This window comes from Ruditapes philippinarum, unplaced genomic scaffold (assembly GCF_026571515.1).
Source record: "Ruditapes philippinarum isolate M1 unplaced genomic scaffold, ASM2657151v2 ctg4871_1_1_1_1, whole genome shotgun sequence".
Lineage (NCBI taxonomy): Eukaryota > Metazoa > Mollusca > Bivalvia > Venerida > Veneridae > Ruditapes > Ruditapes philippinarum.
Genome location: NW_026852956.1, coordinates 1 through 64,050, shown reverse-complemented (window position 1 = coordinate 64,050; position 64,050 = coordinate 1). Strand labels below are relative to the sequence as shown.

The 64,050-nt window shown below is 32.9% G+C and overlaps 4 protein-coding genes and 1 long non-coding RNA gene across 8 annotated transcripts; 3 read left to right on the top strand and 2 right to left on the bottom strand.

Annotated features, from left to right (window-relative positions):
* Positions 1-1,297: 1,297 nt before the first annotated feature.
* On the bottom strand, positions 1,298-4,961 carry LOC132729269 (proline-rich transmembrane protein 1-like). Its single transcript, XM_060714994.1, has 4 exons — positions 4,803-4,961; positions 3,737-3,909; positions 2,737-2,865; positions 1,298-2,486 (listed from the first exon to the last, which is right to left on the bottom strand). The coding sequence occupies exons 1-4, from the start codon at positions 4,813-4,815 to the stop codon at positions 2,283-2,285; spliced, it is 519 nt and encodes a 172-aa protein (XP_060570977.1). The 5' UTR covers positions 4,816-4,961; the 3' UTR covers positions 1,298-2,282.
* Positions 4,962-6,402: 1,441 nt separating this feature from the next.
* Positions 6,403-9,879, bottom strand: LOC132729214 (uncharacterized). The gene is made up of 2 exons (XM_060714935.1): positions 9,536-9,879; positions 6,403-7,134 (listed from the first exon to the last, which is right to left on the bottom strand). The coding sequence occupies exons 1-2, from the start codon at positions 9,650-9,652 to the stop codon at positions 6,403-6,405; spliced, it is 849 nt and encodes a 282-aa protein (XP_060570918.1). The 5' UTR covers positions 9,653-9,879.
* Positions 9,880-32,585: 22,706 nt separating this feature from the next.
* LOC132729223 (uncharacterized) lies at positions 32,586-34,178 on the top strand. The gene is made up of 3 exons (XR_009625580.1): positions 32,586-33,077; positions 33,577-33,690; positions 34,005-34,178. It is a non-coding gene; the product is annotated as an uncharacterized LOC132729223 (long non-coding RNA).
* A 6,689-nt stretch (positions 34,179-40,867) lies between these two features.
* Positions 40,868-47,823, top strand: LOC132729246 (cAMP-responsive element modulator-like). 3 transcript variants are annotated; one of them, XM_060714986.1, is made up of 7 exons: positions 40,868-41,021; positions 43,168-43,369; positions 43,809-43,894; positions 44,462-44,607; positions 45,069-45,245; positions 46,251-46,407; positions 46,876-47,823. In XM_060714986.1, the coding sequence occupies exons 2-7, from the start codon at positions 43,181-43,183 to the stop codon at positions 47,018-47,020; spliced, it is 900 nt and encodes a 299-aa protein (XP_060570969.1). In that variant the 5' UTR covers positions 40,868-41,021; positions 43,168-43,180; the 3' UTR covers positions 47,021-47,823. The 3 variants fall into 3 exon arrangements, with proteins under 3 accessions (XP_060570969.1, XP_060570954.1, XP_060570960.1); XM_060714971.1 differs by having other exon boundaries at positions 44,462-44,616; XM_060714977.1 differs by lacking the exon at positions 40,868-41,021 and adding an exon at positions 41,029-41,233 and having other exon boundaries at positions 44,462-44,616.
* Positions 47,824-53,966: 6,143 nt separating this feature from the next.
* On the top strand, positions 53,967-63,643 carry LOC132729231 (vitamin D3 hydroxylase-associated protein-like; the record flags this gene model as incomplete). 2 transcript variants are annotated; one of them, XM_060714960.1, is given in 12 exon segments in its annotated part: positions 53,967-54,090; positions 56,289-56,474; positions 57,112-57,225; positions 57,524-57,580; positions 58,303-58,464; positions 59,760-59,821; positions 60,514-60,632; positions 60,893-60,980; positions 61,584-61,624; positions 62,408-62,532; positions 62,904-63,029; positions 63,546-63,643. In XM_060714960.1, coding segments are annotated over 11 exon segments (1,172 nt in total), but the record flags the coding sequence as incomplete, so codon positions are not given.
* Positions 63,644-64,050: the final 407 nt, after the last annotated feature.

Genomic DNA, 64,050 nt, shown 5'->3' with positions numbered 1-64,050 from the left:
ATTTTAAGGCTAAAAAAGAGGGACTGATTGGACAATCCCTTTTTATTTTGGAACGAGATATATATATATATATATATATATATATATATATATATATATATATATATACAAATAGCAAGTCCTTCAATTTGAGCCGAGCGACAATATGACATTGCGATAACATGCCGCACGACAAAGCGCCGTTTTGCGCGCATCGTTAGCGGCAGGACGAAAGTCCAACAATGCGCTGTTTGGCGCTTTGTCGTGCTATTGCTAGCAACAACACGACACACAAATGTGTTCCAAATCAGCAACCATGGAAAACAGAGGGTGTAATCTTTGTATATATTTTGTAATAAGTGATGTATGAATGTAATTATTTTGACATCCAAAGAAGAATAAAGTCAATTTTGGTAAAATTTATGATAGAATAAATGTGATTGAGAATCAGAATTAATTTAAGACCACATTAAATTAATTAATTTATAACCACAACAACATATATATGTTTGTATCGTTTCTAAGAAAAAAGACATAGCATTGAATAAATTATGTGCTTTTACTTAATTGAAGTGGACTTGTACATGTCCCAAAATTTTACATGCTATTTGTTTGACGTTTAGTTTTAGGGTAGGTTAGACTTTTGTGTTCGACTCCTTATCCGAAGATTGACGATGAGGTCAGAAAAGTTGCGATTGCGTTTGCATTTACCACTGACGTTCTTGTAAAGGCTTAATTTAACGCAAGCATGGACTATCTATAGTTCGGACAATTTGGCGACATTTAAAGTTATCATTTGTAATAGTCTGCATATACATGTATATACATGTATATAGACAGAATAAAGAAAATAAGAATCCCTAAACGACAAAATTTGAAAAGTCTTCAACAACCAGCCAATCATATTTCATATGCATGCGCATGCCTCCTTCAGATTCAGATTTATAAATGATAGCCGATATTTAGGATTCAAACGATATATGAAATTGAGAATGATATATATCAAAATGGAGAAAAAAAGTATGTTATAGAGAGTTATCATAATTTATAAAACTGCTTATAGCAAGTCTAAAGTTACTAAAGTTATAGGTATTGTGAGAAAAACAAATATGTACCAAACGCAAAACGTTACACGCCATGTTCTAGCAAAAGACAATTACATGTTTTGTATTGTTACAAAAAGAAACATGTACTTATATTTGGATCTCATTGATGGATTTTACTAGAAAGAAACACGCTCTCCAATGGAACATGGCAAAATTCACGCTAATTAAATCAAGATGATAACCATATTACTTCATGAAATTTCAATATAAGATGATAGTTTTGTTTATTTATTATACAAATTTTATTTTCAAAACAATATTTATAAGATTATCAATACATATTATGCATCCATCTTATTCCGATTTCTATCAAGTCACACAGTAAAACTAGGGGCGTCACGGTTAGAATTAAACGTTAAACAGACCGTACCAATTAAAACCTTAAATTCTCAACATGAACTTTGTTTCTTTATGCCAAAAAAATGGCATTTTGTTTTGTAATTTGTTGTACTCAAAATGGTTACAATACATATCTGAATATGGTGTAACTATTTTCCGTCAGGGTCGTATCGTACTCGATCGGATCGGGAAAAATACATTGTTGAACGAACAAATTGTCAACAAATCTTATTATAAAAAACTAAGGTAATATATAGAGTCGCTTTGTAACTGTTTCGTCTCTTTGTCAAAAATAAACTCGGTTACCGGTTATTAAATTTTATATAATCGTTTGTTGTTGTTGTTGTTTTTTTTTTGTTTTTTTTTTTTTTTTTTTTTTTTTTTTTAATCGATCGTATCCGTTTAAACGGATTAACGTGACACCCATAAGTAAAACTGTAATGAAATCATAATTATACATGTGACAAAGAACGTAACTGCTCTCCAGTTATTTCCTTAATTCAGTCCGCGATCAAGTTTTAACGACTGTTCCATTCAAGCGATTAGTTTCTTGGTAAACATGAGGGTTTGATTATTCTGTTTTTCCTCTCAAAAAATCCAAACAAAAAATCTGAAAAAATGTCTTGATATACTATACAATACATTCATATGAATAACTATAGTTGAATATAACGGAAGTGGTTCCGTTGCAATAGATTCTTCGGAGAAAATCGTTTTATCCAAAAATATCTCTATTTTTTTCTTATTCTATTATTGCGTTCAGTTACGTTGTTTTGTTGTTGTTCATTTTCTCAAATCAAATCAACCAATCAAAATTTGCGTAACTATTTTATAATCTTGATTATGTCATTTCTATTTTTAGCAGTAGGAACAATCACTGTCTAAGCAGCACGAGCTTGAAGATACTGACGATAGAACAACACCATATAAGACGCCGAATATCACGGCCAGGAGTATAACGGTTATCACTCCGATTGCCCAGCTTATTCGCACCATTTGTCGGGCTGTATTAGACGCTGCATGCGCTGCTGCAAGGTCACCGCGCGCAAGTGCGTCACGTGACTGAAATGAAACAAAAGATGAACCATAAAAATGGTTTCAGACATAATAAGAAAGCTCTGCATAACCGCTCCATACCCTCCCAGTTATCAAGTTTTTACTACACATATTCCATCTCTAGAAGAAATAATTGACGTCCGTTTGTCTCTAAGAAATATTGTACATGTATTGTATTGTTAAACGAACTCGCTTCTGTTTAGATAATTGTATAAAAGCAAAAACAAAAATTTAAAAATGAGAAAATAACATGAACCTCGGATGCTTTCATTATGGCTATCAGCCCTGTAGGCCAGAAACAGCACAAACATGCGATCCAAGCTTGTGTCGAGTAATCGATGGGTGCTGGCTGAATGGCATGGTTGCCCCCACCAACTTGAGCAACCTGCAAGAAAACGGGTTGAATTCATAATATAAGTGTCTCTTATATAAAAAAAAAACATTGAATATATTGTTTAAACTTGACAATTTGAACACTGAAATTGAAAATGCGCTACATTTTAGTCATAAATAATATGGATAATAAATATCACAATGGGTAAACGAGCCTACTTCTGGTGTTCGCACGAAAGGTACAAGTTAAAATATATAGGCTCCAAAGAAAAGCACAGTGATCGGTCGTAGCATGGTAAATGACCTATTCCATGGCACCTGCAACTTACAACCACTAAGACTTGCAATAAAGTGATTTTGTTTATCGTGTATAGAAATAACATTTAAAATGGAGAAAATTATGGAATTTCCTAAAAGATGTTTTAGGGCTTTTTATGCTATGTTTATTAACTACATGTAAACCATAAAGTTATCCCTGTATCTAAATAAATATCACCTAACATTGCTTATCTCGATTGCTATGACAATTCACGACAATCTGTAGCATATATTTGCTAAAGATAAATTTGGATGGTGAAGGATTAGGAAGAAAATATCATCATCATCATCATTTTGATCATTATTTATTAAAATCAATCAATATTTTTATCATTCATTATAATCATTATAGTCGCTGTCGTCATTATGGTCGACAATCAATCAATCATCATCATCATTAATCATGAATCATAAGAGACTTATCATCATCATCAATCTGAATCATCAATTATAGATAATTGATAATCAATCAATCAATCATCGCCATCATAAATCAGTTATCGCCATCAGTTTGTATTATAATTATTATTATCATCATGATCATTATCATCAACATCGTCATCATTATTATTACAGATTTTTATTTTAAAAAGGCTAAAGCATACCACTATATTATGTTGGACTTGATGCTGACCAACGAAATATCCGGGTTGTGAAGCGAAGCCCGGTTGTTGTGGCTGTGAAAATCCATAATTTGTCTGCCCGCCGGCTGCTGCTGGATTCGTCATTTGGTGCTGTTCAAACCCAACACCTGGGGGCGTGTAGGCGGGAGGTTGCTCTGTAAACAGTAAAATTATTGAGGTTATGGTGACATATATTTTAGTTGACATTTTCCTTAGTTGACATATATTTTCTTTAGTTGACATACATTTTCCTTAGATGACATTTTCCTTAGTTGACATTTTCTTTAGTTGATATATATTTTCCTTGGTTGACATATATGTTCATAAGTTGACATATATGTTCCTTAGTTGATACATATTTTCCGTAGTTGACATATATTTCCTTAGCTGACATATATTTTTCTTAGTTGACATATTTTTTTCTTAGTTGACACATATACTTTCCTTAGTTAAATAGAACATTATTGAAATTAGATGTTGCATAGATTGAGTAAAACATAAACAAATTAAGATACAACCGTAATGCCGCGGCTGATGATGATGTGATGATGACGATGATGATGATGATCATCATCATATACATGTAGATTGGATAAAATGCAGCATTTATAACTTTGTCCCATCAAAGCGGTTGACTTTGCTTTTGTACCCACACTTTGATATTTATGTTTAAGTGCAAAAAAAATGTATCCTCGCAGGACGCGGTCTTTCATACCACGCTTGGAAAAAAGGGTTGAAATTGACATTTTTCCTTGTAAAAAAGAATTTGATAATCGTTCGAGTTACTATGTTTACATGTGCAAAATGTCTTATCTATTGATGATAGTATATGAAAATTCAGAACTTGTGTTATAGTGTTAACATTTATATACTGATAGATAATCAAATAAGTACTCGTGTTCGAGCACCTTATCGATGTTTCTTGTAGATTTAATGTCTCAAAAAAATATTAAGATACCGTTAAAGAGAGAGAATAGAGGCAAATGTTTTTATTTATTGTAATGAAATAATTTGACCATATAACTATTCATGAGTGAAAAACACGTACCTTTGTCTGTCATATTTTCCGTTTATGTGTTTGTTTGTTTCAAAATGGTCGCAATCTGTGACACGTTATCAAAACTGCAACTTGTAGTTATCTTTTATGGGTGACCTAGTCATATGATGAGCACGATAAAAACGTTTAACAATCCAACATTAGTATTGATATCATATCTCAACGATGTTCGGGTTGTACGGCTGCGAAGGGAAGTGAGATTGGGAAAGTACGGTGTTTCGTTTGGGCCATCGCAATGAAAAAACTAATCGAGGACAGTTAGTCACGAATAAGGGAACGCACAAGTACGAAAAGGAAAAACTGGAAATTATGAAGACAAAAACGCGAAAGTGCGATGACGAAACTACGATCAATAAGATGCAAAGACAAGATGATGAACTCACGAAAATTGAAAGTCGATAACGTTTTAGTCATTTCTGAGCATATTTGGCATCGTTCTAACGTATATTCGTATACTCGCCTTCCCGTATACATGTACAAAAATGTCGACAAAGGTAAATAGACGCAAAAACAAAAACAAGAAGATAAGGAAACGAAAACGCGGAAATACGAATTCACGAAAGTAAGAGGACGAAAATGCAAAACTGTTTGGCTTTCAATTTTCGTAATTTGATGTTTTCACCATAGAGCTTCGCACATTCCTTATCGTACTGCCGCGTGTTCGTCATCGCGTATGTTTCGTGTTTTCGCGATTTCGTCTTTGTACTGTCGCGTCGGACCACCGTAGGGTTGCTGTGCGTCCATTGATGAAAACTGAATAGCTTATATATCTTGGTATGATTGAAATTGAACCATATTTCTGAAGTGTATGAAGCATCATCTTGTATCCAACAAATGCTATAATACTTTCATTGTCCCTCCAGTAATTCTAAACATGTTTGAAAGATATTATCCCGTCTTTTTGTGTACAAACCTATCAATATTTTTTAGCAAAACTTCCTTTATTACATAATACAAAAATTCATATGATGAAATAAATGCCATGGAATAATTTATCTTCTTTTCCTCTATTAGGATTTTAGAAATACATAAATATATTGACCTCTTTGCTTATTATAATTTTTTGTCTAATCTTTAACAGATAAATAAATTGTCAACCTCTTTGCATGCGAAAATAAATTTAAAAAATACAATTTTCATTATAGGTAATTTACCGTTTAAATTCTACCTATTTCTGTAAAACATTTTGTCGTAAGTTATTAGCAGGTGTATTATTTATGAGTTGAGTCGTTGAATCTTACTTCTTTCTGGTTTGCCAGAAGGTGTAACAAAATAACACTTACAAAAATAATTCATTAGCAATTTTGTTCATTGAATTAAGATTTTCTAAGATAAAACTTCACAATATATTTAACCTTTGTGAAGCAACACCTTGGAGCAGCAACCAATTTTTTTTATTTTGTCTCTGAAATACATTTGTTTCTACAGAGGTTTTACCGTCGTTATATTGTACACACAAAAAAAACAACACAGTTATTTTAAATTGATTTATATTTATATACATTTGAGAGATACATACAATACACTGAGAGGTTCCCAATATCTATGAGCGAAACATAACTGTCTCTACCTATAATTACAGAATCCAAAATCATTCAACATATCTAAACAGAGAACCAAGAAAGACACTTAAAGTTAATGAAAAGCATAAGTTATAATCCAGTGAACATAATGACCGCTCATAAGAGATGTAGTTGTTACAGCAAACGAAAGCCGAGCCATTACCATCTTTCATATAAGTCCATATAAGTTCGTCTGCTCTTGGATGGTGTTTCTTTACATGTTCAACTTCGTGTCGTAAAAGTTGTACTTTAGGGCATATTTCACCACGTGCGGGTGAAACGGGTCGACATTTGTTTTTATACTCCACTTCTAAAACCGCCTTCCAGTGTGTAAGACGATAATCTCTTGCATCGTCCCAAGAGGCCGTAAAATCTACCAGTTTTTCATTAACTGGCAAATTCAAAATCAAAGGAAGTTTTGTCTCGGCTGCCATGAATTTTGACCATATGTCTTCAGTCTTGCATCGAGGTGTCGGAGTAAAAACAAATACTATATAAATTTCCTGCAATAAGATGTCTGTGCTGCCCTTTTCAACAAACATGTACAGTTGACATAACCTGCATTTTTTGAAACCGAGCTTTGTTTGAACGTGTATGTAATGGTTCCTTAGGTCAGTCTCTATCAATTCCCTTTGCCTTAAATCCTCTTTTGGTACCAGTTTTATGGCGAGTTTATATCCTATATCATAATCAAGAAAGGGTACGCATTTCCCTTCAAAAGGAAGCGAACTCTGAAAGCAATGTAATGCCCGGCATTTATCCTGAAAAAAAAACAAGAAGAAACAAAAATTTTCTCTGAATTGCAAAAGATCATCGGCCGCGGAGTCAAACCGTTGCTGGGTATTTGTCCGGCAAATACGGCAAGTAGCCCTTAACTTTACCGGAAGTGAAGACCAAAATTTGAACAAACGCCAGACGGATAACCGCTCCGCCCCCTTACGAGGTAGTGAAAAACAAAATCGTGGACAAACATGACGCATCTTCTCACTTCCCCTCGTTACGTGTACATCGTTAAGAAAGCACATGCCATCAGCGGAAGATTTGAAGAACACCTTGCTGCGGCGAAGATAACCTAAACTTGTTTACTGCGGAACAACTGCCGAGGTACTGACTAACGCCGAGGGGAATGGACCTAAAAAGTAGGCAGGGACGACGAGGAAAGTGTGGTAGGTAGGCCTTAAGCACAGAGAGTGACGGCTGAAAAGGCAGACTCTTTGCTGGTATAACAGTCCTTTTCAGGGCTACCTCTTATTTATATCGACTCAGGTTACTGTACATTTATGTTCTCATTGGCCACCGAATAATGACCTTACTCCCGGCTAAAATCCGTTGTAATTGCATTGAGTTAAATTGCTTCAAAGTTAACCCTTTATGGATGTGACTGGTGACTTGTCCGGTGTCCGTAATCGACTAATCGACAGCGAACGTTGCTTTTTGTGTCTTTCCCTGGTCTCTTAATTAGCAGAGACTGAAGACAAAAAAAAACATTACGCCTTTACTTCTCGATATGTTTTTTTGGAGAAGAACTAGCGGGAAAGTGGTCAAAAATCATATCGAAAAGCAATAAAAATTAATGTACAAGACAATACGATGATATATTTTTTAAATGCGTTGATCGCCACCATACAAAAATGTGTTAACCGCCGTAATAATGGCCTTTATAACGTAAAGTTCTATATTGAAGAAATCCTACGGTCGAACCAGAAAGACACTCGGTTGGGGTACGAGGAGTGTTCAAATGCGAATGCATCAAGAAAGTTATCTTGTTTTATATTGCGAACACGAGGAAACGAAGGTTATCGGGTAAATACACCTGTTAGCTTTACATTGATACAACATTCATTAAAATCTGTTCAATTTAGCCGTGTTTGTAGCTCGCCATATATTGACTACTCATATACTGTAATAACGAAAATATTTGGAAGAAGATCAGAGAATGTCATTGCGATAGGTCTTATATAAAGAATCATTGTCTCCTTGGCATAGGATGTTAAGACATTTTGATGAAATCTGTTCTGTAAATAGACAAAATGAAATATCTTTTTTTCATCAGTTATTCGTTGGTTACATAAATTCAAACGTTAGTTAATTTCGACTGAAGCTGCACTCCATGCTCGTCGGCCTAAAATAGCAACGTCTTTCAAGATGGTTAATACGAGTATAGTGAAAGGAATAGTTAATACCGATACACTACTAGGAAAATAACTAGAACCATCGGCATAACATTAGCAGCTTAAACCATTTTCAAACTTGATTTGAAAATGAGACAGATCGGTACTGAATGGTTTTCGCATTTACTGACAAATGAGCAGGGAAAAGCTCGCGTACAATTCGCCGAGTTGTTGCTTAAACAGTATTCAAATAACAATGCAAGGTATTTTGCAAACGTTCCTGTTGACAATAAATTGGTTAATTTTTATGAGCCAAAAACGAAGACACAAAAACAAGATATTGGTTACAAAGTGGCAAAAGACCATAAATTGCAAATAAAGAGAAACATCAGTTTTAAGAAGATAATGTGTATAACTCATTCCCACATTTCAGTTGCCGTCATGAAGGCAAATATGTAAATAAACAATTTTACGAACTTAACAAATTCTTTCGAAAACGAAGACCCCCAGCAGATTTGGCCAATGTCAGATCGCTGCATGACAACGCGACATCGCACAAGGCGTCTATATTGCAGGACTTCTGACGCAGAAAAAAATCGTTTTGCTCCTCCATCCTCCGTATTCATTTGGCATGCCCCTTGTGCATTTTTTGTTTCCAAAGTTAAAAAACATACCATTCAGGTCGAAAATTTGTTCAGCATAAACACCAAAGTTCTGCAATATTCCAGTATCTTTATAGTAATAGCAAAAAAAGACGATGAAAATGCCTTAAAGATTGGATCTGTCTGAAGCTTTATGTTTCCATTTGAGGTAAATACTATGAGGGAATAGAATAAAAGAAATACAGCAAAACCTCTGATGAATCAAGTTTTACTTGCTTGGATGCATTCATATTTTTAAAAAAATCCTCATAAACCTGGTTTAAACGTTTCTGACCACTTTCTGAGTGTACAATAAACAATTATATCAATAAATTAAGACGGGTGATGTCTGTTTTTACAAATAAAGGTAAAAAATGTTGCTTGATATAGAGGTTAATAATCACACTTACAAAGAATGTGTCCAGTATCTCCCCATTCTTACATCGCCTTGTTTTTCCTTCGGGATTATCTTGATCGAATAGTTTGTCAATATTCAACAGGGTATACAGTGGAAGGATCGGATTCATTCCTGGATTCCTTCCTATTATGTTCAAGCAGTTACCAACTGATCCATAGAAGAAAGTATTGCACAGAGAGCAATATAAATTGTTATACGCATGGCCTAATTCGTTGAATATAAAGTAACCGGTGTCTGAAAAGAAGGGTGTTAAAACTTTATGGTTTTTATAAGTGAAAGAAATATGAAAGGTACGTCATATAACATTGCTTGAATACCAGATGATTTCTCTCGAAGTGAAATGCCCAATCCATCACAAATTGAGTCAACTGTATGTCAAAAATACATTCTGGGAGTTGGCTTTAGTGGTTAATGTGTCTGCCTCTTAGTCCTGGAATCGTGTGTTCAATCAAACCCTATACTGGGGTACAACCATGTTTCTAAATATAATACAAGTATTTGTTCAACAAGTTCAAATGGCGGACTCAACCTTGAATTCAATATCAAATATAAATTATATCATACCATGGCTTAGTCCATGTTAAATTAATCTTAAGGCTAAAGAATCTCTATAAACTGTGATGTCATTGTTTGAGAAAATACAAATATGGGTCCGTAATTGTTAAACGTTTTGGTTGTAAAGCTTGTATTATTTAGATTATTGAACTCCAATACCAGATAGGAAAAATATGCAAAGTTGTACCTGTTTGATTGAGACAGAGGTTGTTTAGTTCGCTATCAAAGGTTTCCCATTCACCCGTTATGTTACACTGCTTTATGACAGTTGAATCTTCAAAACAAAAAACTTTCCAAAAGTCAATATTGGTCGGCGGACTAAACTGTATAAGGCAGTTTGAGAGTATTTTTGTGGATACAGTATCAATGTCAAGGGTCTCTTGTTGCAGAACTTGTCGACAACTTTGGGGTGAGAGTTTGTGTATAGTTATCTCCCAGGCGAAAGTCCTTCGTTCATCATGGCAGTAACTGCAGAATTTGTTCTTGTAAATCACTGCCCCGTCATGAGAAGAAACCGGACGAATGTCTATAATTGTTTCAGGTTTAAAGTTTTCACACTTGGCCTTCATAGTCATATCATGATAATATTTTGGACATTTTGTTCTAGTGTAATACGAAAGAAACTTTACACTTACATGGGTGTTGTTTGGTACAAAAGCAGAAGGAAGACATTCTTGTTGTATACTTATGTCCGCATCCAAGCGTCTGTCTTTATCCCGGCAACATGTACCCTTCTCTACACATATCTCGTCACACTCACATGGTGTGCAGCAAGTATCTTTTTCTAGCACATGTTTTGTTATGTTTGTTACGCACGTTTGCTCAAATCCGCAAAATCTCGCTTCCAACGTCGCGGCGTCATGATATGCAATAAGTATGCACAAAATTATACAACGGCTCTCGTTTATGATAAACATCTCTGCTTTAAACGACAAAGTCAGTTCTGCAAACATGGCAACAAACATTTTATAATGATGTCGAAAATCACACGCGGAGGTGTTCAATTGGTTTCTTAGTAAAACATTACGTCATGGCGAATGCACCATGTGTATTTTATTTATAGTCTCTATTGTGCAAGAATCAAAATGCTGTTAATTTTTGTTTTAATTCTTGTGAAATTCTTTGTTTTAGTTTGAAGTAATTTGAAAAGAAACGTTTGTTAACGACGAAAGGCATATCATAAATCTCATACAATTTTCCATATTAATCTGTGTTTTGCAAATAACGACCATAAGTGAAAAAGACTTAAACTCAAAAAACAATCTAACTATCGTAGTCATTTCATTCTTCGTTAAGGCATTATAAAGTCTTTTTAAAGATTTTGTTTTTCAATGTCTTATAATTTTAAGATGTATGGACAAAAAGACACTTTAATTGCTGTAACTAATATTAAAGAGGTACATGTATAGTGAAAAATTGCTTATACATAATAATTCAAATTGTCGTTGAATACTAAATGTGGCAATTTATTTTTATTTATATTTTGGGATGATTCAAGGATTGGTGAGGAAGGGTGAAGGGTTATAAACTGGGTTTGGACGTGATTAGTGTTAGATCTATGTGGGAACATCCCTTACACAATAATATTTAGAATTTCGTATACAGAACTGACAAAGTTATGCGCATCATATTTACGTGATATAACGGACCAGGAGTTAATACTGAAAGCTTAGCTGTGCCTATTTACCAGGTGTCAAACCACATCAAAATGTTAACTATAAAAGTAACTTATTCATTATAATTCCGAGAAAAAAAATGTAAATTGGACTGTGAATCAATTGAAAAATAGTTTATCATCACACGAAACATATTTTTTTGATTTATCGTTATACCTTATGAAGTAGTCGGGTTCCACCGGGTATATCCTGTAAACCGTATGAAAATGTCGGTATCACCGTTTATAAATATCCTGTGAACCGTAACAAAGTAGTCGGGTAAAATCCTGTTTATCTGGCAAATCGAATGAGGTTGTCGGGTGCCACCGTGTACACCCAATGAAGCCGGGTGAAATAGCCGTCTACCACTTTGTAAATCCAGTGAACCGAATAAAACAGTCAGGTACAACTGTCTTTATTCCGGTAAACCGGAAGTGTAAGTCATGTTTCGATGTAATTATGCATGCAGTAATGCAGGAATATGAAATTAATTGAGTCACTGTGTAATATATAAGTGGTAAGTAAGTAAGATAATTCATAGAATGTGTAGTGTTCAGTGAGTGATATTCGCCGAGTTGAAAATCTTTGTAAGCAAAATCACGGATATTTATTACAAGGATCGGACACTATCGTTTAGCATAAAATCGCGTCGCGCGCATGCGCGGAATCGCATATCGGAAGAATGAAAGATGGCGGAACGCGCGGAGAGCAAAATATGGCAGATTTTCACAAGAGTATGTGGTGTTATTGCAGCTTTTTGAAAAATTATACGCTCATGAATGTATTGATACAGGATTATTTTGCGCCGCTAAAGTATTAGTATATGAAAATATGCCGATAGAACGCTGCAACGCTGAGTTAAAAAAGTACCTAATTTAAAAAAATATTCGCCTATTGTTTAGAAATACTCTTTACACTTTGACCCCCTTTTACTTCAAGCACAATCTATTACCGCGATTCAGATTAAGATAATTATTTTTTACATTGTTTAATGGTTGCATTGCAAAATCAAAGCACAGAAGGCGCGCTGAATTTGTTATGGTCTCAGAATGTCAGAAAAGTGAAGGTATTGAGATTATAAACCAATTTGTTTGTCAAGCGTCACCAATGCTGCTCCAGTGTTATAACTATATAATAGTAAATTGGCTAAAAAGACTAATTGCAACACTGATATTTAATTCAATGTTTATTTGGCTTAAACAAAAAACCTTAGTTGCCTGAACTGGGATTTGAAATACAGACCTCTCGCTTCTAAAGCGAGCGTGTAAACCCCTCGACCATGGGGAGTTATAAGATAACAGTCTGAAGAATACCATAATTTTCTTAATTAGAGTTTGTAACCCTTATTAATTCGATATATTTTGTTCACGGTAAACCTGTTGTTTAACGTTGTTTAACACTGAAGTTAATAATCTGAAGCTGAATATAAGCATGTATAGGCAAGTTGCGTGTTGTTGTTATGAAATCTATTAATAGTAACAAATAGCTGATAAGACATACAGGTAACTTGTGGATGGTTTGCAAAAAATATGGTGGCTGATAAAATGCAAAATATCAATTTTATATTTATAACAAACTTATTTTTCATGAAAGAACTTAATATTTTATACCATTAGAAAGGTCTTTAAACTCATATTTTACACAATAAAAAATAAATTTTCAAAATTCTTAACTTTTTCCTTGGTATAGAGTTAAACTCAAAACTATTGAAATAACAGTTAAAAAATAGCCGAGTGTTCTTTTTTAAAGCAAAAAATGAAAATCTACTTATGTTTCAAAAATTTGAATATAAAGCACTTTCTAATGATATATGAATCTAAAAAATCGATCCACAAATAAAAAAAAGTTATTAGAATTTAAAAAAAAAATCTGCTGCTAATTGATGCATACAAATACTGACTCTTTTTGTCAACCAGTAAATCTGCTTAAGTCTGGTAGCAGGTGCTTGTGATGTCATCGTGCAACTTGCCTATATCTATAAGAATAACACAATATTAGAAATCTTCGACCAATGGGGAACTATTTTTTCGTTACGAAAATTAATGCGCTTGTCATTTGACAGTCTTTACGCAGTGAACTCCCCTTAGTTTTTCGGCTTTAATGAACATATGAAGGGAAATAACCGCTTCGAGGAGTTTGGACTACTTTATGCATTTGTAAATAAGAACATCAGGGTCTGAAAATTCGCTACCATTATTTGTTTGGTCTGACGACCCAAACAAATAAAAATGTTTCTTGGTTGCTTAAAAACTTTAAAGAAATTCATGTTTGAAATTTGTCATTATTTCTGTGACTTATTTCCAAATGATTTGTACATTATTTTTATTCGATTACCTGAATATTAGTATTAATATTATAAATGTTCTACTTATTAGTCTATTAAATATATTTCAGATCATTTAAAACAAGCGTTCATATATAGATGAATTCATTAGATTGGCAAGGAAGAAATATTATTGACCTACAGAACAGCTGTTTTAGAACATTTTTTTTTACAGTTATCCTTCACAATTCACGTCAAATGATTTATTTGTTAATGTTTATTTTTATTATTCTTCAAAGAAAGGACTATACAAAATTAGTTGTATATTTTCAATTTCATTAATTAATGTTAATAAAGAAAATTGATTTATATTGTATTTATATATATCCCCTTCAGAATCATTCCCTTATTACACATACCACGGACTGTAGTTAAAGACCACGCACATATTCAAGTTCTATTTGTTTTTGAAGATTGAGTGTCGCAATTATCACATGTAACTTCAAAGAAATTTAAGCGATATGTAAAAAAAAAAATAGTTAATTTTATTTCGCATAATACTGACTCACACTGTAAGATTTTGTTGTTTTCTAGTGTTACATTAAAAAATATCAGGAATATCTTTCTACAGGCATTTAAATAAAAAGAATAATTAAAATATACGAGTGACATTAGAATGGCCGGAATCGAGACAGTCACACGATAGTACTTTACTGTTACTTCACTGCACCGACATTTAAAAACAGTTTTACACCAAAAAATATAAATGATGAATAAAAATATATGTATATTCTATGAATATGACAATATTGATAATCTCAGCAATATTCTGTAATTCAAATTTTGAATAAATTTAATTCATGTGTTGAGCGAATTGTAAAGCCCGTAATATATTACCTTTGAAACAATTGTGCGTCAATAAATTTGACTAAATAACCCAATAAATCTTACATATTTCATCTTAGATCATCTGTCAATAACTTACATAGGCTTCATTATTTTGAAATTGAACTAATGATGTTATCGTAATAATAAATTTCAAGTACCTGCTTTTGTACATAAAAAATGTAAATTTACCGCGTATTTCGTCAAGTTAATATTCTAATTGTCGTTGCTGACAGCTAGGCTGTATACCTTGCAGGAAGTATGTTCAAGTACCATGCAATCTCCACACCCAACACTATTGTGATCCTGACAATAAAACTATTTCGTTCTTATGATTCGATTTATTATCTGATTTTGGAAATTTAAAGTTTATTTTGAAGAAAAATACTTGCTCAACACAAATATCTATTTTTTTAAGATATTTGGGTAAAGGCGTAAAATGAAACAAACAAACAAACAAAGTTATAGTATAAATCCGTGCAATGGTGGGATAATTGGTAAGTGGGTAAAATGCACGATGTTAGCAACGATCAATGTTTTAAGACTATTGATATTCAACGATGTTTATAAAGTCAGTGATAAGTGCTTAGAGGGTAATATTTCAAACAAACAAAATTGTTAGTTTTAGTGTGGGATATAGTAAATCTAATCTTCAATGAGTAATAATAGTAAAGTAGTACACATACAGTAAGATTACAATTAAGCATTGTGAAATAAAGAATATTCGCTGTATAAAAACTGAAAGTATGGTGGTCGGTTGCGGCCATTTCAAATCCACGAGAAATTGTGTCGTTTTATCATAAAATGTAGCGGGGGTAGCTTACAAAACCGCGAGATTATTCTGTTGTACAAAATGTCGCGGGGAACGTATAAACCTCGATGTGTTATAAAAAAGCAAGGAACGGTTTGACTCCATCGGCCGGTAGCGTCCATGCTTTGACTCTACAGTTTATCCCCAGCTTGTCTGTATAAAGTCGAGGAACAGAAAGAAATCTGCGACATTTTTGCAAGTGTTGTAGAAATTCTACATAAAAACGTCGAGGAGAAAAATTATAAGCTGCGACTTTTGTTCCTCAACAACGGTCTCAAAAAAATGGCGGCGAGTAATACCAATTTTCAACCGAGATTTTGTAAAAAGAAAGGTTCCACGACTTTTTAAAAGTTACATTTCCCGGCACAAAAATTCGAGACTCAATGCTCAAACTAGGTATGCATCAAAACAAAATATCGCGGTTGATAATGGCCGCAATCGGCTATCTAAAGTAGGCATATGTTTGCGTGGCTTAGTCTACTACATGGTACTATGATGAAGACAGAAATGGTCGTAAAACTTGACATTTTACGATAGTATTGTGACAGAAAAACTCGAGAGTCTTTATCAGCCAACTCGTGCAATAGATTCAGTATTGAACTTACACTTATTCAATATCCTACATATCACATACCCAAAATAAAGACCTTTTAATTAAAGTGAAAAAAGAGTCATTTTTCATTGAAGGGCCAATAGTATAACGCTAACATTTAGCGCGTCTTTACACTACTGTATATAGAGGATATTTGTTTGTTTTGCATGTAAGATTGAAATATAATTTCACTGAGTGAACACCAGATGCCATATTTTCACGAGTGGCGTAGCCACGAGTGAAAATATAATAGCTGGTGTTCACGAATGAAATATATTTCAATCTTATATGTAAAACAAATAAATTTTCTTTTTATTTCATGCTTTTTAAGTGATTTTAAGTATTTTTTACTGATTTTGCCGCGTAACGTCGCGCATTCTCCTTTGTGACGTCATCACATTATGACGTCACATCATTAATTTTGAAATATAGTTCTGTTAAATTTTGTCTAATTTTGTTTCATTTTTAACATGATGTATGATGACATTGACTTTCTTTTCCTAAAGAAGCAAAATTTACGCATGACAGCATTTATTTCTGCCTGTTATTTCATTTCGTTATGATTTTCTATTCATCCGCATTTAGATATAGTCCGGCTACAGTGAAAATTATATTTTATAAATTTCACTAGTGGTTTATCAGAATATAATCATCTGATATATTACAATAAAACACTGGAAAGCATGAAATAAATTTGTATAACGCTAATGATGTCACGTCAAAATATATGCACGGCCGTGCAATACCATTTTACGGAGTCGCAAAATCGGCACGAGTGGGATAATATACAATATCGGCATATACTCTCGCGGATTTTAAAGTTGCCGATGTGACGGTAAAACTTCTCTCGGCTTTAAAATGGACGCTACCGGCCACCATAGATAAGACAAAAAACGTTCTGTAAGTAACGTATTCAGTGAGAAATGTTTACAGAGAGGGCGCTGACTAGCAAATATTTCGTAAGTGAAAAATGCTCAGTCAGGAGGCCCAAAGTTCACAGTGTCACTGGAATATTCACAGTCGTGAAAAGTAATATGCATGAAGAGAATTAGCTTCACATTATAAGTTGTGCTTATGGGGTATAAAAAACTATGTCTAATGCAATATTATTATAAACTTTATCAATAGTAAAATTATATAGGTTTCAGAATCTTATACTCTGTTCTCGAAAGACTTATAACATATAGAGTGTCTCTATTATTTGATTCAAACGAATATAAATTGTAAGTAAACAGAATAAATTGTTCCGGGAAAAAAGTATTATTCTGGTATTTTAAGTAAGGTTTTATCCGTTTAGTAACGATCAAAAGCAGCTTCGCATTTGATTTGAATAACTTAAGTAGATTTGAACTTTAGTCAGATTGCGGCAATTTACTGCATATACTATATTTATTTCATACAAGCATTTTGGAAGAATTTCTTTTTAATTCAGAAAATAATTGTTCCACCATATTTATACACTGTAACCCTTTACCTGATTTTTGTTTAATTGATTAGCCGTTCTTGACTTTGAAACAGTCAATTAAAAGTTTAGGGGATTTTGTATACCAGGTTATAAAATCATGTATACAGATGTGCAGCCTGGTCTGGCTCTATATTGGTGTCAAAGGCTTAACACTTCCGGTACAACTGCTTAATGGTTACATGGACTATCACTTTGTGTTCAAACAAATTTTTAAAAAAAGATATCTAACCTTCTGTGCTTAAAGTCATCGTCACGTGACGTCAGAAATCTATGAAAATCCAATGACTCGTTGACAACAGTTCTTATGGTGGTGTTTTTGTGTTTTCTCCTTCTTCTTCTTCTTCTTCTTCTTCTTCTTCTTCTTTTTCTTCTTAGTCATATTCATTACAGAAAAGAAGGATAATGGGTGTTAATTAGGATAGTGAAGAAGTATAAAATATTATTCTCGGGCTTCGTGATCTTTCAAACGCGAGTTTTCAAATTGTGACGCCACATGACGTTGTTGCTATGCACAAGTAAATACCACATAATCTAACGCAGAATAAGCTGTTAAGTAAAAATGCCAGGCAATCGCGAGACAAGAAGATCAAGAGTAATAGATAGAATCCTGGACATTTTATTTTGTTGTTTCAGGGGAAACAAAAAACAAAGTGAAATAAATGAAGACGATCTCGTCGTAACGAGGGTATATAAGTCATCTAGCGTTTTAGAATTACGAGGAAATCAAGAAATTCTGCCTGGTTTCCCGTATATTCCAGCGAAACAATCGAGAAGTGACGTTTTTATTTTAGACGAGGCGAAGAGCCGGGTAATAGTAGACGAAAAGCAGGCGAATGAGAAGAAATATGGCACGAGGAGGAGAGACGCTGACACAGTTCACATGGTTACTGATTCGGGAGCCAGAAATGATGTGGGAGGTGACACAGGAGACGTTGTGTTTGAGGGGAGTGATGGTTTGGAGATTATCAACATTTTATAAACTTATAGATCTGCTGCATGGGCTAAAAGAATTCTACTTCCGGTCAAATCTTGTAAGTCACAATGATCACTTGATAATTCTATAGGATAGTTTGAAATGACATTTGTGTTAATAAAACCAATTCCTTTCTTCTGTTATTGGCAATTTGTGTACGAGTACCATGAATAAATGTGATCCATATTTTTCAAGTTCTTAAGAAATGACAAATCTTTGGTTAATAATGTTTTGATAGTGTATTAAGAGTTTGTTAGAATGATGTTAAACAACCGAAGAAGAAGCACCGAATATGCAGCAATGTGTTGGTAAGGTAGCAAAATGTGAACAAAGTAGTATTTTGACTTCCATAGAAAATAAATTTAAATAATACTTTAATATAATATAATATTATACCTATTTCCAACATAACAAAATCAGCAAAAGATTATGGTATAAAAATGAAAGCATTTCTTAGGCACAATGGGCTTTTAAAAAATAAGTTGGTGATTCCAACTTATATTTACTAACAATACGCTGGTGGTAATGAAAACTAATGATGATTATTTATTAGAATCAGTTGTCAGGATCAGAACTATTACCGGACCCTTTTAATTTGATTCCTTAATGCTGAGATCTCTAACAATTGCACACATTAAATTGACAATCATTTTCACTTTATACTGTATTCTAATTAAGAAAAAAGATTTGAAACTAAACAGTATGTTTAACTGTTTTGTTTAAACCAAACATTTCTTGTGATTTTTTTTCTGCGTCTTGTTTCAGCGCATAGCCAAACTCCTCAAAGTGATTTGATTGGCTACGCTAAAATAATATGTGCAGCAAAGCAAAGGGGGACCACCACGTAGGAGTTTGGCGCATAGCGACAAGAAATCACTGTGTCAATCGGAATTACGCTCAAATAGTCTGTGCACCAAAGCAAAGGGGGACCACTGCGTAGGAGTTTGGCGCAGAGCGACAAGTCACTGTGTCAATCGGTATTACGCTCAAATAGTCTGTGCTCCGCAGCAAAGGGGGACCACGGCGTAGGAGTTTGGCGCATAGCGACAAGAAGTCACTGTGTCAATCGGGATTACGCTCAAATAGTCTGTGCAGCAAAGCAAAGGGGGAACCACTGCGTAGGAGTTTGGCGCATAGCGACAAGAAGTCACTGTGTCAATCGGGATTACGCTCAAATAGTCTGTGCAGCAAAGCAAAGGGGGACCACCACGTAGGAGTTTGGCGCATAGCGACAAGAAATCACTGTGTCAATCGGAATTACGCTCAAATAGTCTGTGCACCAAAGCAAAGGGGGACCACTGCGTAGGAGTTTGGCGCAGAGCGACAAGTCACTGTGTCAATCGGTATTACGCTCAAATAGTCTGTGCTCCGCAGCAAAGCAAAGGGGGACCACTGCGTAGGAATTTGGCGCATATTATAGCGGTTAGAAGTCACGGCGTCAATCGGGATGCAAAGAATGTCGAAAAAAAATCATTTAGACGATCAATTTCATGATATACATGTACATCGTTTAGAGATTAGAGATGTAATCATGATCAAAAGCTGGTCATATGGATTATGGAAAGTGGTTGAACTTGGATTATTATGAAAGATTTTTAAAAATCAAAGTATAGAAAGCTGGGTTGAAATTTAAATGATAAAAACAAATTAATTGAGGACGTGTTGTGGAAATTATAAAACAAGTACGTGTGCAATGAAGAAAAATTTGGAAAGGACTGGGGTCTTGATTAATTTGGAAATTGTGTAACTAACAAAACGGAAAATGAACTGAAGATGGGCAAAAAGACTGCATGGGTTTTGATGCTTTCGGTTGGTTCCCCACTACCGAATTAGTTCATTTATACATTTCCTATCTTTCATTTAATAAAATATCAAAAGCATTGTCCAAATGTATAGAAATACTTTATGAAAATGGTGCTATATGGTGCACCATAGTTTTATGTAACACTTTTTTCCAAACGTACCTTAATAAAATATCTTATGCGATATAAAATAAAGTTTATTGCTGACACTGCATTTGTTACGATAGTGTTGTTGTTGATGATGATGTGTGTCTCATTATTTGTCGTTTACACCGCGTAATGTTCCAATAGAAATTATTATTGGATCCAATATATTATCAATTTAGCCTCGTTTCCATTTCAGAAGTACAAAACATCCATATCAATTATATATCGCACATGTACATGTATATCAAATGCATACCAAACACCATATAGCCTCGTCTTCATTTTCGGATTGCAAAATATCTATATCAAATGCATATCGTACTTCATCTAGTCTCACTTCCATTTTCAGGGTCAAAATCTATATCAATTACAGCCTTATTTGAATGAAGATACAAAAAATATAATAGTTCAATCAAAATGTCAAAAAAGTGAAATGAAGAAGCCGTTAAACATGCTGATTCTGTTCGACTCGTACAAAAGAATTATCAACAATTTATAATAACTTCATATTTTGTATAATAAAAGAGAAAAAAGCCGTGAGGTGCAATTTGTACACGGCTAAAGGTGCGTTCGAGGATATCACGTAAAATGAAATACCACCAGTTTAATTTCTGTTCAAAAACTAAAAGCTTGAAGTGCAACAGTGGGAGTGTCTTTATTATGACAAAATCAGATTGAATTATAAACGTAAAAAACATGGATTATTATATAAAGACGTGAGGCATAACTAGAAATACTATCATTGTAAGATATAAATCATTGAAGTATGTGAGAAGTTAGCAGTTAACAGTGAGCTAAGCAAAAAGGCATTTCGATTTATAATAGGGAAATCAATGATCTGCTGTTATGCTCAGCTGGGTAAGCAATCTAACAGAGCATTCCAAAATAAAGTGTAGAAATGCTTTGCTGGTATGCTCAGCTGGGTAAGCAATCTAGCAGGCCATTACTAAATATAGTGTAAAAATGCTCTGCTGGTATATATGCTCAGCTGGCTAGGCAATCTAGCGGGGTGTTCCAAAATAAAGCGTAAAAATGCTCTGCTGGTATGCTCAGCTGGCTAAGCAATCTAGCGGGGCATTCCAAAATATAGTGTCAAAAGCTCTGCTGTTATGCTTAGCTGGCTTAGCAATCTAGCGGGACATTCCAAAATATAGTGTAAAAATGCTCTGCTGTTATGCTCCCTTGATAAGCAATCTAGCGGGGCATTCCAAAATATAGTGTAAACATGATCTGCTGGTATGCTCAGCTGGCTAGGCAATCTAGCAGGGCATTCCTAAAAATAGTGTAAAAATGCTTAGCTGTTATGCTCAGCTGGCTAAGCAATCTAGCGGGACATTCCAAAATTTAGTGTAAAAATGCTCTGCTGAATTGCTCAGCTGGCTAGGCAATCTAGAAGGGCATTCCTAAATATAGTGTTAAAAATGCTCAGCTGGCTAGGCAATCCAGCAGAGCATTCCTAAATATAGTGTAAAAATGCTCTGCTGGCAAGCTCAGCTGGGTAAGCAATCTAGCAGAGCGTTCCAAAATATAGTGCGAAAAATGCTCTGCTGGTATGCTCAGCTAGCTAAGCAATCTAGCAGGGCATTCCTAAATATAGTGTTTAAAATGCTCAGCTGGCTAAGCAATCCAGCAAAGCATTCTGAAAATTAGTGTAAAAATGTACTGACGGAATGCTGAGCTGTCTAGGCAAACAAGCAGGACATTCTTAAATAAAGTATAAATTTCGTTGGTCTGCAACTGATTATTTGGCACTCGTAGACTTTCTAAAATAGTTAGTGCCAATGCAGATAATGACATTTTTTACTTCTACGGGACCCTTAAGTGTCTATTTCTTTGGTCTCCGACTGATTCTGGGACGATCGCAGACTTTAAGGAATTTTGGTGTTAATGCAGATAATGACATTTGTGAATTTTTAGGACCATCCAGAGTCCATTTCGTTGGTCTGCGAATGTTTTTGGAACACTCGCAGACTTTCAGAAATTTTCGGTGCCAATGGAGATAATGACATTTTTACTTCAAAAGGACCCTCCTGAGTCTATTTCGTTGGTCTGAGACTGATTCTGAGTCACTCGCAGACTTTCAGGAATTTTTGGTGTCAATGCAGAAAATGATGTTTCTGACTTATTGGGACCTTTCTGAATCCATTTTTTTTGGTCTGCGACTGATTCTGAGGCACTCACAGACTTTCAGGAATTTTTTGATGTCAAGGCAGATAATGACATTTTTTACTTCTAGGGACCATCCAGGGTCCATTTTTTTGGTCTGCGACTTAATCTTTGACAGTCACAGACTTTCAGGAATTGTTGGTGCCAATAGAGATAATTACAATTTATGACATTTTTGACCATCCAGAGTCTATTTCGTTGGTCTGCGACTGATTATTGGGCACTTGCAGACTTTCAGGATTTTTTGGTGCTAATGCAGATAATGACATTTTTAGGGTAAAAATGCTCTGCTTATGACTAAGGGGTCCTTAAAAGTTAAAAAGTCATGATCTGCAATGGCACTAAACATCCTGAAAGTCTGCGAGTCTCAAGGAATCAGTCGCAGACCCAAGAAATGTACTCTGGCGGATCCCTAAAAGTCAAAAATGTCATTATCTCCATTGGCATCAAAATTCCTGAAAGTCTGCAAGTGTCCCAAAATCAGTCGCAGACCAGCGAAATGAACTCTGGTGGGTCGCTAGAAGTCAAAAATGTCATTATCTCCATTGGCACCAGAGATTCCTGAAAGTCTGCGAATGTCCCAGAATCAGTCGCAGACCATAAAAATGGACTCCGGCAGTCCCTAGAAGTAAAAATTGCCATCATCTCTATTGGCACCAAACTTTCCTGAAAGTTTGCGAATGTCCAACAATACGCTGCAGGCCAATGAAATGGACTCTTAAATGTCCCTAGAAGTCAAAAATATGATTATTTCCATTGGCACCAACCATTCCTGAAAGTCTGCGAGTGTCCAAGAATCAGTCGCAGACGACCAAAATGGACTCTTGAGGGTCCCTAGAAGTCGTAATTGTCAATATCAGCATTGGCACCAAAATTCCTGAAAGTCTGCAAGTGTCCCAAAATCAGTCGCAGACGAACCAAAATGGACTCTTGAGGGTCCCTAGAAGTTTTAATTGTCAATATCAGCATTGGCACCAAAATTCCTGAAAGTCTGCAAGTGTCCCAAAATCAGTCGCAGACCAGCGAAATGAACTCTGGTGGGTCGCTAGAAGTCAAAACTGTCATTATCTCCATTGGCACCAGAGATTCCGGAAAGTCTGCGAATGTCCCAGAATCAGTCGCAGACCATAAAAAATGGACTCTGGCGCGGTCCGTAGAAGTAAAAATTGCCATCATCTCTATTGGCCACCAAACTTTCCTGAAAGTCTGCGAATGTCCAACAATACGCTGCAGGCCAATGAAATGGGACGCTTAAATGTCCCTAGAAGTCAAAAATATGATTATTTCCATTGGCACCAACCATTCCTGAAAGTCTGCGAGTGTCCCAAGAATCAATCGCAGACGACCAAAATGGACTCTTGAGGGTCCCTAGAAGTTCTTAATTGTCAATATCAGCATTGGCACCAAAGTTCCTGAAAGTCTGCAAGTGTCCTTCAAAAAGTCGCAGGACAATGAAATAGTCTCTAAAAGGTCCTTAGAAGTCAAAAAATATCATTATTTCTATTGGCACCGAAAATACCTGAAAGTCTGCGAGTGCCTCAGAATTGCCTAGAAGTCGAAAATGTCAATACAACTTTGGGCAACAATAAATCCTGGAACTCAGAATTAGTCTGCCAACTTAGCATTCCACCAGGGCATTTTTTTAACTATATTTCGGAATGCCCTGCTAGATTGCCTAGCCAGCTTAGCATTTCACCAGAGCATTTTTACACCATATTTAGAAATGCCCTGCTAGATTGCCTAGCCAGCTGACATTCCACCAGAGCATTTTTTTCACTTTATTAAGGAATGCTCTGCTATAGTGCCTAGCCAGCTGAGCATTCCAGCAGAGCATTTTTACACTATATCTAGTAATGCTCTGCTAGATTGCCTAGCCAGCTGAGCATTCCACCAGAGCATTTTTTTCACTATATTAAGGAATGCTCTGCTATAGTGCCCTAGCCAGCTGAGCATTCCTGCTGAGCATTTTAACACTTTATTTAGTAATGCCCTGCTAGATTGCCTAGCCGGCTTAGCATTCCAGCAGAGCATTTTTTACACTATATTTCGTAATGCTCTGTTAGATTGCCTAGCCAGCTTAGCATTCCAGCAGAGCATTTTTACACTATATTTAGCAATACCAGGCTAGATTGCCTAGCCAGCAGAGCATTTTTACACTATATTTAGTAATGCCCTGCTAGATTGCCTAGCCAGCTTAGCATTCCAGAAAAGCATTTGTTCACTATATTTAGTAATGCTCTGCTAGATTGCCTAGCCAGCTTAGCATTCCAGCAGAGCATTTTTTACACTGTATTAAGTAATGCTCTGCTAGATTACCTAGCCAGCTTAGCATTCCAGCAGAGCATTTTTTTTCACTATATTTAGGAATGCCCTGCTAGATTGCCTAGCCAGCTTAGCATTCCAGCAGAGCATTTTTTACACTATATTTTAGTAATGCCTTCTAGATTCCTAGCCAGCTTAGCATTCCAGCAGAGCATTTGTACACTATATTTAGTAATGTCCTGCTAGATTTGGTGCCTAGCCAGCTTAGCATTCCAGAATAGCATTTTGTTTCACTATATTTTAGTAATGTCCTGCTAGATTGCCTAGCCAGCTTAGCATTCCAGCAGAGCATTTTAACACTATATTTAGTAATGCAAACTGCTAGATTGCCTAGCCAGCTGAGCGTTCCAGCAGAGCATTTTTTCACTTAAGCTAGGAATGCCCTGCTAGATTGTCAAGACAGCTGAGTATTGCAGCAGAGCATTTTTACACTATATTAAGGAATGCCCTGCTAGATGCGCAAAACAGCTGAGCATTACAGCAGATCATTACCTTCCCTATATAAATTGAAATGCCTTTTTGTTTAGCTCATTGTTCACTGCTAACTTCTCACATACATAGTGATAAATGGATTGATAACACCGATTTCTAAATTTAATTTCTATGTACATGTATAATATTTATCTCATATTTAGTAGTTTTTTCCATTAACACTGCCAAAATTGATCACTTGCCAGAGCGATTACAAGTAAAATGGTTTCCTGCGGGGAACGTTTTTAATGATATAAATATATTTCATTTAACTATTTTCAATGGGGGGGCGAGGATAAATAAACGTTTATATCAGGAATATAGTTGACAGTAATCGATTAATATAGAAGAAGGTCTTTGGAAACTGGTGACCGTTGATGACCGGAAAGGTCGAACATAAAACAATTATTTCTTTTTTTTAAGAAATAATTAAAATTGGCCCCTACCATTTTAATTGAAAATTCCAAGAGAAAAAAAAACAATAAAAAACACACAGTTTTATGTGGAGATGGCCACTACGAATATTTGGAATTTTTTAGATTTTCCAGTATAAAAATTTTATTGTTGTAAATTTTGAGCAATACATCAATTCAAAGAAACATTGATAATATCAAACACATCATTCAGTTTTTTTCACCTTAAAAAGGGTTTCGTAATATAGAAAATTTAAATATATCACGTATCAGTTTTTTGTTCTTAATTAAGTGTTCTTAATCCCTAGGGTTATCCGAACGTAACGCGGCAAACGGTATTATCGCAGGTTTTCCGAAAAAGTCAATTTAACAATCATGTAGGTTTATCAGATCACCGTTAATCTCCTCCATTCGAACAACAGTCACGTGTCCCTTCCATGCCTCAAAAGTTAAACGCGTACCAATACCCTGCGGTCTCCAGACCGCAGGGAATAATAAGACAGGATTGTAGTTCTTTCTTTGACTTATAGCGAGCTCGAAGAGCAGACGAAGCGAGCTATACGGTAACGCGAGTACCTATTAAACATTCGTGGTGTCGGCCTGGTGAATTTTCGTACTATTTGTTCTATAGTAAATCAGTCACATTTGAGGCTTAATTCTGGATTCCACTGTTCTTGATGAATTATATACTGTCTTCAACTTTAAACATCAACACTATTTAAGTCAAATGATGTCCAAAATATAATAGGTTAGTCATCTACTTTTTTCCGAAATCTTCGTTCTGTTGTAACACAGTTTAAATTCTCCGACTGCTAGTGGGTGGTACATCTTTAATCCTTCCGCCAACAAGTGAGTTCCTGGAGAATACAAAAAAAAACAACGTTTAAACTCATCATATAACACACAAAACTACACACATGCAATAAAAAACTTTAATTATGACCAATCTAACTAGAGATGACTTAAATTGGGCCACTTCAAAATTTTAAAGAACTACTTTCTACAACGGGCTGGGTCTAATTCCGTACCGGGTTGAGACCTCGTTCGAAGTACTGAATTGACACATCGCAACTTTTCGAATTACAAGATAACGATAAAAGCCAAAATATTCTGATTGAAATCGGGAACTTAGACTGGTGTCCTGCGCACTTATATGGAAACCATAATAGGACAGGGAACCAGAATAAACGGAAGCAGTGTATAAAATATCGAATGACAATTTTAAAACGGAAAATGTAAAATAAAAATGAACGATTATTTTATACTATTTTACGGTAAAAGTAAATCGAGTTCGCTTTGAGGCTTTACCTTTTTCGTAATCGTTTTACGCATTTTAACCTAACTTTTTTCATAGTTTATACAAGATTTGTGATATTTTTGACACAGCACCAGTTTACATGTATATGCCTAAAGGTGGCAAAGCACCATTATACGTATATGTCTTTATTGATATTGCGCCATAGCACCAGTGTCAATAGTATATGATTAATCATACAGATATAATAATTAATTGTCGCTCAATGACTTTACGTTACTTCCCTATCTTTGTTTGAATATATTTGTATGTATTTAATTAATGCTGCTGAAGAAGGCCGAAAGGCCAAAGGCTACGGAAAATTCAAAATAGCGTTTTTATTTCATGATATAGTAATATTAATAGATTTGAAACTTATTTCAAATGAAATATAGGTTCAAAGGGCGGTTACTGTTGTCAAAATAAAGTTAATTAGAGTGGCCTACCCTGATAACATTGCAAATGGCGAAAGGGTTCAAAAGGGAGGTTATTGAGCTCAAAAACTAAATGGTTATAATGGCCTCCCTTGAAAACATTGCAAATGGCGTGAAAGTTCAAAGGGATGTTAATGTTTCTCTCAAAATAGTGTCGGTTAGAGTGACCTCCCCTGATAACATTGCAAATGGGGTAAAGGTTCAAACGGTAGGTTACTGTCGCGCTCAAAATCAAGTTGTTAAGAATGACCTCCCATGAAAATATTCCAAATTGTGAAGGGGTTAAAAGGGAGGTTACTGTTGTTCTCAAAATCGAGTCGGTTAGTGATAACATTGCAAATGGGTTAAAGGTTCATTGGGAGATTACTGTTGCGCTCAAAATAGAATTGGTTAGAGTGACCCCCTAATAGCATTGCTGCAAATGGCGTGAGGGTTCAGAAGGGAGGTTACTGTTGCTCTCAAAATCGAGTCGGTTAGTGATAACATTGCAAAGGGGTTAAGGGTTCAATGGGAGGTTACTGTTGCGCTAAAAATAGAATTGGTTAGAGTGACCCTCTGATAACATTGCAAATGGCACGAGGGTTCAAAAGGGAGGTTACTGTTGCTCTCTAAATAGTAAGTAAGAGTGACCTCACCTGAAAACATTGCAAATGGGGTGAAGGTTCAAATGGAGGTTACTGTTGGGCTAAAAAGAGAGTCAGTTAGAGTGATCTCCTTTGATAACATGACCAATGGTCTGAGGGTTCAAAAGGAAGGTTACTGTTGCGCTCAAATTCGAGTTTGTTAGAGTGATATCCCCTGATATCTTTGCAAATGGAGTAAGATTTTAAAAGGGAGGTTACTATTGCGCTCAAAATCGAGTCGGTTAAAGTAAATTCGGAACTGCCTCGGCTATTATCTATAATAACCTCGGAAACAAGACGGATTGAAAGTAGTTCTACCACGTGGTTTCAAATGTATTTTTTTTTTTTTTTTTTTTTTGGAACCACGTTTAAGGCCCTTTTATTTACTTTTCCTTTTTACATAATACATTCATTTTACATTTTTCAATTAATTATTTCTTAACATACGTTACAAACTAATATATATGTTGTTGTAGACATTTTAAAATAATTTCAAAGAGCTTAAAGGTTTCAAATGTAAACAGAAACAGAGATAATGTAAAACGAACATTTATATTTGACATCTAATGTCTGTCTCGGTACTCTTATGCTTGAAAATATGTCTGACAACAATTTGTTATTTAAATATGCCCACTGATGTTCAATTTTAAACAAATCCAACTTCATGTCAACAACTCACAGCATTAAATTACAATTTGTTTACATGTTTAGTTTTTCAGCGTAGATTAGACCGAAATACCGCATCCGTTCTGTGAATTCATACTATTGTGTACGAGGTCCTTAGGCTGACGGAAAGGGCCGAGTAGTTGCGATTGGGTTAACGTGGCCTTGCTGATAATATTGCAAATGGCATTAGGGTTCAAAGGGGAGGTTACTAATGATCTTAAAATATAGTCGGTAAGACTGACCTCCCCTGATAACATTGCCAAATGTACTATTGCGTTAAAAATCGAGTTGGTTAGAGTGACCTCCTCACTTAACATTGGAAATGGCCTAAGGCCAAAAAGGACTTTGCATGTTAGGAAGTTTTAAAAACTATTAGAGAAATAAAATTCTTATTGAACTTGTATATAAACATAATCAGAAGGTACAAAGTTCAAATTAGGTTTTTATTTTAAATTAAGTCCTTTAATTGAAGCTCCTCTTAATTAAGATTCTCAACCCCTAATGTTTTATTTCTCCTTATTAGGATTTTAAAACTTTAATTAAGAATTAAGTAAAAATGTCTATGTATAATAGTTGTAACTGGTAGTATCAATTGTAAACTCTCCTATTTAGGAGAATCAAAGTTCAAATAAGGTTTTTTAGACCTATTAATTAAAAGTAAAAAAGTCCTTATTTGACTTTTGATACTCCTAATTATTAAGCATAAGTAACGAAGTCGTTATTGAACTTTTAACACTCTTTATTACGATATCTACAGTTTTTTAAGAACATAAAAATGTTGCATAAGACTGTTCGATGCCAAAACACCTTTGAAGACAATGTCATTATATTAGAACGTTTCGACCATGCGACCACATACATGCATCGAGGACATATTTTGGGGAAAGTGACCGTGCGACCACATACACGTATCATATGATTCCACTAGGGACAAAGAGTTGTCCGCCCTTTTATTAAAGGGCAGCCCTAAAAAATATGTCATTGCCATATCGGCTAATTTTCACAGATATGTCTTGAATTGGTTTATATACAACAATATTAACGCAAACCAAGCGTGTTATCAGTTAACGTCTTTTGAAGTCCGCTATGAAATTTTAAAAGGACCATACATAACTTATTAAAAATTTTTTACTTGAAAGTTTATTCTACTTTTCATTCTATTTATATAAGAGAATTATTTCAATTTTGCAAAACATGAACGTTTCAAAAAACGTTTTATATACATTAAATATTAGATATATGTTTCACACTCTGTTTTCAACTTTTAACCTAGGGGCATTTTTGCAAAAGTACTGTCCCAGGACGAAAACTTGAGCCTTCCATTTATTTGCATAAAGAAAAATGCGAAAGATAGGTGAGGCAGACTGAAGCCTAATAAATAATACACAAAGTAAAACGTCATATTTAGTGGGGCGGGAAATAAGGTCTCTGCTGTCAAAATAGTGCAAATTGTGATACAAGCATGAAACTTTCAGGAAATCATCTTTAGACCATGTAGATTTCAAAAGTGAAGTGGGCCCAAAAATATCTCTGCTCATTCAAGATGGCCGCCATTTTCAAGATGGCCGCCATATAAATTTGATGTACATAATAGATCCTTCATTCCAATTTTCTGTACAGACCTGAAACTTACACTAAAGCATGCATTTAGTTTCCCCTTTTCAAAAATTTAAATATTTAAGCAATTTCTCTTGCATATTTCTTCAGAATCCAAGATGGCGTCCAATATGGCTGCCAATTTTAATGACAACTTATATATCTCTTTTGTAGTATAATTTTTTGCACACGGTATGCGTATTTCCATATAAAATTGTGAAATATATTAGAAAAAAATCAAATTTTAAGTTAACCACATTGTAAGTCATGTTTTTAGTTTTTTGTACAAAAAAATCTTTAAAAAAAAATCAAAGAAAAAGTGCCATTTTTTTTCATTTTTCTCTAACATGGTTTTCTAGGTCTATGTACAAAATTCCAAAAGTTACATAGTTTCTTAAAGTGTATTTGATATTCAATCAACACTATGTTTTATTGTATAATTGTAACAAAAACAAACAAATATGTAAAGGTTTTATACTTATTAAAAGTGGGTGGGGTAAATTTACCACACAATTGTAGTACAAAATAACGTTTTTTAAGAATTCTTATGCAAATATTCACTGTAAAAGTATTTTATTGTATTAAGGTATTTTTGTTTTCCTTTAGGTCTAGAGGGTGTACTAAAATATCAATAAATGCAGATACAATCATATCTATACATTCAATTATTAAATGTGTTTGCATAATATATGTTGTTTCAATAGTCATAATATAACTTGATAATTGTACAGAAAGAAGACTGAATATTCATCAACGAACCATATGTTAAATAAAATCATGCCTGGACCTTAGTGAAATGTTGTCTATTATGAATACAATTATTTCCTGCACAATTTAGTCTTGCCAAAAGATTGTAACAGAATGATTCAAAGTTATATTTACTTGCACATCATTGTAACCAAGTATAATTGAATAAGTACCGTCCATTTCTTATAACTTATGTAGACATGATATTTTCAAAAGAATCAAAAATTTAGGCGACTGATACATCATATTATCTAATGACTAGGTGTGCTAAAATAGGTATCAATAAAACCGCTTGACCCACATAACAAACATAGCTTATACTTTGGAATATAAACTAAATGTGTTCCTACTTTTCCCATAAAAAGAGAGCATTGTTGACCCTAGATCACGCACCTTAGACCCACTGCTGGAAAAGGTCTATAATTCTTTTATACTGAAGAATGCTAAAATCATATAAGGAGTATCTTTTTTTCACCAGTCATGATTTAAAGAATAATGTCCAATAACTAGGCTCTCAGAACTACAAGAAGACTCATATAACTATATTCCAATAAGAGTCCATGTAAACTAAGTGATTTTGACCCTATGCCAATAGTTTATAATCTTTATATAGCATCACAATGTTATGATATACGATATTTTCTCTTCTCTGTGCACATAGTTTCGGAGAAAAATTTTAATATATAAGGCAATGTAAACTCAGTGACAGGGAAAGCCATTTTGGACTGCAGGAACATGATTTAAAGGCCCTCACTAGGAACACAGTCTTTAAAGACTTGTTTAGGGAATCGTATTGAAGTTGTTGATGTTATTAAAAAAAATCAACAAACAAACAAACTGTAATGCCTAGAGCCTAGATAGTCAAAATATAACCTTGCCAAGTAAAGAAGACCTCTTTCAAAGTTACATAAAACACTTTTGTATCATTAAGTATACATGCAATAAAAAAATCGTCTCAAAAATCAAAATGCATAGAGCACTGGTACTAAGCTGGCATGTAGCACCACCTTGGGTCTTTATTAACACATTTAATGAATCATGCTCATAGAGCCACCTGGGTTCACAGACTTGTATAGGAAAACACATTAAAAACATCTAGTGTTAAACTTCATTGACTTGAAATAAGATATTTGGGATGTAGACTGATATAACATGCATAAATTTGTATGATCCCAGCAAACACCTGACGTTGTTTCAACGTTGGATCTAAGTTGGATTTATGTCACGACGTCAAAATCCTAAATACAACGTTGAAACAACGTTGTATTTGCGACGTCGTATCAACGTGTTGGAATTACGTCGATACGACGTCGGATTTCAGTGTCATCCAACATAGTAGTCTTGATTGTGTTACTTCCCTTTGTTCTGATTTATAAACCCGATAGGTGGCTCTAATTTCAGGTCAATATAATCATTCGAATTTTGTTACTCATTTTTTTTTTCACATCCATTGTATTTTTTTTTTTAAAAATTGTTGTTATACTAGACCATAAAAAGGAACAATGTTAGTATTTCAATTAAATAAATTGAAAAAAAATAATGGAAACTTGATGAATTTCAAAACGAGGCTACAACAACAATTTGTTTTCAAATTCAAACAAAGACAAAGGAAGGACATTATGCACATCATAGAAGACAACTCGCATAGTGAAAAGTAAGTGATATTTTTGAAGGTAGATTAGTATTAAACTTACTGCATGCATAGTATAATAACTGAAAAATTATTAGTTACATTTGGAATATAATTATATCTTTATGATATTCAATTATCTCAGTTCTAAACCAGTTCATTAATGTAGTCTGATTCGCCCTCATTTAACTCGTACTTTGGGATTCAATTGATATATAAATTGTATGAAATTCTGTCAAACTTTTTGTTTTATTTGTGTTGCCATTTTAAGCCAAGATCCATACATGACCTTAATCTCTCTAATTCGATTTATCAGATTAGTAGACTAGATAACAATAAGTATTTCACCACAACGTATTTGTTAACAAAGGAACACCTGTCAATATTTGAGATTTAATCTATTGTTATTCAAATAGATCTACATGTAAAAGGTCAAAGTAGGGATCTATCAATACATAAGTATACTGTCAAAGTAAATTTATAACTTTGTGTCAATAATCATTGGGTTTTGTTTTCTTTATAGACTGACACCTTATTTTTGTGTGATGACAATTAGCTGATAAGATTGTATACATGAAAAGCAGTCGACAGGAAACACCATTTGGACATAAAAGAATGATAAGTGCATCAAATTAAGGTAATATATGGATTTTGATTTTGTTATTTACTGTAATTTCTGTTTTGTCATAATTAACTGTTAATCAAAAGTAAAATAATTACGTGAAATGTCTTATGATTGAATTTACACCTTTACATGTTACTGTTTTGCAAATTACATATATTTGAAGGTACAGTTTTTGAGTGTTCTACATCATCAATCGACATCTGATTGTAATTTATGATATGCTAGGGTAATCTATTGGTAATAATATTTCTATTTAATATAATTTAATTGACCATTTTGGTTGTTATGTACACCTATTTATTTATTTATTTATTTCTGTTTTGCAGTTTCAAGGGAAAAAAAAGCTGAACCTCAAAACAAGTTTGACACAGTGTCTTCGTAGATGAAAATAATCAGGATCCAGTGGTGGACGTTTAGTATACCAGAATTATTCACATGGAGGAGTATATCTCCAAATTTAATACTTTTTAGTTAGTTTTGAAAGAATAAAGATTAAAAATTACTTACTTTCTTTAAATGTGAATATTTATTTATTGTTTTGTGTGTTACACTTAATTTTGACAGAAAGGAATATTTTCCCTCACTTATCCGATTTGTTACCGATGAAATCAACTGCAAAAGAAAGCTTTATTTTCCATGATTTCCATTTTCTATGAGTTATTGAAAAGAAAACCTTTTTAAGCATGTTGTAAACGTGAATACTTTAATTGACATATATTGTAACAGTTAATATATACTGTAGACCTTTAAATGAAAATGATTTGTTGTTTGTTATTATTTTGGATTACAAAATGTGTATTATTGTATTGACTGACAGAGGTCTGATAAATGTTGAACTTCAATTTTGAAAAGACATGTAGCTCTTATTTTTTATTTTAATAGTTTATATACAATTTATAAATTTCAAACTTTATTTTATTATCACTATAAATGATTAAAAGTGAGTCATTTTTGTGATGTTATACAAATTTGTTGAAAATGTATATTTACTGTATATTAAGTTTTGCATGAATAGATAAATCAGAAACTGTGTTATACATTTTGTTTAATTGTTTTTATGATCACTTTCTCAAAATAATAAAATCACTTTTCGAGTATAGAAAGTTTTGTATTTTCTCTTTATTTGGGAATTATTTCATGAAAATGGGTCAGATTTATGTTGGGAATTGGTTGGAATTACGTTGGAAACTAGTTGGTATTACGTAAGTATATAACTGGTTGGAATCATGTTGGAAACTGGTTGGATTCACGTTGGGAATAGGTTGGAAAGTAGTTGTATGTACGTTGAATAGAGGTTGGATTTATGTCATCTTATGACGTTGGATTGACGTCAGACTCTGACGTCTAAAAAACTTTCATATACAACTAAATTCCAACGTCTATCCAACGTCGGACTCTAACGTCTGAGCAACGTTGAAACAACGTCATGTGTTTGCTGGGATGCTACTGCAGTCTAAAATGGTTTTGCAATGGTATCACTTAATTTACAAACTACTGTAATAAATCTGTTTTCTCTTAACCTACACTATCCGACGCATGTACATTAATCATGTATCATCATAATTATGTTATAATAATGATATATCATGGACAACATGGTCCAAATTTACCAAACACAAAAGGTCACAAAGTTTATATGGACTCGTAAATAGATATGGTTATTAAATTTTTTTTTGATTTTTTACCTTTTTTCCAACAATGATCTTAGGTGAGTGATCCAGAGTCATCATTACCCTCTTATTGAAAGAAAAAAAAAGATATGATTACTTTAGGAAATACTAGACTAAGTATACTTAGTTTGTATCTTAATTGTTCAAAAAGTTGCATGAAGGCCAGGCCATATCATTGATATATATGTTTCACATCACATACATTTTGTTGGCTTTTAAGCCATGTTTATATTATAAATATAAAATTGTGGAGAGTCAAAAATATGCGTTTAGAGACTACCTTTATACCTTACATTCAAGTACATGTTTGCTATTTTAAGCATGTTTAGTTGATTTATTGTCTTCTTATATGTCTTTACGATTAACAATTAATATATGATATCAAATATATTGAAACAAGAATTATCATGCAACCAAATTTAATAACTGAATGTATACACATGTTTGTACGTGCATTTCTTGCTCATCCACCAAATGGCCCGAAGGAAGACAAAAATACTTTCATCCAATAAAAAGTACTTTTTAAGTTTGAACATTTGCATAAGAATTCATAGAAAAGTAAAATAGCAAAGAAATAGAATGAACTTAGCTATGTAGATTTTCTGTTGTTTTTTCTTTCACAATTATCATATAAAATTACCCCACCCACTTTCACAAAATATAAAACCTACAGATTTAATGCTTTTCTTACATTCTTTACAATAAACACATGATATTAATGGAATGTCAAATGCAGTTTAAGATATAAAATAACTTTTTTTAACTTTGTACATTACTTTAGAAAATCAAAGTTGAAAAATATGAAAAAAATGGAATTTTTTCTTGATCTTTTTTAAAGATATTTTTAGACAATTTTTTTAAATGTTTACTTTTATTGAGATTTACATATAATTTGATTATCTCTGATATGTTTAAACACTTTTTTATCATAATAAACATAATTTGTGCAACAAATCATACTATAAAAATGATATAACAGTTTTGCACAAAATCGACGGCCATATTGGACGCCATCTTGGTTTTGGAAGAAGTATGAAAGAGAAATTTTGTGAGATTTAAATTTTTGAAAAGGAGAAATTATATGCATGCTTTTGGTGTGAGTTAAAGGTCTGTACAACAAAATGGGAATGAATGAGCTAGAATGTACTCAAATTTATATGGCGGCCATTTTGAAAATGGCGGCCATCTTGAATGAGCAGAGATATTTTTGGGCCCACTTCACTTTTGAAATCTACATGGTCTAAAGATGATTTCCTGAAAAGTTCATGCTTGTATCACAATTTGCACTATTTTCTCAATTTCCCGCCCCACTAATTTTCCTGTGCCTTGATAGCACAGTAGGCCAATGCTGTTGCATGCTTTAAGATGCTCGTGACATGGTTAGGTACCATTACATTTGTGTGTTTTATGTGTCTTTTTCTTATTTGACCAGTTTTGTTTCAAATAGTTGCAAATGCATGAGAAAGAATTATTTTGTGCACGGGTTGATATGCAATTGTGTTAAGTTTAGGGGTTTCCCAAACATTTTTTCAAACATCATGAAAAAGCAAATATCAGAAATGTAAATAAAAAAAACAATGAAATGAAGTGAGTTATATATTGATCCATATATTCATTTTTTGATATTTTGTAATCGTAGTGGGTTTAAAATAGTTTGATTGTTAAAATGTTATTTTTTTATTTTTTTTACAAAAAATCACTTGACATGTACATGTAGTTGGTTAAATTTCATTATAAAAGAGCAACAAAAATGAAATTAAAAAAAAAATAAATAGGAAATAGAAATTAAGGTAGTACACCCCTAATGGGCACTATAAGGAATTGTAAATTTGACAACATAGTATAGTTATATGCCTTAAATGTCACCTGTATGCAAAATTTAAACAAAATTTACCGTGTGGTTTATGAGTTATGGACATTTTTATGAACTAAAACTTTGCCACTAGAAGGGATTTTTTCAGAAATGAGGAAACTCTAAATAATCTATAATATCATCATTATGAAAAATGTTTTCCTTTTGCTCATTGTTAAGAAATAAACAATGACATATAGGTAACAAATTAAACAAGCAAAATGATTGTTTTTAAATGAAATGTTTTAAATATGTATACAAATGTAACCCTACCCCACCCACTTTTAACACTAATTTGACCATTTCCCTATGTAAAAAGCCTTATTTAAAATATCCCTAAAATTTTCCAAAATGAGGGGCTATTTTCAAAGTTTGCCTAAATTTTCTTTAATGTATTGTAAGGATCTGACATTCTAGCGTAATTCTGAAATGTACTTACAACAGAACTTATAATGAAATCCAAGTGACATTGTGAAATCCTATAGCTTCATAATTTGTTGACTTCTACAATAACAAGATTCACTTACCTTATTGATCTGAAGGAACACTGTATTAACACTTATTGACTTTGCAATTTAAGCTGATAGAAATGTTAAACTTACCTTTTATGTATAGCAGAAAACTGATTTTCTCTTTACATTTTTGTGTAGCAGACGTCGAATGACAGACATGTTTGAAATCTGTCAGTTCATATTTTGTATTGAAGATTTCTTATTGTTAATGTCAATTTCAGTCAAATTCAAATCAAGAACGTAATTTATGTAAAGTTTATGATTGATTAAGGTCAGAAATCCTTAAGTATTCACTACATGTTTCTGTATATTAATGATTTTCGTATGTAGATTTTATATGAGATTTCAATATGGCCGCCATTGAAATCCAAGATTTCAGATTCAGAAATCCGGCCGTCTGTCCATTGGAGGATTTCCGGATTTCTGTTGTTTCATTGGTGGATTTCAAACATCGAACCTTATAAAAGTCGGAATCCAACCAATGTTGTCACTTCGGTCTTGACCTCCAAGTAATGTAAATAAAGTTGTAAAACCGCCAAAGTTCAAATTCAGTAAACATCTTACAAACGACATTGTTATCCAAACTTGTAAGTTTGTATGTATTTAAATCCAATATTAGTAACTCACTAGACACTGTTGTTGCCGAAATACTTGTTATAAACTTAGAAAACTGTATAAGAATTGTATTTATTTTCCCCATCCTGACATACGTTTACAGTATATTGGTTGGTCTTGCAAAATATAAAATACTTTTACCGTTTAGTTTTTATTTTATTAAACTTTGAAAATATCTGGTATCATATTTGCTATCAAATTTGGCATTATTTAGTAAATAAATACCTACAATAATTATATAATTAAAATCAAACACTTTTTTCTTCCATAGGGGGTCTGAGAGATTAATAAAAAATGTTAAAAAGAAAAAAAAATGAAAGAAAAAAAATTGCCCCTTCTGGGGTTTGAACCCACGCCCCCTCAGTTTCAATACACTTTACAGTGATTTTAACCTATTTGAATACTCTTCAAAGTGGAGACAGTGCATTAGGGTTGTACTACCTTAAGAAGAACAAAATATATTCAAATAATCATACAAAAGACACACAAAGTAAAAATACTTTACTCCTAAAGATATATAGTCTACCGTATTTGAGTTTGAATGTCTTACACGTTTGAGTTGAACGGTTTTCTGAGTTATTCATATTTGCTGATGAGTAAATGTCGATGTTATCAATAAATAGAGGTGGACGGTTGATGACGTTACTCTAATTTTGAAGACAGTCAAGCTTAAATACCCTTTTACATACGTATCATATAATGTGATAACCAACTTATAGATATATTTCTACTTTGGTTCATTCATTGATAAATTGGTGTCATATATATTGTAAAATGAATTAATATATTGATAATTCGGTTTCATTATCATATATCTGGTTCCATATATGGCTACGTTGAATAACTGAAATCATATGTTGAGAAAATCAACTTATTATAATTATTGCTACTTCGGTTTCACACATTGACGGTATGGTTTCATATTTTCAATTTCAAACAACATTTTCACTTTTGTAATTTTGGGCTTTCTTTAGGGATTCTTATTTTCTCTATTTCCATAAACCCTTCCTTGATCGCCGTCTCTGCCTACTTTGTAGTGCCTCATCATCAGTCGGGACATCGGCTGTTTATTCGTGCCGACTGTCTATATAGATTTTAACCACTTTAATTACATGTATACTCAACATCACTAAATCCGCGTCATCACTTAATAATTATTACGTGTACGGTTATTAATGACATATTTCCATAATGACCGGTGTTAAAACTGATCAAAATTGACATATTTTATTTATACACCTAAACAACAAAGTTTTTGTGCAAAATATTTTCAATCTCTAGATTTTTACGTAAAACAGAACAACATTTTACTAATTTCAGCAAAAAGCAATAATAGCTAGTCCATTAAATTTGTGAGTAGGCCTATGTCTGAAACAATCATCATTTTCTAAATGTTCTTGTTTGTTGAAAAAATAAATTTTGAGTTACAATGTAAAGATACTTACTTTAAATATTTAAATTTATGCAAAATTAAATGCAGAAATTTTAACTGAAACATGAAAAAACTGAATTAAAACACCATTACCGCAATTTTAATTTCAAAAATGCCGACATTTGGTCTTCGTCTGGCTCATTAAATAAACTGATTTTGACTAAATATATTGTTGTTTCTTTGTGTCATACAGCAGAAAATACCTATATGTTACAGCTTATGGCATTTTTTGTACCATAAGTTTTATGTGTTGTATTCTTTCTTGCTTTAAATCATTATTAAAGTACCGTTAACTAAGATGGAGTACAGTAAGTACTTATAGTATGTTAATGGGCCAACGTTCCTACTATATATGTTTTGATTGTATTGTTTTTTTAAGCCCATTATGCCCCGATTATCCTTTTGTTTTATTTCTTAAAAGCTGTTTAATTTAAATGTCCTATTATATAGTTTACAAAATGTTACTCATTATTGGCCAATATTATACCTTCTGACTTTGAATGGTTCGGGGGCTCCAAGTCAAAATACTACTTAGTTTACATTTTGCTACTTTTATGACAAACGATTTCACATTAACAAAATAGATTTCTATTATAATAAAAGACAATCACAGATAATCTGTTTGTGTTCTTAAATAAGGTACGTTCATGTATACCTATCTATTAAAAGTACTATCACCACATAATGTAACCAGTTAGTTTAGGCCCGTGATGCATATGGTCAAGGGAGCCAATCAGTAGGGCTTTTCATTATGTTCTTGAAAACGTATATTTTAGCCATTATTGTACAGTACCACTTTTTTAAATTTCTGCACTTTAAACTATGACACAATTTCTAGACCTGTGTCTAACCATAAAATGGAATTGGGTTAAATATAGTTCCAAATTATTTTTATGCTTTATTTTATACTCACCGATAATATCTACCTGAATAAGTTTAAATTATACAGCATTTTACTAAAAATAAACTCGTGTGACTTCTAAAGGTACAATCTATTAAAATCATGTTTGTTTACATTTTGAACGTGCATGTATTAAAAAGTAGTACGGATATATCGGGCACAATTGACGTCATTTGGCGCTGAAAACCAATGAAATTCTTTTGTTAAACCGTAGGCGGTGTAGGAATATAGAAATTTGCACAGTGGTTCGGTTTATGATAAAGCTATGACGCTGATGGTTGTCGATTGACGTGGCGACTACGTATCTGCAAATTTATCCTTCTAATTGGTGGCAAGGTTGGTGACGAAATCTGCGTAATTGGTAGGTACCCTGTAGAAAAAGATGCACAAAAGCTGTTATCACAACATTTTATGCCAAAGATAAAGGCTTTCTAGGTTAAATTTATCGATATATCGCAGAGAAACTAGCGGTGAAAAATTCATAAGCCATTTTGTAAATTAATTCAGTTTACTATTCAAGGGCTTTCCCAGACAGCAACATGGATTTATTTCGGGATTCCCTCTCAAATTATGGTATGAAAAGTTTGTTTACTTTTTTAAAGTCTTTCTTTAAACGTTGTGTATGGTTGTAATTCTAAGTTTTGATATGAGGGAATATGCAGATTCGAAAAGTGGGTCATTCTGTTTAATAGTGTTATGTTACATCGATGGCTGAATGAACAGATGAAAGTGTTGATCTACATTTCTCTTGTAAGACTTAACATGTACTCTATCAAAGGGAAACCTTGACTGTGCTTGCTTCTTGATTATCTCCAGTAACAGTAAATGGAAAAAATATATATCTGACCAATATTGTTTATAATTTGTCCATTAATGTTACATCAGTTGATCTAATGATATTTGAGCACTTTGTCTGAAGCAAAATCCATGTTTTGAAACCCTTATCTTAAAAGTAATCTGGGTGATATTTGTCATACAGAAACATAAGTGTCACAGGGAGTGAGGGACAGAAAAACGTGCAGTCTGACAGGGACCCTTGGAATACCGTTTCCCGGCTCTATTGACAAAGCTCACTTCGGCCGCTTACACATCTTCTACCCTAAAGAGTGAACAATTTCTGAACTGTGGCATTATACTCCCCCGCTTTATTTAAATTCATCCCCAAATTTCTCAGGGTTACACGACTATGCTCATCAGCTCTGACAGAGCTATTTGCAGTAATTGCCCCCCCCCACCCCCAAACCAGGACTGGAACCTGAGGCTAGTAACTAAGTGATTGCTTGCGGCATAGGTTCATTATTTCATACCCCATCAGGTGCATAAGTTTTATTTCCCTTGATCAAGAAATTTTACACATATTGCTCTCTAGAAACAGATTCAAAACTGTGTCAAATGCTTATAGCTGCCAGGGAGAATTAACTAAAATAATTTCTGTATAAACTTACAATTAAAAAAATCTTGTCTACATGTCATTGGTATTGAACTGTTTACTAATTAAGGGAGATTGTATGTAAGCGGCCAGGTAGCTTAGTTGGTATAAAAAAAACAGTAAAGTATTCAGAGGGTCCTGGTCAGAGAGCACATTTTTCTCACCTTGTGACATTATTTTCATAGGAGGACGGTGACTGCATTCATAGCTGAGAGTTAAATTCACAAAATTGCTCTATTACATGAGAAAATTGATGGTAAATTTCAATATAGAGGTATAGTTCATACTGCAGCTCAACTGCCTGAGCTGTCTGGCAACTAAATACACGCAATCTCCCCTAATAAGTGAACACAGAGTATCTGTTTGACCCTTGAAATGACTCTTTCAGTCTTTGACCCTTCAAATTTCCAAAAGATCTGATTTGACCCTCAGAATTTTAACTGGAGGGTCAAATTTTATTTTTTAAATCATGGGGATTTGACCTTGTAGTCGGTAAATCTTAGTCAAAATTTTTAACTGCTAGGTAACTTTCAATACTATTTAATGTAGAATCCCAGGACTCTCTTACTTACCCTTGGTACATGTAATAATGGATGAGTTACTTCCTTTTATAAAATAAAAAAAAGTTAGGTGCTTTTGACTGAAAACTTATAGTCAATATCTTTTATACAGAGATGTAAGCTTAAAATATGGTGCCTTTACCATGTGATCTGGGTGGGGCAAAAAATCCATTCTGGTTGAGTACATATACATAGAATGTTTAAGGGAAAAAAATAAGTATTTTTTAAGGAAAGTAAAACAATATTGACTTTGAACAATGTACTATTCATTTCACATGCAGTCACTGTCTTTGTGAAAAAATGATTTTTTTCCCAAGATAACTTTCTTTTTCTGGGTTTCTCACTAGAATGAGTTTCTCCACTTTATCCTATAAAAATAATGATACATTTAGAAAAGATATGATACCTGTAAGACTGTACATTGCATGAGCCATGTTTAATATATTTTGTAAGTCTTCATTCGAAACTTATTCAAACTTTACTGGTACAATACTGATGCATTTCCTCTCACTTTTAAGGTGGTCAGCAAAAATGTCTGACGGTGTGACTTCCGATATTGACGTGAATCAAGGATTATCGGTCGTACAAGTGTCACTAGCAAGTCCAACATTGCAAGTTCAGTCGGTGATACAACAGAATCAGCAAATTTTACAGTCAACAAGCCAAAACTCTGTTATACAGACTGCCGGTTCCAACGTGCCAACTATACAAGTTGTGAGAGTATGTATAGTTTTCCACAATAAAAACATGTAACATTATTATCTGTTCTTCATTACCTTTACTTAAGTCATGCCAATTTGTACATGTCTGTATAGCCATTAGCAGGCTTTATTTTTACTCCAGTGCATATTTTTGATACTGACACCCCTTAAAATGTAAATGGACAGTCTCAATTTCAAAGCTGGACAATTCCATTAAATGAATAAAGTGAGCAGAGTAGGTGATTTGTAAATAATTATGTGGTAAATTAGTTACACAGTTTCTTTGTATATTTCCTTAAACTTTTATCATTACATTTTAAGTTACTGTAACAGCAATTAACTTCAGAATACATAATACAGTATTACTGCTTCGGATTGCACATGAAAAGTGTTGTATAAGAACAAATCAGTTCTGAAAATTATGATAATATATAATTATGTATTTGTGTTAATTACAGGTAGCACAAGTAGACGAAGAACAGTTATCAGACGATTCGGAGGGCAGAAAACGAAGAGAAATTCTTACAAGAAGACCGTCATATAGGTATTGACATAGTATTAAGTAATATCTTGAACATAAACAGGACATAGCTGAAATGCCATAAAATAATATTCTAGGCTCTGTTTTGTTGAAACTGAGGTGTTCTTAGGAATAGCCTGTAAACTCAAAGGCTACTGAAAGCAACTGAATCTATCCATGCATCCATGGCAGGCAAAGGTCAGCCAACACATCAATTGTTTTGACTTGTTTTGGCTCTATTTTTGCTTTACTGATATTTAATTTCAATTAACAAGCATGCTCCTCTTAAAAGTTTACACCTTTGTGTGTCGGCAGGTGCAGTCCAAAAAGCCCCAGGTAACCCCAAGAATTATAATATGTACACACAATTGATGTATCAGAAAGTCTCTTCAAGAGGAGATCATTTACTGTTGATGGGAGACACTACTAAAAATTGACCAGAAATAGCATGGAAATCGAAACTGGTCATATTTCCATACTCAGAAATGTCATTATAAGTTTTATTCAAGAAAGACCCTATAACTTAGTATAAGATTAGAATGTAAGTTGATGATATGGATTATTATTAACTTCTTATTTGTTCCTTTGCAGAAAAATTTTAAACGATTTGTCATCTCCTGTATCAGTTGCCAAGATTGAGGAGGAATCAAACAGCAGTCAAAGCCAGGACGGCGACTCCCAGGACGGCACTGGTACAAGCCTGAGTGCTGCAGCTTTACAATACCAAAGTGCAACTGGTGATTATAGTAAGACTTTCTATGTGTGCTAATAATATGCTTGTTGACTGTTTGTAGTTCAACATTTCATAATAAGATCAGTGACTCTGTTAGACTGAAATTCATTGAAAATGTTATCAGTTTTATATATATCTACAGCTGCTATGGGCTATAGGAAACAAAATATTTGTTTGTCAAAATTTAATTCACATGTGCCAGAGTAAATAAATCGGCTTTTATTTGGGGGGGGGGGGGTGGAAGGTAAAAAATATGACTGAATCCTTGTATCCTGTTCAAATTACTTGAGAGAGGCAACTGAGGTCTTCCTCAGCCACAAAACTGCTGATGATGGCCACAAATGGCCTCGATGGTGGCAAAAAAATGAATTAAAGATCTTTCTCTAGTATAGATCTATCAAATGACTTATAGACGGAAAAATTCGAAGACAATTTTTTCATTAATCGTTGCATTTAATTTTTCAGTGATACCATCAGGAGCTATACAGATCAGCGTGAACGCAGACGGTACGCCAGTGGCTCAGGGATTACAAACCCTGACCATGACTAATGCTAGTCCTGCATCTAGTGCTGCTAGTACTGGAGGTGCAACTATTGTCCAATACGCACAAGGACCAGACGGTCAACAGTTTTACATACCAGGTTTGTTCATTGGTTGTTTAAATTTAAATTAAGCCAATAATTATAATACTCTCTTGACCTCTGGCTTGAATGTCAATTTATTTTGGTTAATTTAAATTCTGTTCCAGTTTCTATCACAAGATTGGAGTTTGAGCATATGAAAATTTAGACAAATGTGTTCAGAAAAGGTTGAAACATCTACTAAGTAAAAAAAATCTCATTCTATATGTTTAAAGTAATAATTGGCTATGTTGGCCTCTGATCCTGGTGATATATTATCTTTTATGAAATATCTAAATAAAAAATCTAAATAAAACTCAATTTTAAGGTTGAATGTCATAGATGAAAATCAATCAATGCACAAATGGCTTAGTAAAAGTAATATTACCTAAATTTTATTATAGATGCAAGGTTCTTTTAAATGCTCTAAGCCTTAGAAATGAATGATACTTTTGTTCTGTACTGTCCATAAGATGAGACCTATGTTTAAGTAATGGATTTATAGCATGTTAGATGTTTATCACAAAATGAAAGCAACATGGAATGTGAAGCAATTTGTTTCAAAGTAGCCCAACATAAAGAAGAATTTTGTCTTCCATACAAAATCACTATTACTATAAGAACAAAGCACAAAAGATGGTTCATCTAAAGCTATAGCCAATAAGTATCTTTTCAGAAACTATAACAGAACACCTAAAAATAAAAAACTTCTGAAAAATAAAATAATAGCATATTTTGGCTGAATCTGTTGATGGGGAGTGGTGGCCTAGTGGTTAAAGTGTCTGTTCATCAAACCAGGGATCATGGGTTTGAGTCCTTGAGTCTCAACCATGTTTCTTCATATGACACCATACTGGTTGACAGTGGTTGCTTTCAGGAAATGTGCTTAAAAGTGATTAATATAAGTTGCAAGAACTTTTTCCACAATCCAGCTAAAAGAAATATGTTTAAACTAAATTGATAAACTGTTGTGGAATTTTCAAAGTCCAATTTTATCACTTTATAGAAAATGATAATAAATTTCAGTTGGAAGTACGGGCACAATGCAAGCGTATCAGATAGCCACGCCAGGAACATTGCCACAAGGCGTCGTCATGGCAACAAATAGTACAGCAACTTTAAGTCGTGATGCGGCATCAGAAGAAGCATCTCGAAAACGAGAACTTCGACTTCTCAAAAACAGGTATTTTATTATTTAACAGAGTCGCTGTATCAGTCCTGGTCAGCAAGAGCTAGTTTCCATAGTGATAATTATCTCAGGTTCATCTAACAGTAATGAGTTTATTTTTTTGTTATTTGTTTTGCAGTATTTAGCTACTATTGTTTGACAGCTACACTGGATTGAGAAAATACCTTACTTTTAGATAGATTCTATCATATCTATTGTGAGACAATGTTATTGAAGATTGCATTCGTGAGTAATGCAATGATTTATCATTTAGTTTACAATTGAAAAGAAGTTGTCAGTGATTTGTTTAAAATGGAAGACAAGTAAAATAAATCTAGGAACACTGTGTTAGTTACGACTAAGGTTAGTTGCACATTGATAAAACAAACTGTGGAGAAAAAGTATAAAAAACTTTATAAATATAAGTATACTAGCAAAAAATTGATGTTAATTTCAACATTGTTGTTTTGTTTTTCTTTTCAGAGAGGCAGCGAAAGAGTGTCGTAGAAAGAAGAAAGACTATGTGAAATGTTTAGAAAATCGTGTGGCAGTATTAGAAAATCAAAACAAAACTCTGATTGAGGAATTAAAAGCATTGAAAGAATTATACTGTCAGACGGAAGTGTGATCTTCACTGTGATAGCACGTCTTTTAAACAAATAATAAGTACGTAACTAATGTGCTGAATGGGTAAAACTTTGTGCCTGCAAAGGAAAGTATATATACATTATCAGACTATTGAGTAAGTACTTGCATAGTAATAGCCTTGTGTTCAATACAGCTTCATAAACAAGTATGTGGGGACTTAAAGATGATGTATCTTATACCTTAACACATTCATGGACCAAGATAAATGCTTAATGTTTTAAAGTCAAAGATTTGTGGCTTTTTTATGTTAATGCTGACATTGACAGAAAATTATTTTTCTTGTGACGATGAAAATTCCATCTAAAAACATGGTGATAAAAAGGAGACGCGCAGTCGCAAAGAGGGAAGGATCGGTGACTTGGATACCAAACACTTTGTAGAAGCTAGAAAATTTTGAAGAGCTTTATTTAGAGTATCTATCTCTTTTATTGTATTAGTAAACATGAACTTAAAATGTAAAAAAAAATCAATTTGTTTTAAAATAAGAACATTTGAAACTTTCTTGAATCGCTCACAATTTTTTTTTTTTTTTCAAAATGATTTCCAGTTTATACAGGGTACCAAAATATTGAAAAGCTTATAAAGGAGTTAAGTGTGTATATAATAATTCATTTTTAAAGACATAATTCATATATTTGAAGGTTGGTTAGAGCAACAGACCCAGTTATATTGTTTATTAGGAAAGAATTGTTTTAATTTGGGGTGTTTGAATCGATGAATCCAAGTGAGTTGTAAATATTTGATGGTGCATACATGTACAAATACATGAAATTGTTTATTTTGTAAAGTACAGTATTTTAAGATTGTCCGATTTTGGTGTAAAATATTTGTCCAATATTTGTGGTATGTTGATAGCAGAATTGCAAAAAGCAATATAATGCTGGGAACTTTTCCAGAATATTTCAGTTACAGGGCTGGTGTAACTTTTAGGGTGAATCTCAAGAAAACTGATGTTAATTTAAAATGGCACAGTTAAATATTATATTGTAAACATGTTTATACATTGCTGGAGTTGTAATCTGATTGAATCATCACTTTATGTTCTATTTTTAGCACACTGTCAATTACAGGCCATTGAGTTTTCTACTATTTACATTTTCTCTTTTTTTTGAAACTGCAAGTGGAATTTTTCTATACTTACTCCTAAATTTGTGCAATGGATTTGCCCAGCTTTGATTTTGGAACAGTCCATTCTAGGATTTAGGGATGTCAATATCAAAATACAAAAATGGGGATGTTAACATTATAGAGACAAAGACTTCACACTTGTGAAGACTGGTCTGTCTTGGTACAGGTTGCATAGGTTAATTATTCAGCAGCATGCCACCAAATTTATGGTAATTTTAGTGAACATTTTTAAAATGTATTAAACTGTAAAATATTGTCAATAGAACAAAGAAAGAAATTTACACATTGCAAACAATACTTAAATTTCAATGACATTGAAAATGGCACAAAAAGCTGGTCATAATATTCAAAAATAGCCCTTACTACATTAATATCGCAGTAGAAATATGGTGATAAATACTGCAAAAACAGGCAATAATTGCAAAAATTAAATGTAAATTATTTCTTGAATTATGAATGTTTTTACTTTTCTTAAAATCTTAGTAGTTTTTCTCAAAATAGTTTTTCTCGAACGTTTTGGCTCATCTGGAGGCATTAAAGGGTTAAACAAGTTTTCCAATTTTTTTTAACATTTTCTTTTTATGCAGGAAATAGGGTAAACTTTTGTTACTCCCTTTTGTTTGTATGAACTGTTTTCCTGATTATAACAACAGTTTATACAATTTCTATGTATGTTTGGTTACAGCTAGCCAATTATTTTTCTCCACATTATCAAAGTGGAGCGATAAATCTTCATATTGTTTGTTAGTGGTTAAATAAATACAATTAATCCTTGCCAATGGACATAATAATTACTGTAATGTGCTACAAACTTGCAAGCTTACTAAGACTTGCCAAAATTCTTTAAGGTTTTCATAGAAATATGCTATAAAATAGTGCCTGAAATTCCTGCGTATACTTAAAACTTACTTGAATAGATTTTTTCCAATTAAGATATTTTTCTTCAAAGAAGGAAAACAAGCATAAATTCCATTATTTATAGTAATAAAATTCATCATCGGAGAATAAATTTTGTTGTTGGTATGACAAATTTTTACTTCATCATTTTACTGGTTTTATTTTTAGCTGTGTGTAAAGTCAGTTATTTATTGTGTATATGTTATCATCTTGAAGTCATCTTTATTTACATTGTTAAGATTTTTCTTTTTAATTCAGTCCATTCTTTCATTGCATTTTTGTTTTGAAGCTGTTTCTGTAAATAGTTGTACTTTTATGTGAAATTCTAGCAAATGCATGCAAGATTAACAATCTGTTATGAAAAATAATCTTACGCAACAGTTTTTTTTTCCCCCTGTAAACTGTCTAATTTCTTCATAATATATTCTAATATATACAATATATACATTTAGATATTACCTAAATATCTTGTTTCTTTTGAACTGAACATTGTGATGAATATATGATATAAATGACATTACTTTAAAAGAAGACTCTATAAAATTTCAAAATTTATATTTTCAAGTTTGTTTTATAAATTAAAAAGAAAATTAATTGCTTAGCAAAAAAAGAAGCATTAATATTGTTCATGAATTGCAGATATATTATCTTGATACAAATCATTATAAAGTACCTATATTAAAAGTGTAATGTTAATTTCCGATATATATTAGCAGATGGTACATGCACAAAATCACTTCTAGATTTACAGAAGTATGGTAAAAATGTATTTTGTTAAAACTATCCCAGTCTGGAATATGAAAACAACATTATTTAACTGGTGTTGAATATTTCTTTGAACATATTTTACCAGTAACAGCTCAAAAGCATTACATCGTACAGTTCTCTTTAAACTTTCATCATATTAACTTGAACAAAGCATTATTTTACTTTATTTCTTAATTTAAGTATACATGAATGTGCCATTGTTTGGGAAATGAGAGAAAAAGCAGTTTTATGATATGAGATATATATAGAGGGGTAATTTATTGAGTGTATCACTCGAAACGGAAAATATATATGTCAGTTTTTTTTTTTTGGTTAACTCTGAACCTACTAGATCCAAAAGTTATAAGCCTTTGTCATCAGTAATAGAGCCAGGCAGACCTGTATTAACATGCTGCTGTCTGATCAGGCTCTATACTCCTGGCCTATTTACTTGCTTTCCTCAGAATTTATTATAGACAGTTAAATTAAAGGCCCATTATGCCTCAGAAATGCTTTTATTTATGTTTCTCAAAAGCTTTTTAATTTTGGTGTACTTTTTAGTATCCAAAAAGTTACTTACTTACCTAAACTATATTTTTCACCTGTTGCTTTTTGGCAATAAGTACAGTTATAGTGAATTGGTATTTTGTATGGAAGTCGAAATACTACAATGTACATGTACATTGTTTACATATTACTACCTTTATGACGAATTATTTTGCATTTAGCGTTACTTTCATCAGGTAACAAGTAGCAAACATTCTCTAAAACTTTTATTTTAACATTATAAAATGCATGTTTGCACTTTCTGAGGAAGTAAAATTTATTTGTTTCTGAGGCATAAAGTGCCTTTAAAAGTTGTACAAGTTATTTTTAGAAATTCAATAGGTTAATGTACTTTATCTGTTAAAATGACATCCAGAGTAATGTTTTTTTAATCAAACTTTGTTTGCCATAACAGTTGTGGGGGTTATACTTAAAAAGTTAAATTTGCGAGCCACATTGTAAAGTAAAATTTGTATCAAGGTACTTTTGTTATTATTCAGGTAAGCTTTAAAGGTGTATGACTGTATTGTACATGTGAACAATTCTCAATTTTATCAAAGTTAGTGACTACAATTTTTACATTCTTATGATAGTTCTCTCTCTCTGCTAAGAGAATACGCCTATCCTTTTGGTTCTTTTTTTATTTTTGTATAATCTTTTGAAATAAAAATATTCAAAATGTTAAGTTGCCATATTTTTCAACAGTTTTATTTTTTTGCTTCAAAAGTCAGTTCTGTGTTGAAATTGAAACTGTCCATAATTTATTAGCTCGACTATTCGAAGAATATGAGAGCTATTGTAGTCGCCCCGGCGTCGGCGTCAGCGTCCGCGTCGGCGTCTGCGTTGGTTAAAGTTTTTTGTAAAGTCAAATATCTCAATTATTACTTGAGATATTCAATTGAAACTTACAATACTTATTTATAGTAACAAGGTACATCAGATTGACAAGTTGGATAACTCTGCCTACAATATTGACAGAATTATGCCCCTTTTTAACTTAGAAATTTTGGTTAAAGTTTTTTGTAAAGTCCAATATCTCAATTATTGCTTGAGATATTCAATTGAAACTTACAATACTTATTTATAGTAACAAGGTACATCAGATTGACAAGTTGGATAACTCTGCCTACAATATTGACAGAATTATGCCCCTTTTTAACTTAGAAATTTTGGTTAAAGTTTTTTGTAAAGTCCAATATCTCAATTATTGCTTGAGGTATTCAATTGAAACTTACAATACTTATTTATAGTAACAAGGTACATCAGATTGACAAGTTGGATAACTCTGCCTACAATATTGACAGAATTATGCCCCTTTGGAACTTAGAAATTTTGGTTAAAGTTTTTTTGTAAAGTCAAATATCTCAATTATTGCTTGAGATATTTAATTGAAATTTAAAATACTTTTTTATAGTAGCAATGTACATCAGTTTGCAAAATTGCATAACTCTGCCTGCAATATTTGCAGAATTATTTGCCCCTTTGAAACTTAGAAATTTTGGTTAAAGGTCTTCAAAGATATTTACTTGAAACTTTACACATGCACTTAGGGTCATAATTGGAGGGTCATAATTGTATGTCACTGACCAAGTTCCATAACTCTATCTTGCATTAAGGCTGATTCATATCCCCTTTTCTACTTAGTCTCTTGGTTAATGTTTATATGCAAGTTTTACATATCTCAATAACTATTAAAGATATTTATTTAAAACTTCACATATGCATTTAGGGTCATAATTGTAGGTCACTGACAAATATCCATAATTCTATCTTGCATTTAGGCTGATTTTTCTCCCCTTTTTCAACTTAGAAATTCATGGTAAAGTTTTGCTTGTAAGCTGTTATCTCAATAACTACTGAAGGGTTTGTGCCTTTTTTGGGACAATTTTATGCATTCATAATAATAAAGCAGTGATTTACTTGATAAAACATCTTAATAACAAGCCTTTGTACCTTTTCTGTCAAATTTATGTATTCATAGGTAATTAGTATTATTATACTCAATAAAACGCCCTTGTGACAATACCTTCCGAATAGTCAAGCCAATACTGTATAATTAGACTCTCTCTAAAGCTTTTAACATGAATTTATAAAAAAAATTAGCCCTTTTGTGAACTTAAAAAATTTAACATTATCAAGGCTCTTTTACTATCAAGCACTTAGAATAGTCGAGCGTGCTGTCCTACTGACAGCTCTTGTTTTAATAGAAAAATTGATACAAAATATGTGAGTTTTTTTCTCATACATGCGTTACAACAGTCTGTATGCATAATTGCTTTATTTTATTACTGATATCTTAGGGCATAAACACTCTTAAGACACATATAAAAAAATTTTAAGAAGGTGACAGTGTTTGCAGATATTTTTGAATATGTAGATTTAACTTTGATTCAGCATAAATAGGACTTAGTGAAATTGGCAAAATATTTTTATAAGAACATGTACATAATTATATATTTTTAATTCCATGCAGAAATTATTCCATTTTTGTTTCTTTCTCTTTTTTGCAAACATTAAAGCAATGAATTTTTCTTTGAAGCCCAGGCACTTAGAATTGTAAAGCCCTTCTTATGCTTAGTTTTCAAATATATATAATTCATAAACATGGACCATTGCATAATCACTACATATATTTTGATAAAATATTGTTGTTAAGTGGTGATTTATTTTGTTGTTATTACTATGATAAAGGTCTTGCTCATATTATGTCATTCTCATATTTTCATTCTGTTGTTAAAATTGTAAATGACATTACTTTAATGTCATGGTGATTATTGAATATTAAAAAAAGAATATTTTGAGAAACATGTGTCTATTGTGATTTGTATTACCATTTGGTTGAAGTTCAATATGAGTGTTAGTAAGAACAAAGAAACAAAAGCAGTTTCAAATCGATGGATAATTACTTGTCCTTACTAAGAAATCTACATGTTTTCATCCATAATTAATATCTAAGGCATGCCATGGGGTGAATTTAGGAAGTTACAGGTCACATACATTTGCCCCTAATATCACTGTAGATTTGAATCATGCCAAGGAAGTTAGTTACCCAGTTAGCTTTTTTACTCTGGTGCCAGCTCGTACCTTATTTAATACATAGAGGGCCACCAGAAGTTTTTCTCTGCCGGTAAAGCTTAAAAGTCGCAATTCAACCTTTAAAGTGACAGCCAAAAAAAAAAATTAAAAAAAAAAACAGTAAGTAAATAATCCAAAAAAAGTCACTACTATTATACTGAAGCCAAATGAAATCAGATTCCTGCACCTTGACCAAAAGATAACCTTAAAATACAGCAAATTTAGTTTATCTAAGCTGTTGAAAGCAAACGGATTTGTAACATTTCCCCCTTTGGTTGCAAGCCAGAGACATTCTATTATGGTATACATGTATCCCTGTTGCAAGGTTACCAGTAAAAGTAGTTTATGAATATTCTGATAAAGACAACAAAACCTTCGAAAATGGATTTTAATTGACATCATTTAAAGTCCATGGCTTTAAAGAGAGCAACTGAAGAATTTTCCACATCCTACTACAGAAACATATCTCTTAACCTACAATCGCACTAAACCTTCATATAGGCACGGATAATTTACACGTATTTATGTTTACCTTAACACCGGTTTTCCATCCGAGCTGAAAGTTGTAGTTTTTACCTTGTTCATAATTTTTTAGCATATGTCATTTTCTTTGGTATTGAAAGCTAACAGTGTCAGTGTTATACATAAGATTCAAATGTAAATATATATTTTACACTGTGACACTGCCTTTCATATTCTTGACAATTTGCTTTCTTTAAGTGTGGTAGTTTTCGGATAAGCGTCCTCTTTTTTGAACTTTCGATTTCTGTTAAGGAAATATATAGAGGATATTGAATGAGTGTAGTTTAATACTAAATTTATTGAACGAGTTGAATAAAATCATATTATGCCAGCCTCTGGCGAGCATAATATTGTTTTATTCAACGAGTTTAATAAATTTAGTATTGAATCTACACGAATATAATATTCTTTTTATCACATTTATAAAATAAGAACAGTAAACTGTTAAAATGAGTAATTTTTCAACGACGCGTCTATAGAGTAACGCTAACATTAGCGCTTTAACGCTATGTTTATATATAGCGCAAATGACGTCACATCAAAGTGTTATTACACTAGTGTAATATCGTTTTTATTAAATGGCTTTATTACACTCCTGCACCGCGGTTTATGTGATATATGGCATTTCTATATGACAGGACAGTAGCCTCTTTTAACAATTTCTATATTACAATGCTAAATAGAAACGAAATAACTAATACATGTGATCAATAATCCTCTTAACAACTTTAAAAGAATAATGAAAGTTGTGAAAATCAAAATACAAAGTTCATGCATACATTCATGTACCTTTTTATCTGTTACGTGTTGTCTGATTTTAAATACTTTGACTGGTTTCATAGCAGTTTCGTGTCCCAAGCAGTTTCCCGGCCCTTTATCATTTTTGTAGACATTTGTTTTCTAAACATCACTGCAGTTGAAACAGTACAGCAATTTATATGTTTTGAAGTTTTTCCTGTTGTTTAAAGTTACCTTAAAGAACTTGTGACATTTAAAAATCAGCAACTCCTGAGGAATTCTAGTTTGAATGCCCATGCACATTAATGAATATCCCATTTCAGGTAAAGTTCTAATTTTTTTTTATAAAATCATCTTAACCACAGGAACTTGAAATTCTATCAATATTAATGATAATATCCAAAATATACCCCCTATACAGTATAAATTTATACTGTATAGGGGGTATATTTTGGATATTATCATTAATATTGATAGAATTTCAAGTTCCTGTGTCTTAACATTTCTTACTGGTACTGAATTATATTCAAAATATAAAAAGGTCTGAAAAACTGCAATGACATTTTGAATAAAAGTGAGAAAACGTGTTACATTTAGGCCTTGGTATAATAATTATTCCAATGAAAAGTAAAGTAAAAGAGCAACTTTGTAAACATGGTAATGCTTGAGAGGTACCTAACTTTGTTCTGTAATGGTACTCATATGCTGAAAGGCCCTGCAAGTACCAGCCAGATCTAGATCAGAAAGTTTTGTTCTCAATGATTTCGTAAACTGATTTTCATTTTATTTGTTAGAAAGTGTGATTTGGGGCCGGAAACTGCTAGAAAACCAGTAGCCTGACACAGTGACAAACTGTAGATTTCATATCGATCTGTTTTGTCAAATTATTAAATCTGTAACATTAAGCTGTTAAACCTCGGACGACAAAAAAAACCTGGGACACAGGAAACAGTTATTTTTTGTGCCAGGTTAAAAGTATATCATATCTGGTATTCTAACTACACTGATATCAAAGAACCTGCATGTCAATTGTTTAAAACAAAAAGTCACTTGGAAGGTAGAGAGAAATAAGATATTTTAAAATTTTGACTGTCTTCACACTGTCAGGTCAAATGGTGAAATTATCTTGGAGCATAAATGGTCCAGGATCTTAATGTATTCATTGCAGTACTGGAGATTTTACATGCATTATTTTACACCTGATGTGTCTCCCACAGGGCAGGGCCTTTAATAGTGATATTAAAAGTCCCAGCTATTCTTTCGGGTGAAGGGGGAGTGGTTCCTATAGACTATTTATGCATAAAAAAATAAGTAAAATTTTACTGCAGATTGACACATTATCATTTATGGGAAAGACTGCAGTTAAATGCACCCATATTTTGATGATTTTCTTTATCTTAACAAAGTTTAAACTTAGTGTAAAAAAAAAACTTCATTCAAATATCAGACATAATATGCCCATCATATTTCATTGCTAAATACATTAACACACAAAAACGTTGTAATATCTAAATTTCATAAATCACATATCATCACAATGGCAGTTTTAACAGTAAATAACAATATTGTCATCATCAATATGATCTTTTCTTCAGATTGATATGGCAGAAAGAAGAACACAGATATCACTAGCATTTGCTGGTGGTGTGGCAGTTGTGGTGTTGTGGGAAGTGATAAGAAAGTGGAGAATTCACAGAGGGGTGGCAAAAAAGATTAAATGGAAGCAAGAACAGTGCAAGGCAGCATTTGATACAGTGGAACAAGACTTAAGAAAAGCTCAAGTAAATTTTTATTTTAATGCATAAATTATTAGTCACTTTCCATTTGGATAAATCAAAATAATTTGATTTATCCTGCTACTGTCTATATTATCAGCTGGATAAAACCTTGCCGGATAAACTTATCTATCTCCAGTCATTACTTCATATGATGACGTCACATGGTCAGCAGCAAAACAAAATCCAGTTTTATTGGGGGAAAAGTAAAAATGAAACCATTTAAATGAAGCAATATCTAATGAAAAAGTTTTACAAAATGATAAAATTATGTTGTTTCTATAGTCATATGATAGATTTTTGAAACAGTTGTAACAAAGTATGTTTCTGATATTTTACATAACTATAATAAAATGTTTCGGAACAAAATATTTGTCAGCTGCTTTAACTAGGACTTAAAAATGTGTAATATGAAGACCATTCGCTCTAAAGGAAAAAATATATACATATTTCTTTTAAATAAAGGTATTTTGGGATTATTCTTTTTTATAATTCAACTACAGGCTTCAGATATTATAGCTTTATACACTTGAAGTTGTTGTTGTTTCTTTTTACATTAGAAATATATATTTTGTATCTTAATAAAATCTTCTGTAATTATCTTAGACAAGTTGATTATCATGTTTTTGTTTGGCATTACTAGGTACCAGCTGAAAAGATTGCCAAAATTTTGGACCTGTCATTTACCGAGCTTCAACAGCAGTTACAAGATGGAACCCTGAAAGCAGTAGATGTGCTCCATGCATATCAGAGTTGTGTAAGTATTTTTCCCTTGTTTGATGTATACATTCATATATTCATGTTTTCAAACTAGTCCTTCAGTCTGTCTGTCAACTTAGCATTTCTCATACAATGTATTAAAATGTACATTTTTAAGAATCTTATAACATGTGTCGATTTTCTGAACTCCTCAAGTTACAATTTTTTACTCTGACAGCTGTTTCGTCGGTGTTTAGCCCTTTATTATCTATGTAAACTTAGAATTTTTAAATGAATTTTGATATTTTTGGTTGAATAGATTATTTTAGCATTTTTCGTTTGTTTTTATATTGAAGGCATTTGAAGCAAATGAGAGAGTAAACGCCATCACGGAACCTCTTCTAGATGCCGAGGTAAGAATGATATTTTTATATAAGTCAATTTTTTCTTTTCAATTTTGGTTTTATGTTGAAGTCAAGCTGACAATGTCAACTTCAAGGTCATAATTATGTGCACATAACAGCTTACTGGCGGAAGAAGACATCTGCTGTCCCACAGTGAATTACTTCAAGCTCAAGTAGGCATTCAAGTAGTTTAAATATTTCAACCATAACCAATTTTACAAACTGATATTATTTTTTTGTCTGTCTTTAAAGGGCCTTTGGTCCCTGGTGCACAATTTGTTGTAGAACCACTGACCACAAGTAAATTAGATAGATAGAAAGATAACTCTTTCGCATAAAAGAACTCAATGTCCCTAATTGAACCTTAAATTTAACTCAAATTTAATGATAACATGTCATACTTGTACAATTTTTGACTTTTTCTTTTATGAAAAAAAATTCATGTTTTATGGTGTTTTTTTTTCAGAATTTACTATTCATATAGGGATGTTTGTACTGAACCTGTACCATGCTAAATATTTTAAATTAACTTGTCCATTTCTCAGCCAAGCATTTTTAGAGAGAAAAAAAAAATCAAAATATACACTGACTGACTGACAGTGCAGACAATGATCAGACCACACAAATGTATAAAGTTAGGGCTTTTTCTGCGTGTTTTGAGGCATGTTGATAATTTCTGTATATACTAGGTGCCTAAATGGTTTATATATTTTAGTTAAATTTATAAATAGGCCATTGCAGAGGCTCTTGACAAACAGACATCGGAGAAGAAACCGTTACACGGTATACCAATAAGTCTTAAAGAAAGCTTCTATATATCTGGTCTCGACTGTACGGCAGGACTCGGGCATTTCCTGCAAAACCCAAAAACCTATGATGCTGTGTTGGTTCAGGTCAGTTTTTATGTACGCTTGTTTGAAATGATATACTGGTTTTTGGTTTGAATAAAAAAGAATGACAACATATATAGAATTGTACGTAGATGATGCCACCGGGTATCGGAATTAACACATAAATAAAAGCAGAACAAAATGAAATTACATAATTGGAAAATGAAAAAAATTGAACAATTTATTTAGGTCATTTGCTTTAAAGTGAATGGGTCTATAATGGAAGGTCTGTAATACAGTAAACAATTATGTTGACAGTATTTAGTATCAGACATAAAAACAAACCATGAAATAATTTTAAGTGGATATTGTTGGCAAGTGTGAAATACATGGTCCGATATTACATATATTCATATAGCAGATGATAAATTGTTCTAGAACAAAATATTGTTATTCATCATATTTAAATGTTCATACTAAATACCATAGAACTTTATTAAAAAATATTCCCAAGCGATAGTTTTTAAGAATATCCAAATAATACATTTCTATTCATATATACTTCTCCGTGGTCGAGGATTAAGACTCAATGACTTCTAATCCAGTTACCTTTCTGGCGTGGGTTCGATCCTCGGGAGATGCTTTAGTAGTTAAGCACGAAGGAAGGTAGTCTAGTACTGGTGTAATTCTCCAGGAACGATGGTTAGGAAACTACCCGCCTATATGACTGAAATACTGTTGGGAAAAGGCATAAAATGAAACAAACTAACATATATATTTCATAATATTTGAACTACAGTAATGAAAAAATGTACCTATTGAGATAATTGTAGACCAATACAATTTAAGTTGTTATCACAAATAGACTTCTATGAAACCAATTATATAAGTGTTATAATACAGAGAAGAAGATGTCTATATAATGGCAACCAATGTAAAATAATTTTATTGCATATTTTGTAGAGCTGGAAACAGTTTTCAGAACTTTGTCAAACAATGACATTGTCTTAACAAAGTGATGAAGTTTAGACTTTTTTGTATTCAATAAATTATCTATAGAAATATTAAGACATACATAATATGGTTAAATAACATACCGATAAAGAGGCAGAAAATAGAGTAATCATATGAGTATCTTGATATAGGACTTGTAATTGATGCAAGTGGATTTTTACTCAGCAAGATCTCACAAGGGGCAGAAGAGTCATCAGAAGTGATCCAGTCTAGACAAAAATAATGGAGCAAATTAAATACACATGTAGTAACAGATTAAGATATTCTTGCAATGGCCGTTTGCTATACCATTGCTCATGCATTTTTTTAAATGTATGCCAGATTAACAGGTCATATATTTACAGGTATTAAAAGGTTTAGGTGCTGTTCCATTTGTGAGGACAAACATTCCACAAACAATGATGATGTAAGTTATTTGTGAAATTTTTGTTTAACAATCGCTTATTGTACGAATTATTTATAACCCGGCACTCCACCTCCGGAGAACAGAGAAGACAGTGTCACTTGTCCTGCATAAAGCTCATGTCTTGAATAAAACTTTCACACTCTCATTTAGGTATACATTAACAGGGAGGAAGATATAAGCATAAACAGACTTTATAAAATAACTAGTCATACAGGTCCAGGATTTAAATGCAATCTAGTGTGTTTGCAGATGTTATTGCATTGAGAAAGTGCTTTAACTCCTATTACATAGCAATTATTACCTCCCCTGGCCACCATTTTGGGGGTCATTCACATTGTGTCATTTGCCTAAAGTAAGATAAAAATCTCTCATAATTCTATTATCTTCATGAAAACTGATAAAAAATCTTTTACATATTGATGTTTTTATAATATGTAGCTACATATGTATAAAAGAATTGGACAATTCACATAAATCAACTGTTCTTATTTATTTTCTAAACAAAATTTTGTCAATTATATTATATAGAATATTGGCTCCAAAATTTGCTAGGGTTCGTTGCATCCAAACTCTAAACAGTGATTTTATTGAGCGATAAGATCACTGTTTGAGGTATATTATTTCTTCAGTAAAAGATCCCAGTAGATTCAGTGATATTATTCTTGTGTAATAAAATGTTCTGTTTATTGCAGATATGAATGTTCAAATCCAATCTACGGTCAGACAAACAATCCCTATGATTTATCGAGAGTTCCAGGAGGCTCGACAGGGGGAGAGGGGGCCCTACTGGGTTCTAAAGCATCAATCATTGGTACCTATATCATGTTGATCTACAATATTACATCGTCACTTGAGTGCAGTAATTGGTTTAACTACTATTGAATTGTAAAAGGAATTAACTTGTTACTGCACATCCATAAAGTCTGATGGTAGCTCAAATTTTGTTGGTTTTTCTTTCATAGGAATCCCTTTAATTTAACATGGATTGTTCCAAATTGAAAACTGGGCTGTTCTATTATACAAATTTGGCAGGTTACTGGTTTATTATTAGATTTTTTGATATTGTTTTAGGGTTTGGAAGTGATATTGGAGGAAGTATAAGAGTACCGTGTCATTTCTGTGGATGTTACGGCCTGAAAACAACTCTAGAAAGATTGAGGTAACTTTTCACACACATAAAGTAGCTAAAATGTGTTAGTTCTGTAAACATGTACTTTTAAATGTGAAAGGCAAAGTAATGATTGATAAAAGATTATGGTTTAGAAAGCCTTGTACAATGTTTTTGCTTTTGTCTCCAATTTCTTTGGTTTTTTTGTTGTTGTTGTTGTTTTTGTTTAGTGATTTTTGTGGTTTTTGTAATTGCTAATCAATATAAGTGTATTGCAAGTTACATTTTTTTAAAATTTAAATGTCATAAGTATAATTATGAAAAGCAAGATTGTCTTTTCGTAAAAAGATTCTAGTTGAAATTTTGTTTACATGTACTCATGTGACTTTAGAAAATCAATTTCTTTAAATTTACATGGACCCTGTTCTCAGTGTAAATATATTTTAATTTCTTAATTAATTCTCAGTCAGATGTTATTTTTGTATACTTATAGTCATTTTACTTTTCTACAGTACACAACATTGTTTAATCAAAGAATTTACCAAACAAAACATAACATAAAGAATACCTTACCTAACATATGGCAATATTCATTATTGTAACTCAATGTTCAATGCAGAATTTATGTTTGATGATTTAACTTTTAAATTTCAGTCGGAAAGGTCATATATCTCTGTCTAAAGGTCAAACGCTAGGTGAGAAAAATTTTAAGCCTAATACATAAACATACATGGTCATGTTTCTTATGTCTCCATGGCCAAGTGGTTAAGGTCACTGACTTCAAGTCACTTGCTCCTCATTGTTGAAAGTTCAAATCCTGTCAGGGACTTTTGTCCAGCTTATCTATGGAAGGTCAGTGGTTCTACGTAGGTACGCACTTGTGCCAAAAATAATACAAAAAGGCACATGGGTATTCCTCCAATAGTAAAACTGGAAAGCCGCCATATGTGACCTTAACAGTGATTGTGTTACCGGGGTACTTTAAGCTCAACAGAATAAATAATATTTTCAATGGTAACATTGTAAACTTCTTTTTTCTTTCTTTTTTTTCAAGCCCTATATTGTTACAGAGGATATAAAGTTATATTGGACTGTCTGTAATTGACAGACAAATTGTTTGTATAGTGATATAGAATACCACCTCAATTTGACTAGAAGATGTAAATTTTCATAAAAGCCGTTAACTTAATATCTTATTTGAAAACTCTTTACTTGATATTCTTGTGTGTAAGATGACACTCTTTGCTTGAAACAGTTTTTGAGAAATGGACGCAAGAATATTAAAACAATGTGATTGTATTGTTTTACTGGAATATTATGCAAGGACAGAGGTCTGGTCTTATCTTAGATAAAATTGGTATAGAATAAAGTGCCAAAGCTCTGTTGACACCTATCTAATTATTCAAAACGGTTTATCTGAGATGGAAAAAAAAAGAATCTGTATAACTGTATAAATGTTGTGGCTTTGTTTGAATTAGTTTCAGGTACTGTGGGCCCTATGACCAGAGATTTTGAAGGTCTTGTTTTTGCGACAAAAGCAATTTTGAATGACCACCATTTCCAGCTAGACCCAGCAGTACCACCAATAAAGTTCCAAGAGGAGGTAGGACAATCATATGCAGCAAAAATTTACTGGACTTTAAATAGCTTCAAGTAATTTTTATATGTATTGCAGAGCTGTCATCGATAGGTCTTTAGACTAATTTAGGATTTTCTATGAAATGCAACCCTGATTATCTGTAATGGACTTGCCCTGCTTTGGATTTGGAACAGTCCATTGTTAACATAAGGGGCTGCCATATTAATAATTTGAAATTGAGCAAACTACAGTGTGTGATATTTTTAGACTGTACAGAAATATGTACAGACTGGCAAAATATTTCTTTGGATGGTTATAAAAGGCAGTTTGTTATTATTGCCAGCATTAAGGGAGTAAATGATCATGACATATTGTATTATTTGTACTGTTTTTAGATATACAGAAGTAAACGACCGTTGACTATAGGTTTCTACACGTATGACGGGTATATACAATCTGTACCAGCTTGTGAGCGGGCAGTCATGATGGCAAAGAAAGCTTTAGAAGCAATGGGACATACAGTAAGTGTGGTATTTACCATAAGAACTATAGGGACAGTGATGTTTTGCTAGATTATAATGTATGTTAATGTCATATTAAAGGAGCTCCACTGGGGTCTTGTTATAATATATATATTTATGTATAATATAATATGAGCTGCGTCATGACAAAACCAACATAATGGGTTTGCGACCAGCATGGAACCAGACCAGCCTGCGCTTCCGCGCAGTCTGATCAGGATCCATGCTGTTCGCTATCAGTTTCACTACTTGTTATAGGGTTTGTAAGCGAATAGCATGGATTCTGATTAGACTATGCAGATGCACAGACTGGTCTGGATCCATGCTGGTCGCAAACCCATTATGTTGGTTTTGTCATGACGCGGCTCATATGTATTACATATCAAATAACAGGACACAAAATTATGGCCCTTCATTGATACATTGTACATTGACACAATGCAAAAATCAAACTTTTCATATTTCACTAATATTTTACCATTAAAGAACTGGTATATTTGTTTTATATTACTACAGGTTATAGATTTTGTCCCACCTAGAGTTACATACATGGTGCCATATCTTTATGTTAGAAGTGTACAAGGAGATGGTGGAAGAATATTTACGTCTCAAACGTAAGTGCACACTGTTTCTTTACCATGAGTCAACATAGTTATAATATAAACAATTTTTAAGGTTATTTGGGAGGGTGTTGGGGGAGGAGTAAGCTTTGAATTTGGAACTGTTTGTTGCTGTTCATACGGATTTCAATCTCATTATATGAAGCAGAAGCAATAGTTTTCTACCAAAACAAAAGGCCACTGTTCTTTGATTTTTCATTCTCAGACCTATTAACCCTAATTTTTGGTGAATAAGAAAAAATATATTGAAATTTGAAGAGAACAATATAATTAGATTGCAAAAAAATGCTATACTCCATCAAGATATAGTGGTGTTCACCAGGGTTTTCGCAGCAAGAATTGTCAATAAATCAATAATCCTCCCCTTTGGGCGATTCCTAGATACAAATGTGCCCAGTCAC

Excerpts from the sequence above, each read along its gene's own strand:
- LOC132729246 (XM_060714971.1), top strand. The coding sequence starts at position 43,181 with ATGTCTGACGGTGTGACTTCCGATATTGACGTGAATCAAGGATTATCG. Across the intron at positions 44,617-45,068 it reads AAGTGCAACTGGTGATTATA|TGATACCATCAGGAGCTATA; the intron begins GTAAGACTTTCT and ends TTAATTTTTCAG. Across the intron at positions 46,408-46,875 it reads CTTCGACTTCTCAAAAACAG|AGAGGCAGCGAAAGAGTGTC; the intron begins GTATTTTATTAT and ends TTTTCTTTTCAG.
- LOC132729214 (XM_060714935.1), bottom strand. The coding sequence starts at position 9,652 with ATGAATCCGATCCTTCCACTGTATACCCTGTTGAATATTGACAAACTA. Across the intron at positions 7,135-9,535 it reads AGATACTGGACACATTCTTT|GATAAATGCCGGGCATTACA; the intron begins GTAAGTGTGATT and ends TTTTTTTTTCAG.
- LOC132729269 (XM_060714994.1), bottom strand. Across the intron at positions 2,866-3,736 it reads AAGTCCAACATAATATAGTG|GTTGCTCAAGTTGGTGGGGG; the intron begins GTATGCTTTAGC and ends GTTTTCTTGCAG. Across the intron at positions 2,487-2,736 it reads CCATAATGAAAGCATCCGAG|TCACGTGACGCACTTGCGCG; the intron begins GTTCATGTTATT and ends GTTTCATTTCAG.